Source organism: Lagenorhynchus albirostris, chromosome 15 (assembly GCF_949774975.1).
Source record: "Lagenorhynchus albirostris chromosome 15, mLagAlb1.1, whole genome shotgun sequence".
NCBI classification, from domain to species: Eukaryota; Metazoa; Chordata; class Mammalia; order Artiodactyla; family Delphinidae; genus Lagenorhynchus; species Lagenorhynchus albirostris.
In genome coordinates, this window is record NC_083109.1 from 83191357 (window position 1) to 83252530 (window position 61174).

General features: G+C 44.8%; 1 protein-coding gene across 4 annotated transcripts; it reads right to left on the minus strand.

Annotated features, from left to right (window-relative positions):
* Window positions 1-11839: 11839 nt before the first annotated feature.
* LOC132504803 (small integral membrane protein 10-like protein 2A) lies at window positions 11840-39595 on the minus strand. Of its 4 annotated transcripts, XM_060122458.1 has the most exons (3): window positions 39150-39595; window positions 13073-13224; window positions 11840-12982 (listed from the first exon to the last, which is right to left on the minus strand). In XM_060122458.1, exons 1-3 carry the CDS (start codon window positions 39333-39335, stop codon window positions 12919-12921), a joined length of 402 nt encoding a protein of 133 aa, XP_059978441.1. In that variant the 5' UTR covers window positions 39336-39595; the 3' UTR covers window positions 11840-12918. The 4 variants fall into 4 exon arrangements, with proteins under 4 accessions (XP_059978441.1, XP_059978439.1, XP_059978438.1 ...); XM_060122456.1 differs by lacking the exons at window positions 11840-12982; window positions 13073-13224 and adding an exon at window positions 20938-22769 and having other exon boundaries at window positions 39150-39414; XM_060122455.1 differs by lacking the exons at window positions 11840-12982; window positions 13073-13224 and adding an exon at window positions 22787-24884 and having other exon boundaries at window positions 39150-39422.
* Window positions 39596-61174: the final 21579 nt, after the last annotated feature.

The following is a 61174-nucleotide window of genomic DNA, read 5'->3' on the forward strand; positions in this document are numbered from 1 at the left end:
GGGCTGGTTTTAGCTTCTCACCCAGGGATGTTATGGGTTATCCTGCTGCTGAATCCACACCAGAATCAGAGGCTCCCAGGAAAAAAAACTGGGGGCGAGGAGGGTCACCGGCTCTTAAGAAAGCTTGATAAAAACTTAACAGACCATTGGTCCACACGACTAATATCTCAGTTTCAAGCATGAGCTCAGGGAAACCTGGGAGGTGTCTTGGCTTCTAAGGTACTAAACAACCCTATGCTTCAGGACGATAACTTCCCAACATAAATGAAACAAAATACAATGGGAACTTTCCTGGCTTTCAAGTGAATGCTTTCATCGTAGTTCTGAAGTCTCATGTACTACTGAATTACTATGCAGATGTTAAAAGGTATGAGGTAGGTCTCTACCAACCATGTGAAAAGATGTCCAGGATACGTTATGAAACGGAGGGGGGAAAAAAAGCAGTTTTACAGCAGTTTGCATTCATCTCATTTTGGTTTAAAAAAAAAACTATTTATGCGAATCGGTTTATAGTACATGCAAAAGCAAAAAAATCCTCTGATATCAGTTAATATGGATACATATGTGCTAGAATAACAGAGAACGTTCACATTCTATGTTATATATTTCAGAAGTGCTGGAATTTTAAAATAATGAGCACGCATTACCTCTGTAGTCAGAAAAGATGATAAAAATGTTTTCAATGGAATATCTAGAATACATAAATGTCTCTCAAAATCCAACAGTAAAAACACTCTATACAATAAAAATAAACAAGAAATCTAGGGTAATTCCCTGGCCGTCCAGCGGTTAGGACTCAGCCCTTTCACTGCTTTGGCCTGGGTTCAATCCCTGGTGGGGGAACTAAGATCCCACAAGCCACACGGCTCGGTGAAAACAACAAAAAGAAAAAGAAATCTGATTTTAAAATGGGCAAAAGACATGCATAGATATTTCACTGAAATGAATATAGAGATAGCGAACAAGCACATGAAAAGATGTTCAACTTCATTAGCCGTTAGGGAAATGCAAATTAAGACCACAATGAGATATCACTATGCATTTGTCAGAATGGTTAAAATTAAAAATAGTGACAATACCAAATGCTGGTGATGATGTGGAGAAACCAGATCACACATCCACTGCTGGTAGGAATATAAAATAATATAGCCTCTCTGGGAAACAGTCTGGTGGTTTCTTACAAAACTAAATATGTACTGACCATATGGCATTTATCCCAGCAAAATGGAAATCTATGTTCACACAAAACCTGTGCATGAATGTTCATGGCAGCTCTATTTGTAGTAACTCGAAGTGGAAACAATAAAATTGTCCTAGAACAGGTGAATGGTTACACAAACTGTGAGTTATCTATACTGTGGAGTATTATGCATCAATAAAGAAGTAAATGGCTAATACGATGCAACAACTTGGATGAGTCTCCAGGGAATTATGCTGAGTTAAAAAAGCCAATGTCAAAAAGTTACATACTGTATGATTCCATCATAGAGACAGAAAGCAGATTAGCACTAGTGGTTGCCTAACCATGGGGGGCAGGAAGAAAAGCAAGTGTGGCTAGAAAGAGATATCACAAGGGACCCTTGTGTGATGGAACCGTCCTGCCTCTTAATGGTGATGGTGTTTACATAAATCTGTGTGTGTGATAAAATTGCATACAGGCACACACACAAATGAGTAAAACTGGTGGAATCTGAATCAGTTCTGTAGATTTTATCAATGTCAATGTCCTAGTTATTCTATGTTACATTATCTACACAGATGTTACTATCTGTATAATAACATATTATATTACTATAGTCATGCAAGATGTTACCACTGGGCAAAACTGGATGAAGGGTATAGGGCACCTCCCTGGACATTTTGGTAACTTCCCATGAATTTAGAATTATTATTTTTCCAAAGTTAAAAAATTCATATGGGGACAGATATAAAGTTCCTCTGGATTAAAAATACCCACTTTCATCAAACATTTTAAAATATTTCTTCCATTTTCACTTAACATGTATCTTACGGCGATGGATTCTTTGGGACTTTAATGAATTATTTTAAACATATCTTTCAGCTTGTATGTCAAAAAAAGTTCCATCATCTAATCTGATAGATTTTTATTGGATAACTCAGGACATCTGTATCTGCCACAGTTTCACAAATTATAATCTATAAACCACCTGGTATGCATAAAAAGATGCAGATTCTGGGGCCCATCCAACCCTTCTAAATTGGGTTACCTGGAGATAGGATCTGGCCGTCTGCCCTTGTATTAAGCATCTTCAGTGGTTCTTAGGATGCATCAAGCTCAAGAACCACTGGTACAGTTTATGAAACTGAAGTTAGAGCTCCAAATAAAACAAATATTTTGCATGGTTTAGAAGAAAACACTAGAGAGCTGACTAAAGTGACCGTGACCTTATATAATTTTCTGACATTAAAAAGAAAACAAAGTCTTCCAAATGTCAAATACAAAAATGGATCCTAGGAGAATAAAAGTCTCCAAAGGGTAATAATTTACAAACTCCAGATCTAGGAATGGCACTGAAATTCAATTTCACTTATTGAATTTCATATATGTCCACTGTTCTGGCATGTAAAGAGGAAAATGATGCAAGGTGGGGGGGGCAGTTGGACTGATAATCCGCCATTCTAGCATGGTCCCAAGGGCCAGTATGGTCCAGCAGGCTGGCTGAAAACAGCCCAGATGGGCATCAACCAATGAACAGGAAAACAAATTTTGGTATGTCCATGCAATAGAATATTATTCAACCATAAAAAAGAATGAAGTACTGGGACTTCCCTGGTGGTCCAGTGGTTAAGAATTGGCCGCCCAATGCAGGGGACACGGGTTCCATCCCTGGTCCAGGAAGATTCCACATGCCGTGGAGCAACTAAGCCCATGCACCACAACTACTGAGCCTGTACGCCTAGAGCCCGTGCTCTGCAACAAGAGAAGCCACCACAGTGAGAAGCCCGCACACCACAATGAAGAGTAGCCCCCGCCCGCCGCAACTAGAGAAAGCCTGCGCACAGCAACAAAGACCCAACGCAGCTGAAAATAAATAAATAAGTTTATTAAAAAGAAAGCTGAGGAGCCCAAACTCTAGCAAGCAGAAAGCAGGGACACTAAAAACTTGGCCAAAAACACAAACGCTGTTTAAAGTAGTTTCTGGGTTGTTGGTTTTTTTTAATGTTTTTGGCCGCACCATGTGGCATGTGGTATCTTAGTTTCCCAGCCGGGGATCAAACCTGTGTCCCCTGCATTGGAAGCAGAGTCTTAACCACTGAACCGCCAGGGAAGTCCCTAAAGCAGTTTTTATGTGGGACTTCCCTGGCGGTTCAGTGGTTAAGACTCTACACTTCCACTGCAGGGGGAACGGGTTCGATCCCTGCGTGGGGAACCAAGATCCCCCATGTTGCATGGTGCGGCCAAAAGATAGAGTAGTTTTGGGGTCTCCCAGCAGGCCTCAAAGTTACTGTCTAAATAAATTCAGCAGACTTTCTTCAAGACCATTTACGAGGGATTTCCCTGGTGGCGCAGTGGTTAAGAATCCACCTGCCAATGAAGGGGACACGGGTTCAAGCCCTGGTCTGGGAAGATCCCACAGGCTGCGGAACAACTAAGCCCGTGAGCCACAACTACTTAGCCTGCGCTCTAGAGCCCGTGAGCCACAACTACTGAGCCCACATGCCGCAACTACTGAAGCCTGCGCGCCTAGAGCCCGTGCTCCGCAACAGGAGAAGCCTGTTGGGATGGGCGATGAGAAGCCCACTCACCGCAACGAAGACCCAACGCAGCCGAAAAAAAGACCATTTAAGAGTTGACTGTGATCTCCAACACTGAAGTTGGCCATGGCTGGGAAGGGGTGAGGCTGGGCCACCTGCCCAGGCAGCCCGCCATGAAAACCCACACACTTAGGCTAGTAAGCACCCAGACATTGTTGGTTGACTGAGAACATAACCTTTTTATTTTTACCTTTTAAATATTTCTAACAGACTTTACTTATTTCACATACTTCTGATTCTCATCCCTGACTATTCATCACGAACCTTCCCCTCATAGTATTTTCTCTTTAACCACCAACAATCATGCCAATAGTAACTGGATCTGAACTTTGGCAGTAGAACAATGCTTCCTGGTGACCCCAATGTACACACATAGTACTGAGGACATATCTGCATGTGGGATTAGCAACTATGAGACTGAAAATTAGTTTTTGATCTCATTTGAACCGGTTTGCTAGTAGGAAGTTTGAAAAAGAAGTCTTAACACTATTAGAGCTATCTAGTAAAACTCTGATTTCCTAGTATTTAAAGGCATTTAAGCTCTCAAGCAGACGGTGACTCTACTCCCAATTGTCTCTGCTGCTGGTTGGGCGTCTAGCATGTGCCAAGTTCAGACAAAGTACTCTGCATGCTTTAGCACCCAAGGTCCTCCACAATGGCCTAAGGACGGGAACATGACCAACACCGTAACGAAGACAGCTGAGGGACAGAGGTTATGTGCCTTGCCAGGGTCACCCAGGAGTAAGTAAGTGGTGGAGGCAGGATCCAGATCCTGGTCTGAATGCCAGCAACCCCCGCAGTCTTCTTGCAGAGGCCCCTGAACATAGAGCTTCATACTGGCTAACGCACTGTGTGTGTGTGTGTGTGTGTGTGTGTGTGTGTGTGTGTGTGTGTGTGTGTGTGTGTGTGTGTGTGTGTGTGTTTGCATGTGTGTTCGTGTGAACTTTTCTTTTATTGTGACAAAATATCCAAAACATAAAATTTACCATTTTAACCATTTTTAAGTGCGCACTTCAGTGGCATTAAGTACATTCACATTGTCGTGCAACCGTCACCACCAACCATCTCCAGAACTTTGTCATCTTCCCAAACGGAAACTCTGTCCATCCCCCATCCCCAGCCCCTGGCACCCACCCGTCTATATTCCGTCTCTGTGAATCTGACTACAGTAGGTTCCACAATCTAAATGGAATCACACAATAGGTGTCCTTTTGAGTCTGGTTTATTTCACTTAGCATAAATTTTTTCAAGGGTGTGTTTGTGTTTAACGTTAAAAAAGCAACCGCAGGCACTTCCTAAAGGAAAATACTCTGTTTACCTGCAAACTTTGAAGACAAAGCCTGACTCTGGAGGTTGCCACCAGAGTTGAAGGAGGCTGACACCTGCACCCCTGAAACAATGGGGAGAGCCCCAAGACCAAGTGAGTCCCAAAGACACAGAAATGGATCAGACCCAGTGAGCTAAGCCAGCAGATGTACAGGGTTGACCCCAAAGAGGTTAGTGGACTCTTTAATTTACATTTTGGGGGATGCCTTTCTGGGTCAGGTATATGCTGTTAATCATTGATGAAGGTAAACTTTCTAGTTAAAAAAAAAAAGAAATCTTGGTTCTAGAAAAGAATTCACCGTTCATAGATGTCCATAGAAATTCTCAGTTTTTCTTCTTTCCTTTTCACCCCAGAGAGCTTCATTGAACAGAAGCAGCACCTGTCTTTCCCAGATTTAAGCTATTTAACAAGCAGCTATTTTTGCTAATCTTTTGGATTACTCTTTCTAATTGCCTGAGAAACAGCGCCTTAAAAAGGAAAAATTTCTGCCTTAGAACTTATACCAGGTTGAAAATAGTCATGATCAGTTAAAAAAAAATAATACTGCGTAAGTACCCAAAAGATTTACCTTAAAAACTGGTCCAACTGGCTAAAAATAACCTCTAAACAAATAACAAAACCTAGACGAGGACCCGTGGAAGAACCAGAGCCAACAGATTCTTCAGAAGTGAGGCTGGAGGATTGACCAGCTCCAGGCTTAGTTTGATCTGGTGCAAAGATCAAAGGCTGGTGCAGGTCCCTAAGGACAACAGCAACAAAAGCAAAAATAAACAAATGGGCCACATCTAACTCAAACGCTTCTGCACAGCAAGGGAAAGCAGCCACAAAATGAAAAGGCAACCTCCAAAATGGGAGAAAATATTTGCAATCAGCCATCTGATAAGAGGTTAATATCCAAAAGATGTAAAGAACTCACACAACTCAATAGAGTAAAAAAAAAAAAAAATCTGATTTAAAACTGGGCACTACCAAACGTAAAATAGATAGCTAGTGGGAAGCAGCCGCATAAGCACAGGGAGATCAGCTCGGTGCTTTGTGACCACCTAGAGGGGTGGGATAGGGAGGGTGGGAGGGAGGGAGACGCAAGAGGGAAGAGATATGGGAACATATGTATATGTATAACTGATTCACTTTGTTATAAAGCAGAAACTAACACACCATTGTAAAGCAATTATACTCCAATAAAGATGTTAAAAAAATAAAACTGGGGACAAGGGGCTTCCCTGGTGGTCCAGTGGTTAAGAATCCACCTTCCAATGCAGGGAACGTGGGTTTGATCCCTAGACGGAGAACTAAGATCCCATGTGCCTCGGAGCAACTAAGCCCGCATGCCACAACTTCTGAGCACTCGAGCCACAACTAGAGAGGCTGTGTGCTGCAACGAAGATCGCGTGCAACTAAGACCCTACGTGGCCAAAAATAAATAAATAAATATTTTTAAAATTCAAAAAAAAAAGAAAAAAGAAAACTGGGCACAAAAACTGCATATACATTTTTCCAAGGAAGACACACAAATGACCCACAAGTACATAAAAGGGGCTCAGCATCACTCACCATCAGGGAAATGCAAATCAAAACCACAATGAGATATCACCTCACATCTGTTAGGAGAGCGATTATCAAAAAGGCAAGAGATAACAAGCACTGGCGAGAATGTGGAGAAAAGGGAACTTTTGGACGCTGTGGGTAGAAATGTAAATTGGTGCAGCCACTATGAAAAACAGTTTGGAGATTCCTCAAAAGAATTAAAAATAGAACTACCATACAAGCCAGCAATCCCATTTCTGGGTATATATCCAAAGGACGTTTAAACAGGATATTTTAAAAAAGATATCTTCACTCCCATGTTCATCGCAGCATTATTCACAATAGCCAAGATATGGAAACAACCTAAGTGTCCATCAACAGACGAATGGATAAAGAAGATGTGGTGTATATATAATGGAATATTATTCAGCCATGAGAAAGAAGGAAATCCTGTCATTTGTGAAAACACAGGTGGACCTTGAGGGCACTATGTTAAGTGAAATAAGCCAGAGAAAGACAAATATGGCATGATATCACTTATGTGTGAAATGTAAAAAAAGAAAAAAGTCAAACTCATAGAAATAGAAAGTAGAAGTGGTTGCCAGGGGCTTGGGGGTGGGGAAAATAGGGATCCTCCCCGTGGGCCTCTGGAGCAACAAGGTGGGAGGTGACAGTCTTGGCCCTTTTGTGGCACACCCTCTAGCAAGCACAAAACAATCCTTCAAGGCACCCTTTCCTCGACAAGCGGAGGGCTCAGAAATGGGGGCCCCGGGTCTGCAGACATCCCCACAGGTGATATGCCCATTGGGTCCAAGGGTGTCCACCTCATCTCAGGCTGCCACAACACAAGACCATAGACTGGGAGGTTTAAACAACAGACATTTATTTCTCGTGGCTCTGGAGGCTGGAAGTCTAAGATCAAGGTGTCGGGAGATTCGGTTCTTGGTGAGGGCCCTCTTCCTGACTTACAGACTGCCACCCTCTTGCTGTGTCCTCCCATGTCAGAGAAAGAGAGAGAGAGATTGAGAGAGAGAGAGAGAAATTCCAGTTTCTTCCTCTATTTATAAAGACATTAATCCTATCATGGGGGCTGTATCCTCAGGACCTCATCTAAACCTAATTGTCTCCCAAAGGACCCACCTCCAAATATCACATGGGGGTCACAGCTTCAACATATTGAATTTGGGGGGCACACAATTCAGTCCATGATAGAGGGTTAAGGTCTGTGGCTGGGGAATCAGAGGGTGGTCAGGGTTTGGAGGCAATCCAACTAAGAGAATAAGGGCTTCCTTGGTGGCGCAGTGGTTAAGAATCCGCCTGCCGATGCAGGGGACACGGGTTCGAGCCCTGGTCCGGGAAGATCCCACATGCCGTGGAGCAACTAAGCCCGTGCACCACAACTACTGAGGCTGTGCTCTAGAGCCCGTGAGCCACAACTACTGAAGCCCGCACGCCACAACTACTGAAGCCCGCGCGCCTAGAGCCCGTGCTCCACAGCAAGAGAAGCCATTGCAATGAGAAGCCCGCGCACCGCAATGGAGAGTAGCCCCTGATCACCACAACTAGAGAAAGCCCGCGCCCAGCAACGGAGACCCAACGCAGCCAAAAATAAATAAATGAATTTAAAAAAATGAATAAGAGAATAAGAGAAAGAGGCATAGGCAGAGGCAGAGGCAGAGCAGAAACAGAGACAGAGACAGAGAGGGCTCAAAGGTCTTCTCATAACCAAGTAAGAAAGGAGGCCTGGGGCCACCAGCCACTTCATTGAGCTCTAGCTCTCAAGAGCCCAGAAACTTTGTTATTTCTCCTTTCAAAAAAAATTTTTTTAAGTTTTTATTGTGGTAAAATACATAACACGAAATTTACCATGTTTAAGCACATAGTTCAGGGGCATCAAGTACATTCACACTGTTGTGCATCCGTCACCACCATCATCTCCAGGACTTGTTCATCTTCCCAAACTGAAACCCCGCCCCCATTCAATAATAACTCCCCATCCCCCCACCCCCACCCCCATCTTCTCTTCCTTGCTACCTTGTGTTCTCCTTTCTCTTCACAGTAATTACAGTGACATCTTCAAGACGACAAGCACTCCTGCTTGGGGGAATGACCAGGACGTGGGGAAACTGTGTCTGATCTGAAGATGGGAATCTCAAGAAATCAGAGTCAGTGCTGGCAGCTCAGAAGGGAAGGACAGCAGGCTGGATCCCAAGAAGCCTGGAAGGAAGTGGGAAAAAGGGGGTCAGCCAGCGAACAGCCGGAAGTCTGGGAGCCCCTAGGGGCCAGATGGGGTTCAGGGACCCGGAACCACGGGGAAAACGTCAGGCTGCAGCCACCCAGGGAGCGGGAGGGAGCGAGAGCTGCCTGGGCCTCATTCCCACCATCTGAGACACTTTCATTCTCACTCTAAGTGCTCCCAGTAATTTTCTGTCCAGCTTCATAGCAATACACCCACTTAATAGCAAATCCAACTAACGTGGGTTTCCCCCATTTGTCATCTTAAATGGGGTCTTGCTTCCATTAGAACTCATAATGAATTACTTCAAGCAGCAAAGCAAAAATCTGACTCTCATTTCTTACTCTCAGTTTGTTTTAAACAATTGGGTGGTGGTGATAAGGGTCTTTCTTGGGCAAAGAACCGAGGATAGCAAGGCCGCCTCGGGTGCTCAGGGCTCCGGTGGGAGCTGGCCGTCAGCCACAAAGGGGAGGACTTGGACTTGGATGATGTGGTGAGGGCATGGGAGGGCGAGGAGATGGGTACAGGCCAGGCACAGGCGGGACCAGACTTTCAGGCTGCCTGCTTTTATAGAGCAGAGGCTTCTTTTCTTTTCTTTTTTTTGCGGTACGCGGGCCTCTCACTGTTACGGCCTCTCCCATTGCGGAGCACAGGCTCCGGACGCGCAGGCTCAGCTGGCATGGCTCACGGGCCCAGCCGCTCCGCGGCATGTGGGATCTTCCCGGACGGGGGCACGAACCCGTGTCCCCTGCATCGGCAGGCGGACTCTCAACCACTGCACCACCAGGGAAGCCCTCCTGTCTTGTTTATCCTTAGACCCTGACACAGTTGCAATGAAATGAAGACATTCGCTTCTTATTGCAAATCCTGGAAAACCAAAATTACTGTTGCCAAACGCTTGGAGCCCTGGCCTGCTGGCTTCGGTCTGCTGGACGAAATTCTTAATCACCCGTTGGGCCAGTGAACCAAATTCTGTTGTCTGTTCTAATCGTTTGAAGGCTATGAGTGTGTTTCCCTAATGAGATGCCCTCACCCCTTTCATGAGCCTCACGGAGCCCAGGACAGAGTTCGAGCAGATGGAGGGTAGTATTACTCATACTTGACCATACTTTGTTCATGACGTATAAACATCCAGGATCACCCAGATCTAGCCAGTCTATTTTGCTGCATAGTTTTGAAGAGACGCCATGCTTTCAGACTGAAGAAAGTAGGCTTAGAATAAGTGCTCTGATGTTCTATTGTGAAATAGGAGAAGGACTGTCCTTCCCAGCCCATCTCCCCGGGACACTGCAGACCTGGCAGGAAAGCATTCACTTCCTGCCCACGACTGTGAGATGCATTATGTCACAGCGGGGATAACTTCCAAATCCTATTTTTAGAGGTGATGAGGGGGAAGCCAAGTCCAGCCTCGAGCTGGAAGGAACCCAAGGGTTCCTCTGTGAGCCCGAAGGTCTAGGGGGCAACGGCCTCTAAGACCCGCCCTAATCCCTCATGCTGTCCTCTCTCACGTTTTGAGTCCCCACGTGGCTCTACTGGGCGTGGTACAGGATGTTCTCATGAATCATCTCAAGTCCATTGAACAGTCCCAGCACCAGTGCCAAGGTCGAGCTTTAAACCTGAGTCTGTATTTCCTTCACAGTGTGCTGAACTGTAGCACACACTCCTCTCCTAGAATCGCAGGCTGGGTGACAGCCTAATACAAGATGACATGTTTCCAAAGGTGAAAGATTGAAAGAGACTTTAAAACTCATTGCTATTGGACAATAAAATGCTTAGAATTCAGCAAAGAAAGGCCAAGGGATCTTCGTTTTAAAATATAGTTTTACTCTGATTCAAAAAGATACATGCGGGCTTCCCTGGTGGCGTGGTGGTTGAGAGTCCGCCTGCTGATGCAGGGGACACGGGTTCGTGCCCCGGTCCGGGAAGATCCCACATGCCGTAGAGTGGCTGGGCCCGTGAGCCATGGCCGCTGAGCCTGCGCATCCAGAGCCTGGGCTCCGCAACGGGAGAGGCCACAGCAGTGAGAGGCCCGCGTACAGAAAAGGAAAAAAAAAAAAAAGATACATGCACCCCAATGTTCACGGCAGCACTATTCACAATAGCCAAGACACGGAAGCAACCTAAATGTCCATCAACAGAGGAATGGATAAAGAAGATGTGGTACATATATACAATGGACTATTACTCAGCCATAAAAAAGAATGAAATAATGCCACTTGTAGCAACATGGATGGACCTAGAGATTATCATATTAAGTGAAGTAAGTCAGACACAGAAAGACAAATATCATATGCTATCACTAATATGTGGAATATTAAAAAATGATACAGATGAATTTATTCACAAAAGAGAAGTAGACCCACAGACATAGAATACAAACTTATGGCTACCAAAGGGGAAGGGTGGAGAGGGATACATTAGGAGCTTGGGATTAACAGACACAAACTACTATATATAAAATTGAAAAACAAAAAGGATTTACTGTGGGGCTTCCCTGGTGGCGCAGTGGTTGAGAGTCCGCCTGCCGATGCAGGGGACACGGGTTCGTGCCCTGGTCCGGGAGGATCCCACATGCCGCAGGGCGGCTGGGCCCGTGAGCCATGGTCACTGAGCCTGCGCGTCCAGAGCCTGTGCTCCGCAACGGGAGAGGCCACAGCAGTGAGAGGCCTGCGTACCGCAAAAAAAAAAGAAAAAGGAAAAAAGGATTTACTGTACATCACAGGCAACTATAGTCAATATCCTTTAATAAACTAATAAACCATAATGGAAAGTAATATGAAAAAGAATATATATGTATGTATGTATAACTGAATTACTTAGCTGTACGCCTGAAACTAACACAACACTGTAAATCAACTATACTTCAATTAAAAATTTTTTAATTAAAAAATAAAAATTAAATGTTTTAAATTTTCAAAATCATGTGAAATAAAGACAAAGAGAGGATGCCAGTCTCTTTCACAGAACGCCTTCCATGCATGTGGCCCTTGTTCAACTTTCACGTCTTTCATTCAGAGAGAATGATGACTGGCCTCGTTGTGAAGGTGAATTTTACGTGTCAGCTTTACTGGGCCCAGGGATGCCCAGATAGCTGGTGAGACATTGTTTCTGGTTGTATCTGTGAGGGCGTTTCTGGAAGGGATTAGCATCTGAATCAGTAGACTGAATAAAGATGGGCTCAAACTGGGCTGGCATCATCCAATCCACTGAGGGTCTGGATGGGACAAAAAGGGCAGAGGAAGGATATTTTCGACCCCTTCTTGAGCTGGGACATCCATCATGTCCTGCCCTCAGACATCCGAGCTCTGGTTTCTGGTCCAGGAGTGTTAAGCCACCCACCCTCCCAGTTCTCTAGCTCACAGACGGCATATCATAGCATATCTCAGCCTCCATAATTACATGAGCTGATTCCCATAATAAATCTCCTCTTCTGTATCCATGTATATCCTGCTAGTTCTGTTTCTCTGGAGAACCCTGACTGATACACTTGTGAATAAGATTAAAAGGCAGAGATTAAGACAATCCCTTTTTGTAAACACTTACAGAAAACCATGTGCAAACTCGTGATCATTTTCCCCCCTCACTTCAAGAGAATGGGGTGTTTGCCTTATATTGCTGGGTGTTAAAAGTAAAAAAAATCACACACCATATTATATTAAAGATCCTGAAGAAGGAAAACTGTCACATGTCTGTGACGGGCTATCCAACAGAACTTTCTGTGATGGTGGAAATGTTCTTTTCCTGCACTGTCCCAAAGCAGTGGCCACTGGCCCCGTACAGCTGTCGAGCCCTTGAAAGGTAACTATTGTAAGAATTGAATTTTAGATTTTATTGATTTTAATTAAAATTTAAGTAGTCACATGTAGTAGCATCTACTCTATTTGGATAGGACAGGTATAATGTCCATAACTTTAGATCCATTCAAGATCTTTTTTTTTAGTCTTTGACCACGGGTGGAAAAGTCTGAGGCTGGTGTGGCCAGTGCAGCCTGAGGTGAGTGAACATTCAAGTATGATGTGGAAGGTCTGACGTTCATCCTTGAAGACCCCCATCAACACCGAGAAGTGAACAGCGTCGTCCTCTCCAGACAAAACTTGGATTCTCTGATGTAACACCTGTCATTTTCCCAAGCAGAAAGTCAAATATCAAATCAGTACTTTTGTAAGAGCTGAGAGTTCCCATTTCCCCATTCATGCCCCTCGTACCTCCAGCCTTTCACTTCATTACGTAACGAGGAACCAAGAGCTGGGCTCTCCAATCTGAAGGGCTTGGTTTCATTCACTCGTTGTCTCCAGCACCTACTAGGATGCCTGGTATACAGTAGGTGTCCAATCAGCATTTGCTGAATGTTGAATGACTATCTTGGAAAGAAGTGACAAGGAAAAGACAAAACAAAACAGCATGAACAACGAACTGTGTTCTTCAACTGTTTAAATCACGTCTCTGCCGGTTACCAGCTATGCCGTCTGGCCTCCGTGGCTACTCAAATGTAAGAGATCGTTCTGACTGGGAGAGCTGCTGCCTCTTCACGCTGCAGGGGTGGGAGGTCAATGAATGGATGTTATTAGCTCTCCAAATGGTCTGCTGCCTGATGGTGGTCGAAATATTCTTAGGAGTTTGAACATTATCGTTAGTTTCTCTTTTAATAAAACATCCTCATTCTAACACAACTTAAGAGAACAGTAAAAACGGGGCTAAACCATGTTCATAAAGAGAGGAGTTTTATAACATAAAGACAAGAGTTTCATGAGAAACTCAGGCCAGATTCTGGGATCTTGCAAAATCTCTCTGAGGAGCTTTGCACATTGCGTGTTTGAATCAAGCAGGAGAGAGGGAGCAATACCCGAGCAATTTTTCCCCAAGAGACCCAAACGGAAATATCCCACAAAGAGGAAGCCTGGAGTTTATTCAGACTGCTTTTATTTTAATAAGTCCTAAGTGGTACTGAGAACATTTCCAAGAAATTAAATTGCTTGTAAGCTATTTATATATACTCTATTATCACAATTTATCATTTTAAAAAATTCCAGTAGGTCTTTTACCAAAATGCCCCAGAAAGAGCAATCATTCATTGACATTACAGAATAATAGCCATTCCCAATATTTTAACAGACTCTGACGTTTTAGGAATATTTCACTACGAGCCACCAAAGAAATCTAAAGTCGTGATTTCTGTAGTGAAAAAAAAACACTCATTGGTGTAGCAGATTTCCCTTTAAGGGTCTCCAAGACGCTCTCACACATGCATCGGGCTCAGGACAAGCTCACTGTGGCCCAAGCTGGATCAGCACAGACCCAGGCCCTTCTGAAGTGGCCTGTGGGTTCAGCCACTCTGGGCAGAAGTGAATACTCTGACGAAACCACTGCTCTTGTTTTTTGTTTTGTTTTTTAAATTAATTATTATTTATTTTTGGCTGTGTTGGGTCTTCGTTGCTGTGTGTGGGCTTTCTCTAGTTGTAAGCGGGGGCTACTCTTTGTTGTGGTGCGCGGGCTTCTCATTGCAGTGGCTTCTCTTGCTGCGGAGCACAGGCTCTAGGCGCGCGGGCTTCAGTTGTTGTGGCACGTGGGCTCAGCAGTCGTGGCTCAAGGGCTCTAGAGCGCAGGCTCAGTAGTTATGGTGCACGGGCTTAGTTGCTCCCGCGGCACGTGGGATCTTCCGGACCAGGGCTCGAACCCGTGTCCCCTGCATTGGCAGGCGGATTTTTAACCACTGCGCCACCAGGGAAGCCCCACCACTGCTCTTGTTGATACAGTGTGAAAATGCCGTTTCATACTGAAAGTCGCTCTCCCGAATAAACACAAAACCACCAAATTCATGTTTCTAGCACATGGACCTTCTTGTTTCAAAGCACCAGCTAAGGGCATTGATTTAAAGAGTTACAATCTTATCACTCTTGCTGAGCTTAACAAAGCACAGTGAACTGAACCAGTGCCAGCATTTTTACGTTCATTTTTGCTTAAGAATTTGGAGAAACAAAATAACTGGAAAAAACACCCCAAGACCTTCCCTGAAACAAGACACACCCTAAGTGAACACGTGGCTCCCTCTTGTGGCAAAAGCAGACCTCACATGTCCACTGCTGGGCTTGCTTCACACCCCACCCATGCATTCCCCTCAAATTAGCCAGCTACATTCAAATGACCCTGAATTACTAAGATTACTAAAAACACACAGTCTGGGCAGTGGCGTCCCATCCACTGGGGCTGGCTTCAGTTGTCCAGAGGGAGGTGAGAATATTCTGTTGAAATAGGCCCAGAGTGATAAAGGCCACTTAGTAAAGTAGCTACTTGACCTTCCCATCCTACATTCGACCTCATCTGCCAACTTAAAATGCAACGTGCATATGTACCCTTAGCGTCAAAAATAAGCATTACCTTAAAAACACATCCTATACAGATTTTTTTAAAAGAAAAATCAGGTTTCTTCAGTCACACCAAGAGCCGTATCAAAGTGTTTCAACTATGAAAACGTCGGGTTTTCCCACTGAGAGAAGGGGGCTCTCTGGGAGTTAACCCCCAGTCTCCTCGCCTGGCAGGTCCCTTGGCCCGAACGATTCTCATCCAGAACGAACCAGGCATTTTCATCCCTTGTTCTGGATCCCACTTCCTCCTCCCAACAAACTAAATCCAGAGCCAGAAGAGTTAAGTCATTTTTGGTGTCATACTCACCATATTAAAAAATGTCATGAAGAACCTAGGGGGAAGACAGGAATAAAGACACAGACCTACTAGAGAATGGACTTGAGGATATGGGGAGAGGGAAGGGTAAGCTGTGACAAAGCGAGAGAGTGGCACGGACATATATACACTCCCAAAGTAAGGTAGATAGCTAGTGGGAAGCAGCCGCATAGCACAGGGAGATCAGCTCGGTGCTTAGTGACCACCTAGAGGGGTGGGATAGGGAGGGTGGGAGGGAGGGAGACGCAAGAGGGAGGAGATATGGGAACATATGTATATGTATAACTGATTCACTTTGTTATAAAGCAGAAACTAACACACCATTGTAAGCAATTATACTCCAATAAAGATGTAAATAAATAAATAAATGATACAAATGTTAAAAAACAAAACAGCTGATTCCAACCTTCCAAGACCCTTTGTAGAGACAGTGTGAAAATACAGGCAATAAAGAGGCAGATCAGAGAATATAACACATCCAACCCAAATCAATATATACGCAGAATCAAAGGGAGGTGTCTGGTAAGATATTCTTGTTGGGAATCCCTAATCGAGGGAAAAAAGGAGAAGCTGATTTTAACAGAAACTCTAAATGTTTAAATGTTTTAAAATTCACGTATCTGCCAAACTTACCCTGCCTACCACTCCTCTGAAGGCAGGGACCAGAACATGGTTCAATCTCTCTCCCAAAAGGCATCACAAGGCTGGAAGATGAGTTTGTTTCCCTTACCGCTGCAATCTCAGTTTCTACGTGAATTCAGACAAGTGTATGTTTGCCCCATAGAGAACAAAGTACCTGCATGGAAAATAAGCCAACTCCCCTCTTTTCTCAGATCACTGTCACATAGTCGTAGGTGTTTCTAAACAGGAATGAGTACTTATCAAGTCATGGGAGGGGGGCGGGGAGTGACAAGGAACAGCGCTGTGTCCTAGCTATGACATCCCCTTGCGTGTCCTACAAAGAACTAGACTCTTTTTTTAATATATATTTATTTATTTATTTGGCTGTGCTGGGTCTTAGCTGCGGCTTGCAGGATCTTCGTTGTGGTATGCAGGACTTTTTTTTTTAGTTGCGGCATGCGGGATCTAGTTCCCTGACAAGGGACCAAACCCAGGCCCCCGGCATTGGGATTGTGGAGTCTTAACCACTGGACCATCAGGGAAGTCCCGGAACTAGACTTTTCGATGCATCTGAGAATTTGGTTGAAAAGAGGCAGCAACGTAAGTGTGATAGTTAATTTTACCTCACCTTGACGTGCTAAGGGATGCCCTGATAGCTGGTAAAACATTAATTCTGGGTGTGTGAGAGTATTTCTGGAAGAGATCATTAGCACTTGAATCGGTGGACTGAGTAAAGATCACACTCATCATTTCAGGTGGGCATCTAAAACGTTGAGGGCCTGAATAGAACAAAAAGGAGAAAGGGCAATTTTGCTCTTTGCTTGAGCTGAAACATCCACCTTCTTCTGCCCTTGGACATTGGTGTCCCTGGTTCTCAGGCCTTAGGACTTGGACTGAATGACACCACCAGCTTTCCTGAGTCTCTTGTTTGCAGATGGCAGATGGTGAGACTTCTCAGCCTCTATTACCATGTAAGCCAATTCCTATCATAAATCTCCTCATATCCATATCTGTATATCCTGTTGTTTGTTTTTTAAATATTTATTTGGTTGCACTGGGTCTTAGTTTTGGCAGGCAGGCTCTTTAGTTGCAGCTCTCGGGCTCCTTAGTTGTGGCATGCATGTGGTAATCTCGTTCCCTAACCAGGGATCGAACCTGGGCTCCCTGCATTGGGAGCTCAGAGTCTTAGCCACTGCTCCACCACGGAAGTTCCTATCCTATTGTCTGTTTCTCTGGAGAATGACTAATACAGCAACTTAAGTCAAAGGAGCACAGAGACTTGCTGCTTTCTCCAAGTCATCTTAGATAAGCAACAGTGGCAGAGTGCTTGTAATCTTAAAAATAATAGAAGACAAGCTTTAAGAGCTAGAAAACTGAGCCGGTTTCCAATCTTGAAGCACACTTCTTGTTTCTGATAGAAACAGAACACTTAGTAGGTAGATGGGAAATTAAGCCCACTTCCTTAAAAAAACTAAAAGCAGGGCTTCCCTGGTGGTGCAGTAGTTGAGAGTCCGCCTGCCGATGCAGGGGATACGGGTTTGTGCCCGGGTCCGGGAAGATCCCACATGCCGCGGAGCGGCTGGGCCCGTGAGCCATGGCCGCTGAGCCTGTGCGTCCGGAGCCTGTGCTCCGCAACGGGAGAGGCCACAACAGTGAGAGAACCGCGTACAGAAAAAAAATAACTAAAAGCATTGGGATTTCCCTGGTGACGCAGTGGTTAAGAATCCGCCTGCCGATGCAGGGGACACGGGTTCGAGCCCTGGTCCGGGAAGATCCCACATGCTGCCGAGCAACTAAGCCCGTGCGCCACAACTATTGAGCCTGCACTCTAGAGCCCGCGAGCCACAACTACTGAGCCCGCGTGCCACAACTGCTGAGCCTGCTCCTAGAGCCCGCGAGCCACAACTACTGAGCCTGTGTGCCACAACTACTGAAGCCTGCGCGCCTAGAGCCCGTGCTCCGCAACAAGAGAAGCCACCGCAATGAGAAGCCCGTGCACCGCAACAAAGAGTAGCCCCCGCTCGCCGCAACTAGAGAAAGCCCGCGTGCAGCAACAAAGAGCCAACGCAGCCAAAACTAAATAAATTAAAAAAACAAAAAACTAAAAGCTAAAAGCATTAAAGTTAACTGGAGAATTCCACTCTAATACAGTGCTAAGGCACAGCTCCCCTATAAAAATTCCTTGTGTCATGTACCTGAACAATTTCAAAAATGAACTGTAAAGAATCTACTCAGAACACAGGCAGAACAGAACTACAGCCATGCCTGCTCCTGCTCCTTAAACAAACCGCTGTTTACCAGAAGTAACCAGCCCTCAAAGATGCCTCACACCCAACGGCACAGGCTACAAAGATGAGGTGTGTCTGATCTGGCGGGGCCGCCTCACACCCTCCCAACTCAACCCGCAACACTTCAGTTAAAACATCTTGGTACGCCTCTATAAAGGAAGATCATTTGTTTCAGGATAAAGGAAACTTTATCCTACGAAGATGACCTTTCCCAAGCAGTCAGGCCCTTTGCAAACAATATTCTCTAATCAAATTTCAGCTGTGCATATATACAGCTCAAGGGATAGTTTGCAGAGTTTGAAGTGCAAATAAGAGTGAACAGATGCTTTTTTTAAAAAAAGAAATTTATTTTCGGCTGCATTGGGTCTTTGTTGCTGCACGCGGGCTTTTTCTCTAGTTGCGGTGAATGGGGGCTACTCTTTGCTGCGGTGTGCGGGCTTCTCATTGCGGTGGCTTCCCTTTGTTGTGGAGCACGGGCTCTAGGCGCGCGGGCTTCAGTAGTTGCAGCACGTGGGCTCAGTAGTTGTGGCTCGCGGGCTCTAGAGCACAGACTCAGTAGTTGTGGCACATGGGCTTAGTTGCTCCGCGGCATGTGGGATCTTCCCGGACGAGGGCTCGAACCCGTGTCCCCTGCATTGGCAGGCGGATTCTTAACTACTGTGCCACCAGAGAAGTCCAGAGATGCTTCTTTTAAAATTGATCCAATTCATCCAAGTTTCCATAAAATTGGAAAAATGAGGTAACATTTTGGAAGCAAAGGAGAGCCAAGTAGAAGCTACCATCCTGTGGAATGTTATTTAGGCCTCTAACTTCAAATGGTTACGTTGAATGTACAGATTATCACTTGGATGAGGTGTGTTTCAAAGCTTCCAGCACTGGCTGGTGTTTAAAGGCCATTTCCAGCTCTGAGTTCATATGGTTTAGGAGATCCCTTAATTCTATTTCTTCTCTTTGGAAAGTTTAAGAAGAATTTAAAAATTATCTATGGCAAAGTGCAAAAAGAATCTTATAGCACATTTCTTTTCCCTTTTTTTTTTTTTTTTTTTTTGGCGTGCCGAGAGGCTTGTGGGATCCTATTTCCCCAACCAGAGAGCAAACCTGGGCCTTCAGCAGTGAAAGCACAGAGTCTTTTCACTGGACTGCCAGCGAAGTCCCCACATTTCTTACTCTCTGTGAAATTATAGTAAATGGTCTATATGCATTTTAGAATACACATGCCAAGCTCCAAAATATGTCTTGCTTCCTAGCTATAAAATCAAGTCACGTAAAGAATGATCGATTTAAACGCAAGTTTCTTAATTTTTTATTCTCTATAGGCTTGCAACTTCATAATCACTTCAAGATCTCAACATTCAAATGTTTAAAAAAAAAAGATTTTATGATTTCCAAATGAGAATAACCGAGTCCAAGATTTTGTGCTATACACTGTTTCTAAATTTAAAGTGATTGTGCTGTTCAATCTTTAAGAACAGAATCCATAAAGGCAAAAAAGAAGAAAATGCATATAAATGTCAGAATTTTTAAAACAGGCTTCCCTTGGCTTTCATTGCCAAAATGATACAACTTAAAATATTTCAAATGAGTGATCCCTTTTATAATTCAATCATGGAAACAATTTATTCAAAAGAATATCTTCTCTACTAATTGCTTTAAAAATTAAAATGTTTATAGAAGGCCTTCTTTCACAGTCATGAAACTTCATACGCTATAGTTATCATCACCTCTTTACCCCAGAACTTTCCACAGGAGAGGCCACCTTCAGACAGAACTGGAACCAATATAGCACCAAAGGGAAAAATTTCAGCTTAGTGTAAGTGTATTAAAAAATTAATGTAAAAAAAAATTGAGAGCTTTTCCACAAAGCTTTTAGAAAAAACACACTTTATTCTGATATAACTATATGAAAACACTTCAAGTTAATTTAGTTAATGCTAAGCAGGAAATTCTGTATTTGTTGTCTGCAATTGGTTGAAAATTTACAGACTTGGAATTTACAAAGCAAAATTAAAAAAAAAAACAGTTGATGAGTCATAGAAAGTTCCATCTCAAAGTAGCAGACTGAGTTTAAAACAAAAAGGCGGGGGGCAGGGAGAAGGTGTTGACAGGAAAACAGTTCCCATTCTGAAACACTGAAATGTGTCATCTCGTTTCACCACCCACGGGTGACCCCTAGGCGGAGTGTCCACTAACCAGGGCTTTAATCGTTCAGTCAAGTCGGTGTCCTTTTAGACCGGCTAAAGATCGTTCCTTCCACAAGGGTTCTTACTTTGGGGTTCTCTGAGCGCACCCCCCATAACCAAGGAGCACAATACTGCATTCCATTACATCCGGGGAGGAAAGTGAGAGTTGAGTTCCAACGTAACTTGACGACATGCTTTTCATTCTCTGCTTCCAACCTTCTAAATCAGCCAATGACTTTGTGCTAAAAGACTTGCATGTGAGGAGGGCAGCATTAATAATGAAGACAAGGGGAACCAAGCCTACACATGTAAAATACGACATTTATTATGCTAAAGAACAGGTTTTATTTTTCATTTCCCCAAAACACTGAAATAGCACACGGCATAGTAATTTAGCACACAATATAAACTGATAGATGCAATCAATAATTCCGAAAATGGTTAAGCCTTACTTTCGGACTCTTTAAAAACTTACGCTCTTAAGTGCCTTTTATCAAAGTGATCAACACACAACAAAAGGTGTTCTCTCAGAAAAAAAATCTTAGTGTAAGAGATACCTCGACTCCTAGAAACTGGAAACCTTCTCTAAGGGAAATGCTTGATTTTTCTCTATAACTGAGCCCCGGCAGACAGGCTCAAGCTCATTTTTTATTCTGAGTAACACTGCTAGGGTTCCTAGCTTGAGAAAGCGTTATCTAAAGGTAAGGTTAATATTGCAACTTTCACCATAGGGCCTCCATTTAAATTGCATGTCAAGTGGAAGGAAAGGGATGTGAGAAAAAAAATCAGATTTTGCTCAAATTATTCTGCGAAATGCAGAAATGGTAACAGCTTACCATTAACTCAGCCTGGCTCAGAGTCGACTTTACAAATATCTACTCCCATTAGATGGTCAGAGACAGTCTAGAAAGACAGTATCTGGGACAGCAGCCCTTTAGGATGGGTGCTGAAGGTAAATTAAAAACTTTGTTAAATCTTTTGATTCTAATCTGATATTTATATAGGATATATCAATATTCTCCTTGACATGGCTTCCCAACTCTGCGTGTCTTTCAAGCACAATTTAAAACTCAAAATTTTCCTTCTGATTCAACCAGCTCTCCATGAGTTTAAATTCCACTGACTTTAAGTATGTCTGGTCATGCAAACCAAAGCAGGAGCTTCATGGCTGTACCCTGTGCATCCAGACCTAATGCAAAAGAAATCATTCTAGGACAACTTTTAAAAATCTATTTTTATTGTTCTGTCTGTACCTTAACTATGGCATAAGAGATTTGCTAATTCAGAAGCTTGTAGAGCCAGTAACGCCAGTGGTTCCTGCAGATCATCTGAGGTACTTTTTACTCGTGAAAGCATTTTCTTGTATTCTCCTCTTTGCTCTGAAAACATGGGCTTTGAATGGCCAGGGAAAACACATTTTGTCTCATCATTCAAGAATATTTGGGGATGTGCGTGCAGCAGTGCAGACAGGACGGAACGTAGGCGAGAGGGTTCCGACTCAGAGTCCAGCTTCTCCAGCAAAGCGCTTGGTGGTCCATTCTCAGAAATCCCCATTTCTAACCATTTTTGATGGCACGGTAGTCCTGACCCCCAAGGCTTTCCTCTGTGGCTCCATCCTCCGGGGCTGTCAGTGGCCCTGGGCCCTCCTCCCAGCCAGTCCCTACCATAAGCTCCCCCGACGCCAAAGGATGCCCCAGCAAAATGTTCTTCTGTGGGAGCAAAGAACAGATCGACAGTCTTGCTCTGAGCAGCTGCTGAAGCTGAATTTCTTCGTATTGGTTCTTGCAGATATGCAAGCACTTTGTTGCCATCGTGAAGCAAGAGGCTGACCTCACTCAGATCATTTTTCATTTCCAGTGATAACTCCTCATTTTGTGAATTTCCATTTACATCAACCGCAGGCTTATTCATCCTGGAAGTTATATCTGATGGGCAAGCGCTCTCCTCCTGCATTCTCTTATACAACAGTTCTCTGTACAGTAATTTGTCCAAGTCATCGCCCGCTCCCTTCTCTTCTGCGAGGCAGGTGCTCAGAGTCCCCATTCCGTCCCTCATGCTGTGTGTTCTCTGACACCCTGAGCCCCAGGACACGCCTGTCAGTCCACGGAAGGCCTTCAATGGATCTCAATATGAACCTGGAAAAGACCAACAAATTAAAGTGTAATAATGAAGACAGGGTCTTAAGAGAGTCCACACACAGCTATTTCCCAACAAATACAAAGATATCTTTGACAGTCTCTGGTACCCCAAGGATACCTACACTGTGATAGAAAACAGGATATCAACCTACCAACCTACCAATTAGAAACCACAACAGAAAGAACAGTAGTTTATTAATGCAGTGTTTCCTAAAAATACTTAAAAATAATAAAAGTATACATTCTGAGGCTCTGCACTTTTCGTGGCAATATAGTTATTCCTGTAGGTTCGATAAAAAAATCTGTCCTCCTGGGGGCTTCCCTGGTGGCACAGTGGTTAAGAATCCACCTGCCAATAGGAGACACGGGTTCGATCCCTGGTCCGGGATGATCCCACATACTGTGGAGCAACTAAGCCCAAGAGCCACAACTACTGAGCCCACGGGTCGCAACTACTGAGCCCATGTGTCGCAACTACTGAAGCCCACATGCCTAGAGCCCATGCACCGCAACGAAGAGGAGCCCCACTTGCCACAACCAGAGAAAGCCCCCACGCAGCAATGAAGATCCAACGCAGCCAAAAATAAATAAAATTAAAAAAAAAAATCTGTCCTCCCTTTAACCAGGATAAATTGGATGACACAATTAGGCAACCAAGGTCTTACCAAAGTGTCCTATTTGAGAATGAGTCTCAGTGACTCAGGTACGACAAGCCACTTTTAAGGAATCAAGGGCAACTTTACTTATGGATCCAATGTCTACAAAGCCCTCCCAGGAAAACCAGCCTGGAGGGGTTCTGCGATCCAAGATTCCAGCCTCAGATCACCCGCCGGCTGGTCAGGAGTCTCGGCAAATTTTGGAGCCTCCATAAGAGAAGAATTCACCCAGATTTTTATGTACTGCAGGTAAAAATATGGCGGAGAAAGCTTCTTGGGCTTAGTTGCCCACTCTCAGATTCCACATGAAAACTTCTGGACAGAAGTTGATCTGCGACTTCACCAGTTGTTCAAGAGCAAACTCGAGGTGGCCCATGTGGTCACTGACCCTGCGGCACCTGCAAACCTACTGAGATTCTGTGACCAAGAATAATCTTTCTGTGACATTATGCTCCAAACGGGGAAGATGTAGGAAAAACTGTGAAAGGCTTTGAAATGGACCCAAAAAAACAACATTACTGGGTGCGCTGTCTAGTGCATTCTCTGCGTTATCTAATGTAACAGGGCTCCACAGATTTCTCTTTGATGCTTCACAGCTCTAAGTTGTAGAAAACTTAAAAGGCAAGTGATTTCCTGTCCAAAGAAATGGAAATTAATATTGTCCAGAGGAATGCAACGGATTACTGCCCTATGCACACTGACCAGTTTTACATCTATTTGTAAATTCACTTTAGCATTCCTCATTGTATGTATGTGTTTTGTCTAAATGCTGCTTTACACTGATTATAACATCTTACTAGTTCCCTCCTTAACTGATGACTTTTAAAAAGTGTCTGACACATGTTCCTTTAAAAAGGAGCATACCTCGGAGAGAACGCGGATAAATGTTTCAACTTCAAAAATACATACTTTGTATTCAGTAATTTTTCTAAGAGGCTAGCCTAAGGAACAGCAACCTAGCTAAAATGCAGTAACTCTTTTTGGAAGGAGGAGGGATGGAAATATGGGTTCAGGTAGAAGACAGCTGCGTCTGACTCTTCTCCCACAGTAAGACAAAGACTAACTCAAAAAATGAAAAGTCAAGAAGCAACACTACAAGCGTGCAATTTAGAGATAGAGAAGTAAACACTAAGAGAACCAGCTGTAGCTGCAAGCAGTCGGCTGGATGGAGAAATGGGAGACAGGAAACTGCTGTTTCTCTTAACTAATCTCCTGGCACCAGGAGACTCATTAAGCTTTATGACTGTGTAAGTTTTTTTTAAATTTAAAGAGAGTGGGCTTCCCTGGTGGCGCAGTGGTTGAGAGTCCGCCTGCCAATGCAGGGGACGCGGGTTCGTGCCCCGGTCCGGGAGGATCCCGCGTGCCGCGGAACGGCTGGGCCGGTGAGCCGTGGCCGCTGGGCCTGCGCGTCCGGAGCCTGTGCTCCGCAACGGGAGAGGCTACAGTGGTGAGAGGCCTGCCTACCGCAAAAAAACAAAAAACAAACAAACAAACAAACAAAAATTTAAAGAGAGTACACTGGGAAGAAAACACAGCAGGTAAGTATTATTGGAGGCTGAGGGAGAAAGCAAAGAGGGCTGAGAAACGGGGCTGCGGAGTCACTGAGGAGCAGGGCCGACAGTGAGGCACGCCCCCACCCCCACCCCGCCACCATGCTAAGGCAGGGTGGTGGCTAGACTGGAAAGGAATCATCTTAAACAGACCAATTAGGAGGCTAGTCTAATACTGCAGGGGAAAAAAGGAAGTAAGCCTGTGAGAGTAAAGAGGGGAGAGAAACTGAAGAATCTTTTTTAAGTTGGTGACTGACTAGGTGCAGAAGAAAGTGAGATGACCCGCAGGTTTCTTGACTTTCAGTTCTGGATAATGAACGTGTTATTAACCGCAAAGCGGGGAGAGCAGCAGGTCTGGAAGGCAGGGAAGGTGCTCAGACTGGGCAGCAGAGTTGGGCTGCGGGGCTCTGGCGAGCAGGTGGATCAGTAAATCCTTTACCTCAAGACAGAGGTCAGAGCCGGGGACCTCGACTCAGAAGCCGCCAGCTCTGCGGAGGCAGGTAAAATGACGGCCCGGTAGAACAGATCAAGAGAGAAGACAGAGGTACAGAAGACAGGGGTCTCCAGGATCTAAAGGCCGGACGGGCGAGGGGCCCACCAAAGTCACTAAGGAGGGAGACTCAAAGCGCCTCGGGAGGGCTTCCCTGGTGGCGCAGTGGTTGCGAGTCCGCCTGCCGATGCAGGGGACGCGGGTTCGTGCCCCGGTCCAGGAGGATCCCACATGCCGTGGAGCGGCTGGGCCCGTGAGCCATGGCCGCTGAGCCTACACGTCCGTAGCCTGTGCTCCGCAACGGGAGAGGCCCCAGCAGTGAGAGGCCCGCGTACCGCAAAAAAAAAAAAAAAAAAGCGCCTCGGGAAAACCCAGGGTCGCCGACACCAACTGCGTTGCGTGCTTCAAAAAGAGGGCAGTTACATACGTTTCCTGCACAAACAACTAAGTTAGCGTCAGGTAAGCTCTGAAGAACTCTTCACTCACTCCACTAGGCCAGCGGCTGTTCAAGTGCCCCCAACTCAAGGAGCATGGGAGAAAATATCAGAACATCTTCGCCTAGTTCATCTTTACCTTGTTCCCCTTGTAACTTTTTCTATGTTTTATAATATATACCATATTTTGGTAGAGCAAAATACATAGTTTATAAAAATAGTATATATATGCTTATTTATACCACAGAGATATAGATATCTCCACAGGGCATGCTCAAAACTTTTTATCTGTACAAGTGTGACCATTATTACATATAACAACTGATACAAATATATTTGAGCAGTATGAAGCCATATGCAAACATAAGGTGCAATTCTTTATGTTGAGATATAACTGACATAAAATGTATTAATTTCAGGTATACAACACAGTAAGTCGATATTTCTATATATTGCAAAATGATCACAAGTTAACATCCATCACCTCACATAGTTACACTTGTAAGAGGTGCAACTCCAGCTACGAATCAAAACAAACACTTTCAAAGTTCACCAAGTCAAATCTAATTAACTTCTCTTGACAGTTCTCTCAAATTAACTCTCCAAAGCATGTTATTTTAAACCTTACATTTATTTTACTGATCTGAAATGTACTAAGAATGAACATTTTCCTGAAATGGAAGCATTCCTAAATATATTTTTAATACATATTAGAACAGGTTTAAAATAATTCTTAAGAAAAACAGGTCACTTAATGTGGGCCAACTCTCAGGAAAATTAGTTTCTAACTACTTTTATTATGTCCTTGTATGAGGACTTAGTACCATTCAGAAAGATAAAGTGTTGCCAGAATTGTGTTAAAATATTTTGAATAAGATACTATTAATGTAGTCATACATTCAATAATGATAGAATAAACTGCTTACTGAAGATCTCCTAGTTCTTTAGTAAATGCAGTAATAAACGATGTATTCAATTACCTTAAAAATACTTCAGTAAGTCAGTAAAACATTTTGGCTCTGAGCCCTTAACCAGCCACCTCTTTTGATATTAGACAGTTACACACATTACTTATATTTTGAGAGCCAGAAATAATTTTCAAGTAATTTCCAAACACGCAGTCATCTGTGAAATGTTTTTTGTGGTTTATTCTCACTGTACTTTTGAATACATACATCTTGGCACACTATATCATACCAAATAAAATATGCACAATTATATAACTAACCATCCTCGGCCCCAGCTCTCTCATCATTTCCCACCCCTCAACCCCCATGTTAAGTCTACAAAATAATAAGCAGCATAAATTATGGCAAACCATCTTATCCACAAAAACTGACACACCCCCTCCCTGCCCCAATATGAGGGAAGTCTATTCTGAAATTCAAGACAGTATGATTCAGGAAAAGCAAAGTGCAGGACTGGGAGTAAATTCCTGAACTTAAACTCTGTACCTCCCCGACAGGTGCCTCCCCCTGCCCCTCAGCGAATGACAAAGGTTGAAAATGGAGCCACAGAGGCCAGAGGGGGTGAGGTGTGCAGGGAGACGAGGTTGTCTGGTGTGTCCACGATCCTCGGGGCGGACAGGAGCAGTCTCTCCCACCAGAGTCCCCACCTGTGGAGGCAGCTGACCTGCTGCCTGACAACAGGCCTGACCCAGTTAGGCAGCTGTGCCCTCTTGGACGGCCAACACCTTCCCTTCCCTAACCTGGGCTATTAATGGCCTCAGGGACATGATGGGCTGGATACCATTGCTCTGCAAACTAAAAATATCCCAGCCTCTGTGCTCCTGAAAGCCAGGTGGCAAGGCTATTCCCAAAGCGGGCCGGCGTGGGGCTGGGGGCGCAGACACAGCTAATGGAGCAGGGGCTGCCCAGCCAGGTTAGACAACAATGGGCTTGACGGGGGTCCTGCCTGGTGACAGCTCACAAATGCGCTCCAAGGCCACCTGGCTTCACGGCCTTTTTTTTAAATTGAAGTACAGTTGATTTACAATATTATATTAATTTCAGGTGTACAGCATAGTGGATTCAGTATTTTTACAGATGACACTCCATTAAAAGTTATTACAAGACGATGGCTATACAATATATCCTTGTTGCTTATCTATTTTATACATCATTGTTTGTATTTGTTAATCCCATGCCCCTAATTTGCCCCCCTCCGTAACCACCAGTTTGTTTTCTGTACCTGCGAGTCTGTCTCTGCTTTGCGTGTACATTCATTTGTGTTATGTTTAGGTCCCATATATGAGTGATATCACACACTCACAGCTCTCAGAGGTGAGTGTTAGCAGACCTGACCATCGCTGAGCTCACCACTGAAACATCAGCCTGAGGAGGCAGCTGACACACACAAGCTGAGTAACAAATTGCTCAAGCTGCTACACAGTTTAGAGGGTGAGAAACAGGAAGGGCTGGGTCATCTCTGCGTTACACTGAATCATAAGCACAGGAAGCAGACCACAGGGACCAACTTCCTACTGCAAACCACTCAGCGCGTCCAAATCACACCTGTGCTCTAAGCTGGCTGTGCAGCTCCTGCGGGCCACTACTCTGTCCCCTGCTTCGGTCACCCAGAGGCTCAAAGGTGCGCTCACACGTCCGAGGGCCGAGAGGCGAGAAGGATGGCTGAGCTAGGCTGTGTCCTCTTTCCTCAGGATGTGTGAGGACTCTTCATGTGAAAGCACCCAGCATGTTCTCTGACCAGCAGCCTGTGGCATCCAAGAAACAGCTGCTATTAGTACCATTATCAGCAAGAGCATTAGAGGGAACCAGTGACAAAATGCTGCTGAGGGGGTCTGTAAAGCAGAGGACAGAGAAGTGACCACTGGATGGCAACACGGAAGTGGCCTAAGCACGGACCAGCACATTGCAGTGGGGGACAGAGACCGAGGCCCAGGCTGGAGTGGCCACAGGGGACGGGGAGCAACCAGAGGGCCCCCCTCATGGCCAGAGGGAGCACACAGTGCAGCACCTCTGTGGAAGGCAAGTTGGCAATGACTTTGAAAATTATTTACAAATGAGTATAACCTTTCCTTTGGGATTCTACACCTATGATTTTTTGCTAGAGATTCTATCAGCGAGCGTTCACAGAGCCCCTAAGCCAGGCGTTGTTCTAGGCGCTGGTATCAGGACAGTGCACCGAGCAGACAAAAAGGGCTCTGTCTTCTCGAAACTTGCTTTCTAGTGAATGTACATACAAGGACAAGAATGTCATACACACGAGGTTTCTCCCGGCAGTGCTGTTCAGAGAACGGTCAGTTTGGATCAACATCATACACCATATACCAGGATAAATTCCAACACTCTACATTTAAAAGTAAAACATGGGGCTTCCCTGGTGGTGCAGTGGTTGAGAGTCCGCCTGCCGATGCAGGGGACGCGGGTTCGTGCCCCGGTCCGGGAAGATCCCACATGCCGCGGAGCGGCTGGGCCCGTGAGCCATGGCCGCTGAGCCTGCGCGTCCAGAGCCTGTGCTCCGCAACAGGAGAGGCCACAACAGTGAGAGGCCCGCGTACCACACACACACACAAAAAAAAGTAAAACATGATATAATGGTACCAGAATAAATAACAGGTGAATTCCTTATATCTTTAGCATTTGGAAGGCCTTTCTAACTATGACAAAACCCAAAAGTCAGAAAAGATTATTAAATTTGACTACATAAACTTCAGTATGGCAAAAACACACTATAAACAAAGTCAAAAATATATTAACTGGAAAAAAATTTCAACTCTTATCACAGACAACTGATAAGGTGTCTGATAAGTTGGTGGGTTTCTTGGTGGCTCCAAGAAACCCACCAACAACCCACCAAAAAAATGGGTAAAGAACATGTATAGCTCACACACACAGAGATGCTAATGAGCTTTTCTCTCACACCACCTCTTCCTTTAAGGCAGGCAAGGCTGTTGGCTCAAACACCAAGATACACCCACAGTGCAACCTCCTCCCATCACCTCCCCTGCTGCGCCCTGAGAAACCACCAGCATCCTCTCCTGTTAATCTAAGGGTCTCCCTGCTTCCACCCTCCACTCTTACCGTGAAGTAAGAGTGATCTCTTTGAAATGGCTGAATGCAGAGTTACTATATGACCCAGCAATTCCACCCCTAGGTACATAACCAAGAGAAATGAAAACACATGCCCACACAACACCTACACAAGCACACCTCGCTTTATTACGTTTCGCAGTGTTTTTTACAAACTGAAGGTTTATGGCAACCCTGCATTGAGCAAGTCTATTGGCGCCATTTTTCCAACAGCATTTGCTCACTTCGTATCTGAACATTTTGGTAATTCCTGCAATACTTCAAACTTTTTCATTACTATTGTATTTGTAATGGTGGTCTGTGATCAGTTACCTTTGATGTTACTACGGCAAAAATGATGATGACTCAATGGAGGCTCAGATGATGGTTAGCATTTTTTGGCAATCAAGTATTTTTTAATTAAGGTATGTCCATTTTTTAGACATAATGCTATTGCACATTTAATAGACTACCTTATAGTGTAAACATAACTTTTACATGCACTGGGAAACCAAAAAGTTCACGTGACTCGCTTTAGCACGATAACCGCTTTATTGCAGTGGTCTGGAACCGAACCCCCAATACCTAAGGTGTGCCTGTAGAATGTGCGTGGCAACAGCCAAAAAGTGAAAAACACCCAAAAGCTGAAAAAACAACTGACGGACATAAAAGACAAGACTAAGGAAATTACAGATTGGATGAGACTAAAAGGCATGGCAACTAAATGCACTGTGGGGTCCAGGGACAGAAAAAAATTCACTGGTGGAAAAAACTGGTGAAATCCAAAGAGTATTGCACCAACGTTAACTTCTTAGTTCTGATGCCTGTACTCTGGCCAGGTAAGATGTCAACATTAGAGGAAGCTGGGGGAAGGGTCTATGGGAACTCTCTGCACTGACGTGCAACCTCTGTAAGTCAAATTACTTCAAAGTAAAAACTAAGCAACAAACCAAAAAAGTGATCTGTTCTGTCTGGGATTTATTTAAAATACTCCGGTGTGGGGTGATTAGATGAACACAGTGCAGGACTGGGGAGAAAAGATAAAACAGGATTAGCAAAGAGTTGATCCTTACTGAAAAGAAGTGATGGATACATGGGGTTCATTATACTACAGGTGGCCCTCCGTATCTGCAAGTTCCACATCTGAGGATTCAACCAAGAGGAAATAGAAAAAAATAGAATTTTTTGGGGGGGGGAATTTCCAGAAAGTTCCAAAAAGCAAAACTTGAATTTGCTATGTGCTAGCAACTATTTACATAGCACTTACATTGTGTTTACAACTATTTACATAGCATTTACATTGTATTAGGTATTAAAAGTAATCTAGAGATGATTTAAAGTATAAGGGAGGATGTACACGGGTTACATGCAAATACTACACAGTTTTATACAAGGGACTTGAGCATCTGTGGATTTTGGTATCCCCAGGGGTCCTGAAACCAACCCCTTGCAGGTACCAAGGGACAACTGTACTCCACTTCTGTGTATATTTGAATATTCCCATAATAAAGGTTTTTTTATAATATGATCTTTAGAGAATTCCGTGGCGGTCCAGTGGTTAGGACTCGGTGCTTTCACTGATGGGGCTTGGGTTCAATCCCTGGTTGGCAAACTAAGATTCCACAAGCCATGCTGCGCAGGGAAAAAAAAAAAAAGATCCTCAAAAGAAAAAATAAACCTTTTTTTTTAAAAGAAGAAAAAAATGATCCTTTATAAAAGCAAATGAGATTAGGTCACATCTCAGTGAAATGTTTCCCATTTCACTCAGAGTAAGCCAAAATCCTTAAAAATGTACAAGCCACTGGACCCTGGCCACACCCCCAAGTTTGTTACTGTGATCATACAAGAACAAAATTAAGAATAGGCTCTTAGAAACTTCTATGGCAACTTAACACTGCCACAACAACCAACAGCATAATCACTTTTCTAGTACTTTAAAAAAAAACTGCAGTAAAATATACATAAAATCTACCATCCATCACCACCACACATTTCCAGAACATTTTCATCATTCCAAACTAGAACTGTTTCCATTAAACAATTCCCATTCCCCCTCTCCAGCCCCTGGCAACCACCTTCTACATTCTGTCTCTATGAATAGTGTTCCTAAGGTTCATCAAGCTGTAGCAGGTATCAGAACTTTATTCCTGGGACTTTCCTGGTGGTCCAGTGGTTAAGACTCCTTGCTTCCACTGCAGGGGGCACGGGTTCGACCACTGGTCAGGGAACTAAGATCCTGCAAGCTGCACGGCACAGCCAAAAAAGAACTTTATTCCTTTTCAAAGATGTATAATTTTGCATTGAAAGTATAAAACCTTCTGTTTATCCACTCATCTGTTGATGGACACTTGGATTGTATCTACTTTTTGGCTGTTGTCCATAGTGCTATGAACATTGGAGCACAAGTGCCTGAGCCCCTGTTTTCAAATCTTTGGGGTATACACCTACCAGTGAACTTGCTGAATCATACAGTGATTCTATGTTTAACTTTCTGAGGACTTGCCAAACTGTTTTCCATAGCAACTGCACCATTTTACATTCCCACCAACAGTGCACAAGGGTTTTAATCTCTCCACATCCTCGCGTTCTTTCCCTCCCCCTCACCCCATAATAGCCAACCTAACGGGTGTGAGGTAGCATCTCGTTGTGGCTTTGATTTGCAGTTCCCTAATTCTTCTCTCCTAGCACTGGATTTTATTACCGCCCTGGCAGAGGAGAGGCATCCTAGGGGCAGTGCCAGGCCAGGCGAGGGCTGGGCAGGGGGAGTGTTTCTCAGCCTGTGTGGCTGGGCTCAGATTTGGAACTGGAGCAGTTAGTGAGGGCTCTTGGAGACTAAGCCTGGCGTGGGGGTCCCTGGGTCTGGGTTGGGAGACTGTCAGTGAGAAACGAGTGGTCACTCACCCTTCAGGTCCATGAGTGTCCCTGGAGCGGGATGGGGAGAGATGGGAGGAGCCGAGTCTCAGGGAGAGAAGTTGACCCGGTGGGTCTGTGAGAGCCCAGAGGCAGGGGGACACTGCGTCCACATCCTGCAGGGCTGGTATGGGGAGAGGCGCCTGGCCACCAGGGCCCCTCCTCTGGGCATCCCATGGGGCCACAAGGCTGAAGTGGGCAAGCTGGGGCTCAGAGGTCATCATAATGATGTGTCAGGGCCTCACCATAGTTGGTGGACTGGCTGCCCACAAACATGTTCCAATTGCCCATCTTTTCCTGGGTTTACTTGCCATTGATCTATCTTCTTTGGAGAAATGTCTATTCAAGTCCTTTGCCAATTTTTGGATTGGGTTTTTTGTTGCTGTTGAGTTGTAAGAGTTCTTTACATATTTTGGACATTAATCCTTAACAGATATATGGTTTGCAAATACAGGTGACCCTTGAACAACTTGGGGGCTAGGGACATTGACCCTCCTCACAGTCGAAAATCTGAGTACAACTTTACAGCAACCCTTCCTATACATGGTTCCTCCGTCTTTGCAGTTCCACATCTGAAGATTCAACCAACCTCAGATCACGCAGTGTTAACATATACTACTGAAAAAATTCTGCGTATTAGTGGACCTGCACGGTTCAAACCTGTGTTCTTCAAGGGTCAACTATACTTTCTCCCATTCTGTGAGTGGCCTCTTTCAGTCTCTTGATAGTATCCTTTGATGAATCAATGTCTAATATTCACAGTCCAATTTATCTTTTTCTTTTGTTGCCTGTGCTTTTGGCAAGAAATCATTGCCAAATTCAGTATCATGAAGATTTTCCCCTACATTCTAAGAACTACATTTAGTTCTTATGTTTAAAAGCAATTCATTTCTATTGGATCTTACAAACCTATCAGGAGATGCTATGGTCTGAATGTTTGTAACCCCCCAAAATTCATATGCTGAACCCCTAACCTCAAAAGATGATGGTATTAGGAGGTGAGTGAAATTAATTTTTTTAAATTTATTTTTGGCTGCGTTGGGTCTTTGTCACTGCGCGCGAGCTTTCTCTAGTTGCGGCAAGCGGGGGCTACTCTTCGTTGCAGGGTGCGGGCTTCTCATTGCGGTGGCTTCTCTTGTTGCAGAGCACGGGCTATAGGCACGCAGGCTTCAGTAGTTGTGGCACACGGGCTCAGTAGTCGTGGCACATGGGCTTAGTTGCTCCACGGCCATGTGGGCTCTTCCCGGACCAGGGCTCAAACCCGTGTCCCCTGCATTGGCAGGCGGATTCTTAACCACTGTGCCACCAGGCAAGCCCCAATTAATGTTCCTATAAAAAGATGCCAGAGATCCCTAGCCCCTTCTACCATGTGAGGACACAGCAAGAAGGCACTGGCTACGAACCAGGAGGGCCCTCAAGAGACCTTAACCATACTGGTGCCTTGATCTTGGACTTCTCGGCCTCCAGAACTGCGAGAAATTAATGTTTGTTGTTTACAAACCATCCAGTCTGTGGAGGTGAAGAAACATTGGCCCTTCTGCACAGATCATGTGAGGAGGAATGCCCAGGCTCTCTCCTGAGTTAGGGCTGCCTCCTGGTCCTGGCATGCTTCTCCCTGCTCTAGGTATTGACAAGTGTATTTATGAAAAATTTTTTAAATGTGCTACTACTTAGATGGTTTTTAAACTTGCTTTTCTTCACTGTATATTTGGTGGATACCTTTTAACATTAGTACATATAGACCTAATTCATATACTTTAACATCTGCTCGAACCATTATGTGAGAATTTACTTCTAAGACTTTTTAAAAACTTGAGTCAAGGATACAGGTGTTCACTGTACTATTCTTTCAAATTTTATGCAGGTTAAAAATTTTTTAAAATCTACTTCAACCTATCTTTAGAGGTGGAACTTTTTTCAAAAGTTTATGAAAAACCATGATTATGAATTCCCTTGAAAGATAGGAAAGATTCCATGGTATTTTTATGTGTCCTACATGTTTGGAATTTTCCATCTCAAAGTATATAGCTGTTCAATACCCCAGAAGCCAGAACAAACTCCTACGTTTTACTGAGCTCATGCTTCTGACTTTGCCTCTTAAGCTTTTATGATGTTCCTTAATAGTCTATAATTTCCTCCAACTTTCTTCCAGGAGCTTGATGTAGATCAAGCAACAAAATAAAACTCACTTCAAGCTGCAGTCGACCCTTGGAATCTTTACTACTTTTTGAAATTGTCCGGCCATAAGATGATTTCAATCAGTCAAGGCCAACGTCCTGGCAGTCCAAGGCACACGAGCCTCTCAGTCCCAGCCTCCGGCCACCTCCCACTGCCCTGGGACACGCAGAGCTCTCGCACGGGCTGCAAGGCTTCTCTGCTAAGCCGGGCATCTCCATGGCTAAAGCCCTCATCCCCTTCAAGTTTTGCTCATCGCTAAGGCCCACTCTGAGTGCTCTATTTGGAACAGCACCCAGCTTCCCCAGCCCTGCGTGCATTCCTCAACTCTTTTTACCTGGTTGGAAGGAATGAATATAGATTTAAGTGATAGGTGAACACTGAAACCTATGGAGCTATGGATCTAGAAAGTCCTTCGGAGAGAGGAGACTGAAGAAGAGCAGTTAGAAACAAAACAAGGAGACAGGCCGCAGAGGACGGGCCAAGAGAGGTTCTCGGCCTGGCCAGCTCAGCACAGGGCTGTGTGGCTGCCTGCTCAGAAAGCCAAGGCCACAGCTTGGTCTGACAACTATCCCTCACCTTCATGAAGTCACCTTCTCCAGCTGTTCTCTTTCAGGCCTCCTCTTTTCATGGTTACGCGAATCTAGGGGACCTGGGGCTAAGATACTTGATTCTTTCCACAGGCAACGTAACTGAAACATTGTAGGCATAACTTGTTCAATTATAGCAGGTTCTCAGAGCACTTTTTTTCATCTTCCTTTTACTACATTTAGTATTTGGTATGGATTCTCATTTTTTTCAATGCCTTGTATTTCAGATTATATATAAATAAGAAGGATGCTAATGACTCTAGGAGATTAAGCCTTGCTTGCAAACGGTATTTTTAAATCATAGCCCTTCTCAGTTTACAAAGCCCTTTGCATCTATTTTCTCATTTAATCACTCTCAAATTGAAGAAGAGGCTTCCCTGGTGGCGCAGTGGTTGAGAGTCCGCCTGCCGATGCAGGGGACACAGGTTCGTGCCCTGGTCTGGGAAGATCCCACATGCCGCAGAGCAGCTGGGCCCGTGAGCCATGGCCACTGAGCCTGCGCGTCCGGAGCCTGTGCTCCACAACGGGAGAGGCCACAACAGTGAGAGGCCCGCGTACCAGGAAAAAAAAAAAAAAAAATTGAAGAAGAGGTATCAATCTCCTTAAAATGCCTGGCTACCCTACTGACAGATGGTTTGGGGGTCCTGCGTAAACATGTGGGACAGAGTCCTTTATTCATTATGACTCACAAAACAGCCTCCAGCGCCCCTGCAAGGAAGAGGATGGACAGAGTGTCCTGAGTAAGCAGGTGGCGGTGAGTTGGCCCGTCCCCTTACTCTTGTCCCCTATTTCCTGTTGCACTTCTCTTTACCAGAGGCCAGAATCATTAAACCCTCAAGTCAGGTAAGTCAATGATCTTCCACCAATGAACAGAAACTCTAAACCTGCAGGGGAGTTTAAAGCAGCAGATGGAAATGTTACAGTAAAGAGACACCCCAACTCCCACCCTGCCTCCCTCAGCATGCGACAGGCTGCTGCTGCACTTGATCCAAGCCCAAGATCACACCTAAAATCCTCACGTAGTTCTCAGACAGCCCTCCCGCGAGGTACCCGGCGACCACCTTGTCTGGGCCTCCCCACCTCCCACTCATTCCTGAACTGACCAACAAAGCCCACACTCTACAGCCAGAGCGTCCTAATTCCCCAGTACTCTAAAGCTGTGCTGTACCTGGATGATGACTTGACATCAAGTCCACCAAGTCATCCATTAGTCTGGTGTACCCAGCTCTCCCTACTGCCCACGCCATCCTCACAGAGCCAACTTCCCACCTCCAAAATGCATTTACCCTCAATCATGACAGTGCAAACTCCTTGTTATGAAATCTGTATTTGAACAACCTTTCCAGAGATAATCCTACTGCCTTACAAGCAACTGAGAGATTTGGAAACCCTCATCATCGTAATAGGAACGGACTCCTCTGCTCCTTGTTGATATGAAACAAACAAGCCTTCAGCACTCTTGCAGTGAAGACAGCTGCTGCAAGATCATACCGATTGGTGACCCCAAAAGACCCTCCTTGGTGACCCCAAAAGACCCCTCTGAAAGGAGAACCCGGGTGTGAGAATGTATCAGCATTCAAAGAGCCAGGGAAGAGCACTCGAGGTGGAAAGAACAGCAAGTGCAAGTGTCCAGGGGCCGCAAGGGCTTGGTCCATGCTAAGAGTAGATAGGAAAATAAGAAAAATGATAGCAAGCAAGGAACAGGCCAGGGGAGAGGTTAGAAAGGTGGACAGAAATCAGATCTGCAGGATAGAAACATGTGAACTGCATTCCATATGCAATGGGAAGCAGTTTTTGTTTTCTGTTTTTTTGTGAGGAATGACACAATCTGATTTATGTTTTTAAAAGACTTCTCTAAGGGCCCTGTGGAGAATAGATAGAGGCACCTGCAATAGGCCTGGTGAGTGATTATAGTAGCTTGGACTAGGAGAGTGGTCATAAATAGCTAAGTAAGCATATGAGAAAGCTGATTTTTTTTTTTAATGGTACAAAATTGAGTATTTTCAACATTACGTAGGTTTTCTCTTACAGTCATTCTTGTGATTTTTACAGACGACTGCAAATTATAAATGTAACACTAGAACAAGAGTTTCCAAAGTGGAGCTTGGGGTCAAATATTTTGTTTTGCCCACAGTTTATTTTTTGTTAAGTTGATATTTAAAAATCAGGATTTCCAATTTCTCTTGTAAATTGCTATATCTGACAAACAACAGTTGGCTAGTGACAAGTGGATAGAGCACAGGCTTTCTGATTTACCCCAGTCCCCACTCCCAGCACCCTTCTTTACACATTGATACCACGTGCTGGAAAGGTATCCGAGTTTTCTACTCCTTTTGTCAGGAACAACTTAAGGATGCCACAAGTCCCTGCTCACATAAAAGTATCTCAGTTTGGACCCTGAAATAGAGAGGCAGGTTCATCCCAACTCACCTGAACACAATTTTGATGAACAGTGGGTTTTAAGTTTTATGTGGCCTGCCAGCACCAGTGACAGGCACCCAAAACTTCACAGTTCAAGCTTAGAGACAATTATATTCTGATACAACTAAACCAAAGGGAAAAAGAAAAACACCTGCCCCGCCCATGTCAATACTGCATACTCCTACTCAGGCTTCCTCATTTTGCACACCAGGGAGCAACACAAGTACCGCTGGACTGTAAGCTCTTGATGGACAGGGACCCATCCCTCCATCACAGAGCCCGTGCCTCACACACAACAGACACTCCACCATGTGAAAACGAAATCCAAGACACGCTCAGCACTTGGCCATCTATGACACACTTGGAAAGGAATAATTCTCAATTTGATGACTTTCCATTCCACCAGAAAAAGGCATCTGGAATTTGAGGGATGTAGAAATGTCAATCATTTATAGCAAAGATGATCTCCAAGGCGCTGGGTGTGTGCGTGTGGTGTGTGTGTTCGTGTGTGAACTATTTCACACCTGAACTGTTTCGAGCCTCTGAACCTTTGCCTCTCTACCTCCTTCCACCTCGTTTTCTCTCATCACCCCCAGTCCTTTCACCACCACCCACGCCCGCCAGGATACATGAGATAACTCCAGCAGAATACTGGTTAACATTAACTAATCCCTCTTAAGTTTTAATTTTTTTCAAAGCTTCATAAAGTTTGGGAACTAGAAAAGTCAACCATAAACGCACCCCCCACCCCCGCGCCCCAGAATTTTCAATTTTCTGGGCAAAATTTCCTCTTCAGGGCCAGGGCCTTTGGCGCCCGTGGCAGCATCCACCTGCCTGGCCGCGGAGCCCACGCCCCAGCCGCAGGCCCGTACCCGAGGCAGGCCGCTTCACGTCCCCACCCCGCCTCCTTTGCGGAACAGGGATAACAATAACCTCAGCGGGTTTCTCCCCCGTGGGGTTGCGGGAGAAATGCACGGCGTTTGGCATACATTCAGCATCCAGCTTGGCAGCTCCCGGCGGCATCTGCATCGTCCTGGGCGAGGTGGGCCGGGCCGCGCTGGGCGGACCGGCGCTCGGGGAGGGTCGGGGGACAGGGGCCGGGCGGGCGCGGCTCACCCACCTGCAGGCGGACGTTGAGCATCATGGAAGCCACGATGTAGAGGTAGGGGAAGTTGATGCGCAACCGCCAGGCCAGGTCGAAAAAGATGAGCAGCGTGCGGGTCAGCCCCTTGCAGAAGACCCCATAGGAGCGGGCGGCGGCCGAGCGCGACAGCCGGACAGCCAGGCCCGACAGAGCCGCCGCCATATAGACCGGCGCCCGCCGCCCGCCCGCCGCGCACCGACCGGCCGCGGACCCGGCCCTCCCGGCTCCGAAGCCTGCCCGCCCGCCCTCTCGGCGCCGCGACGCCTCCGGGCCTCCACCCCGGCCGCTGGCCCGCTCTGAGGGAGCGAAGGAGGCGGCGGTGAGGCGGGCGGGCGGGCCGCGGGGAAGGGAGTCCACGGGGAGGGGAGTCAACACGTCACGCTCGGGGAAGAGCCGCAGCGAGCCGAGGCCAGGTCCTAGCCCGGCCGCGCAGCCTGACGTCACACTGCCCGCGCCGCGCCTGCGTGCCCCGGCCCCGCCCCGAGGCTCCGCCCAGGCCCCGCCCCCGTTTACCTTCCCCAGGTGAGAAGCGCATGCGTAGACTAGGTGGCGCGAAGAGGCCGGCTGATTGCGCTGTGTTCGTCCGTCCCCTAGTGGAGGAGCTGAGGAGCTGAACAGTGGGTTTAGGGTGGCACAACGACGTGAATGTACTTGATGCTGCTGAACTTTAAAATTATTAGAATAGTAAATTTTGTGTTATGTGTCTTACCACAATTAAAAAAAGAAAAAAAGGAAAGCTTGGGGCCAACAGGCAGAACTTACTCCTCGTGTAGATTACAGTGTCAACTTACATATAGTTTAATCTTTTAATAGTTATGATATTAATTATAAAGCCTCTGATGTAAAAATTTAAAATATTGAAACTTTCAAAACTTCTAGTGTTCTGTGGTTTTAAGCGGATTTTTTTTACAGTGAGTTTTTACATTCCTGCTTAAGCATATAGGTTTCTATTAAAGATTTGTGGGCAGTGTTTGTGTTTCTCGTTTCAGACACAGTATTTCATGTCATTACTTAAGCCCACCCAAGAGAAAGTCTGGGAATGTAGTTCAGGTGGGGAAAAAGTTTCATTGGTTAAATGAAAAACAAGTCAAGTCCTTTAAGAAAGAGACAATAGAAAGCAACAGTGTAAGATGGATTTAAATGTATTTAAATTTAAAAATCCTTTGTCCCCAAATGGATTTGTGATAATAATTGTTTTAAAAAATCACTTAAGGGACTTCCCTGGTGGTGCAGTGGTTAGGAATCCGCCTGCCAGTGCAGGGGACACGGGTTCGAGCCCTGGTCCGGGAAGATCCCACGTGCTGCAGAGTAACTAAGCCAGTGCGCCACAACTACTGAGCCTGTGTTCTAGAGCCCACGAGCCACAACTACTGAGCCCACATGCCACAACTACTGAAGCCCGCGCACCTAGAGCCCGTGCTCTGCAACAAGAGAAGCCACCGCAATGAGAAGCACGCCCACGGCAACGAAGAGTAGCCCGCGCTCGCCACAACTAGAGAAAGCCCGCGTGCAGCAACGAAGACCAAACGCAGACAAAAAATAAATAAATAAAAAGTAAAATAAAAAATTTAAAAATCATTTAAGAGAATTCCCTTGCGGTCCAGTGGTTAGGACTCCAGGCTTACACTGCAAGGGGAGCGAGTTCGATCCCTGGTAGGGGAACTAAGATCCCGCAAGCCTCCCGGCGCTGCCAAAAAAAAAAAAAAAAAATCAATTAAAATTTCTCTACCACAAAATGAATTCATATTCAGAATCTTTTTTAAACATGCTTTTTTTTCCCTCTGTAGTGCAAAGGGGAAGATTATAAACTACATAGGGCATTTCTAGTATTGTCATTGTAACTGTTATTTAGATTATCATTTTTCTTTATATGTCTACTGTTTAAAAAGAATTGTACTTTTTTTAAAAAATAAATTTATTTATTTAGGCTGCATTGGGTCTCTGTTGCTGCGCAGGGGCCTTCTCTGATTGTAGCGAGCGGGGACCACTTCGCTGCAGTGCGTGGGCCTCTCGTTGCCGTGGCCTCTCTTGTTGCGGAGCACGGGCTCCAGGCACACTGGCTTCAGTAGTTGCAGCACATGGGCTCAGTAGTTGTGGCTTGCGGGCTCTAGAGCACAGGCTCAGTAGTTGTGGTGCACAGGCTCAGTTGCTCCGCGGCATGTGGGATCCTCCCGGACCAGGGCTCGAACGGTGTCCCCTTCATTGGCAGGCGGACGCTCAACCACTGAGCCACCAGGGAAGCCCAAGAATTGTACTTTTTGATGTTCAGTGTTTTGGGCCAAGAAATAGATATTTGAGGGTTTTTAGCTTTTGGCTAGTATTTTTTAATATATAAATTTATTTATTTTATTTATTTATTTTTGGCTGCGTTGGGTCTTCGTTACTGTGTGTGGGCTTTCTCTAGTTGTGGCGAGTGGGAGCTACTCTTCGTTGCAGTGCACGTTCTTCTCATTGCGGTGGCTTTTCTTGTTGTGGAGCACAGGCTCTAGGTGGACGGGCTTCAGTAGTTGTGGCACATGGGCTCAGTAGTTGTGGCTCGCGGGCTTCAGTAGCTGTAGTGCACAGGCTCAGTAGTGTGGCTCACGAGCTCTAGAGCGCAGGCTCAGTAATCGTGGGCTTAGTTGCTCTGTGGCATGTGGGATCTTCCCAGACCAGGGCTTGAACCTGTGTCCCCTGCATTGGCAGGCGAATTCTTAACCACTGCACCACCAGGGAAGCCCGCTTGTGGCTAGTTTTGTTATTATGAAAATAATATTTTTTCAAAGGATTTGCACAAACTTTTAATTTCCCTTATTTTTGCAGCATTGCATTTTGCCACATTTATCACTGACCTTAAAAAGCTCACTTCGCTTTTTTTGTGAGCCATGTTTTCCTTTCGGTGCATAGTGGATGCTATCTTTGAGGACAACAGAACACATGCTGCTGAATTATCATTGTTTTTCAATCCATCCCCTCCCAAAAGCAAAATGAACTATTCTTTATACAGTTTTTAGGAGACTAAATGTTAAAGGCTAGGGTCTTCCATGGAAAATTTACCAAAAGACACAAAACCAGTCTGACAATGTGCAAACAGGTTTGGAGATCAGCTAAATTTATTCTTGGGCCTATAAAGATTTTCATGGGTGGAGAATTGGCAGTCCTGTTTATTAGAACTATGTTGAAGAACCAGATGGGCTTCGGAGATGTGAGATATATATATATATCTCCTCCCTGGTTACTCATTCTTTGTCTCCAAATGCCATTGAGGCAATGAGGCATTTTTAACAAGCTCTGCGGTTGCCATAAACAATGGCAAACAAAATTACCATAAAGCTTAACTGAGCACGGTGAGAAGCCTATTGTAATTAGATGTAATGAGAGGTCAAAGAGAAGACATGGGAACCCGAACAAGATTTGAAGTTTACTATATATCAAGGTTAACTAGTTCCTGGCTACAAAGCAGGCGGGTAAATCAGTGTAGCCTCATGACTTAACATTTAACTCAGCCCCAATCTTCTGACATCTCTGGGAAAGGCAGTCTGCTAGTTATAATTTGAGAAACAAACAGAACTAATTATGTCAGTGTGAAAAGTATCTTCATAGACGTACAATGGATTATGAGAGGAAAGAGGAGAAAAGAGGCAGAGGCAAAGAGGAAAATATAAAAATTTTAAAAAAAAAGGAAAATAATTTTATTAACAATCCTGATTATTGATCAACAAGATCCAGGTGATTTGCCTGTAATCTTCTCTCTTGCCATCAGAGCAGCATCTCAGGTGAGGAAAATAGTAAAGCCTTTTTTTCTTTTCAGCATGACCTGGTGAGAAAAGCACAGAGAGGCCAGGTTCCAGGTTCAGCAACTGCTCGATGCCCTGTGAGCTGGTTCTGTAAAATGAGGATAAGGACACCCATCCTACAGCATATTTTTGAGAAATAAGTGAGATCAGGGATGCACAGTACCTGGCACATCCTAGGCAGACAGAGGGCACCCAAAAAGTAGTAGCTATTTTCATACTCAGAGCCCTTGAGTCCTTAGAAAGCAAGTTCAGTTGATTCTAATCATTATAATTAATAATGTTTAACTCTGGATCACAAGCACCTCGAAGAGAAGATGGACACAAACGATCCAAAATGTGGGTCAGAAGTAATTAAAATTCTTGTGCTCATTCCCATGGAGACTTGGAAAGGGGGGGTAGATTTCAACACACTACCTTAATTGTCATTTTGGGAAAATGCAAGTTTCCAGTCTCCTGCTAAGGGGTTATTTTCAGGCACCTGACTTATTACTTCAACAGATCAAAGTCAACATGAGTTGCTGAGTCAGTACTAGTCTGGAGCATTCTTAAGTGAAACGTATTCATAGAATGCCACTGTTTAGCTAAGAAAAGGAGAGGAATGCATACTCATACACACACACACATATATATACATCTAAATATACACATATTTTAAAATACATATTTATAGGGTTTGAGAAGGGTCTTTTGTTTGTTTATTCTTTAAGTAAAACGATAAACCATAAATTTCTTTTAAAGTGGTTAAGTATCAGAAATAGTCTCACAGACAGAAAAAAAACTTATGGTTACCAAAGGGGAAAGGGCAGAAGAGCGATAAAGTAATAACTTGGGTTTAACAGATACACATTGCTATATATAAAATAGATAAACAACAAGGACCTACTGTATAGCACAGGGAACTATATTCAATATCTTGTATATAATTGAAAAGAATATATACACACATATATATATACGTATATATAACTGAATCATTTGGCTGTATACCTGAAACGTTGTAAATCAACCAGACTTCAATTTTTAAAATTAATTTTAAATAAATAAATAAAATGTTTATCTATAGTGAGAGGGAGGGAATAGAGCCAAGGCTACAGAGATAAAAGCTATTCTCTGAATATACCTTCTTTTCTAGAATTTGAGTTTGGAACCATGTAAATATTTTACACAATTATAAAAACATTTTTTTTTACTTTAAAACCCTTAAAACAGAAAGCAAAATGAAACAAATGAACCTGTGTATCCAATTGGTGGCATAATACAGAGCGAGCAGCTGTTCCCAGAAACATCACAACTGTAATTTCACTGTATAAAAAAAATTAAAAACCAAGGTAAACTCCTAAACTGTTTTCACTAACTGTATTGTGGGTAGAGGCTTCGGTATTGTTGCTCTGAAACTCGTATGTATGTATGTTAATCAGTAATTATTTTGGTGTTTCTGAGAACAAGGAATTTTGGCATGGGAGAAGGGAGTTGCCCATATAAACTTGATGGGTTTAAATAAAATACTGTAATTCTGAATTTGAATTGGAGGTATGCTGTGAATTCATATGTATTTATGTTAAAAAGATGAGTGTGTGTTTATCTGAGTAGGACCCTATGGGGCCTTCCCAGGACAGACCTCCAACCATGTCCTCTGCCTGCCTCTTGTTTGTAGAAAAACTTTAGCCTCCTAGGCTTTCCCTGAGTTCCAGAGAAGTAAGAAAATGCAGAAGCAAAGGAAAACAGTCAAGCAAGACAAAATAATAGTTTAGCCATAGAACAAAGTCAAGGACCTTTGGCTCCTCTTCAAGGGCTGTATGTAATATCTTGAGCCTTATCTTTGAGCTGTTTTGCACAGACTGAAACCCACCTGATGATGCAAACTCCTGATTACCTCACCACCAACCAATCAGAAGAATGTCCACGAGCTGATCACACACCCCTTTACCCTCTCCCTCGCCCTGTCTCTAAACAACCCTTCCCTGAAATCCACTGGGGAGTTCAGGTCCTTTGAGCATCAGCTGCCTGTATCCTGGCTTGGCCTTGCAACACATGCTGCACTTTCCTTCACCACAGCCTCGTGTCAGGAGATTGGGTTTACCGCGCAAGGGCAAACTGACCCAAGTTTGGTTCGGTAATGTACGTATGTTTCCTAGCTGTATTCACCGAAAAAGCCTAGGAGTAGTGACCAATCTAGTAGCAATGAGCACCCCTAGTGTCCAGGTTAGAGTCTCTAAATACTGCTTCCTGTTCAGAGGCAGATACCTGATCTGGGGCAGACGATGTACAAGATGAGCCTAGAACTTCCTGTCACACCAGACAGCAGGGAAGTTCTCGTAGATGCTAGGGTTGTGTCAAAAAGACTCAGGAACCAACTTAAAGAGGATCTCACTGGCCAAAATGGGACAGTTTGAGCACCAATAAGGATAACTATGATGAAATGAAACACACCAAGCATGGGCAAATCCCTGAATTCATTATGGTATTTGTATAAGTCTCCTAAGGCTGCTGTAATACATTAACAAGCCAGCTTAAAACAACAGAAGTTTATTCTCAGTTCTGGAGGCTGTGAGTCTAAAATCAAGGTGTTGTCAGAGCCACACTCCCTCGAAGGCTCTAGGGAAGAATCATTCCTTGCTTTTTGCGCTTCTAGAAGTTGTCAGGAATCCTTGTCTCCCTTGGTTTGTAGCTATGTTGCTCCAATCTCTTCCTCTGTCTTTACACGGGCAACTTCCCTGTGTGTGTCTCTCCTCTTCTTAGAAGGACACCCACCAGTCATTGGATTTAAGGCCCTCCCTAATCCAGTAAGACCTCATCTTAACTATGTCTACAAAGACCCCATTTCCAAACAAGGTCACATTCTTAGGTTCTGGGTGGATATGAAGTTTGGGGGACATTATTTAACCCAATACAGTACTCAATAACAAAACAAAAGGAAACAAAAACAGCCTCACTGGTCCCCTTAGGAATATGCTTGGAGACAAACTTTTTTTATAAACTAGTCAGTAAAGGGAAGAAATGAAGCATTTATCTTACTTTACCTGTATATACTGTACTTCAGGATAAGTAAGTAGTTGATAAGGTCACTTTCTATATATGGGTCCAGCTAATAAGTAAAACAGGAATGCCAGAATGAGAACATCACCATTTTGCAGAATTTAATGAATGAATGAATCTAAGCAGTGATCGCTGATGACTGCTAACATCACGAAAAGGAAAAACTGGGACTTTCCTGGCAGTCCCGTGGTTAGGACTCCACGCTTCCACTGCAGTGAACGGGTTCAATCCCTAGTCAGGGAACTAAGATCCTGCGTGCCGCTCGGTACAGCCAAGAAGCAAAAACAAAACAAAAACAAAAAAGCACACAAAAAGGTAAAACTACATATGACTCCTGACGAAATATTATTGGGAAAATATGTGACCCTAAATCTAGATCTAATTACCAGAGGAACATATTAAATGTCTACAATGATGTGGTCAGCAAAATCAAGACTGTGACATTTTTAAAAAGGTACTTTAAAAAGGAAAGAGAAAGAGTGGTGGGGAGGTGATGGATTAAAAGATGCTTGTGAGATTTAGCTACCAAATCTGATGTTGGACTTTATTTCAAAAAAAGTCAACTGTAAGAAAGACAGGGGGCAACAGGGAAAATTTGATGATCTTAGGAATTATTATTATTTTTAAGGAGTTTATCCTTTAGAAATACCTGTTGAAATATTTACAGATGTAATGTATGATACAAGGAATTTGCTTCCAAATAATGAGTGTGGAGGAGAGTGTATAGAGATGACCCAAAAAGACCCATAAATTGATAACTGTTAAATCGGGTGATGCGGGGACTTCCCTGGTGGTACAGTGGTTGAGATTTCACCTTCCAAGGCAGGGGGTATGGATTCGATCCCTAGTCAGGGAGCTAGGATTCCACATGCCTCTTGGCCAAAACACCAAGGCATAAAGCAGAAGCAATATTGTAACAAATTCAGTAAAAGACTTTAAAAAAAGTCGGGTGATGCCTATAGATGTAGATTCCCTCTACTATTCTGCTGCTTTTGCATACATTTGAAATTTTCCATAATTAAAAAAAAGGTTTTTTAGAAGTTATTTTTGGGCTTCCCTGGTGGCGCAGTGGTTGAGAATCTGCCTGCTAATGCAGGGGACACGGGTTTGAGCCCTGGTCTGGGAGGATCCCACATGCCGTGGAGCAACTAGGCCCATGAGCCACAACTACTGAGCCTGCGCGTCCGCAGCCTGTGCTCCCCAACAAGAGAGGCCGCGATAGTGAGAGGCCCGCGCACCGCGATGAAAAGTGGCCCCCGCTTGCCACAACTAGAGAAAGCCCTCGCACAGAAACGAAGACCCAACACAGCCAAAAATAAATTAATTAATTAATAAACTCCTACCCCCAACATCTTAAAAAAAAAAGTTATTTTTGAGATAGAGAAATTTGGCCATGAATTAGGTATAATATTTCTGATATTAAAGAATTATTGCGTTAGGTGTGCTAATGTAATTATAGCTATTTTATTGAGTTTTTATCTTAGAGATTCATACTCAAGTAATTATGAACAAAATTGTATGATGAAGGGAGTTTGCTTTAAAGTACTCCGGTGTTGACAGTAGGGAGATAGATGAAACAAGACTGGCCTTATATTGATAATGATTGAAGTTGGGTAATAGGTACCTAAGAGTTTGTTACTCTCTTCTATTTCTCTGTATATTTGAAAATATCTTTAGTTAAGGGTTTAAATAAAAATAAAACCCAGGGACTTCCCTGGTGGTCCAGTGGTTAAGACGCTGCGCTTCCAATGCAGGGGGCACGGGTTCGAAACTAAGATCCCACATGCCGCATGCAGTGGCTAATAAATAAAATGTTTCTGTTAAGCCACAAAGTATCAAAAGTTTTCCTTAGCTGTAAATTGTTTTTTGTTGTTACCAATATCAATTAACAATAATGTTCATGATGTAGCAGATGGAAAACAAATATTTTTTGACTGAATAATCACTCCAAGAATGTGTCAGAATAAAATGCAAGACATTCCGAAAGTCAGGGTCATCTAGGTAAACTCAGATTATTCTCTTTGATGTTAACTGTCATGAAATAAATTGCAAAATCCAATTATCCGGGACTTCCCTGGTGGCGGGGTGGTTAAGAATCCGCCTGCCAATGCAGGGGACACGGGTTCTAAGCCCTGGTCCAGGAAGATCCCACATACCACAGAGCAACTAAGCCCGTGCGCCACAGCTACTGAGCCTGCGCTCTGGAGCCCGTGTGCCACAACTACTGAAGCCCGCGTGCCTAAGAGCCCGTGCTCCACAACAAGAGAGGCCACTGCAATGAGGAACCTGCGCACCGCAGCGAGGAGCGGCCCCCGCTTGCCGAGGCTGGAGAGAGCTCGCGCGCAGCAACGAAGACCCAATGCAGCCAAAAATAAATAAATTAATTTATTAAAAATAATCCAGTTATCCATGAGTAATCCATGAAATACTTAAAAGTTTTATACAGCTTGACAAAAAGTTAAGAGTAATGAAAATTATAGATGAATTTTTAGGAATTGATATGGTGATCCTCTATTTTCTCATTTCAAAAAAAATTTTTGACCAAAATAAGTGTCCCTGTGATGCCTTTTTAAAAATTTTGTTTTATTGAAGTATAGTTGATTTACAGTGTTGTGTTAATTTCTGCTGCACAGTAAAGTGAGTCAGCTATACATATGTATACATTCTTTTTCATATTCTTTTCCATTTTGGTTTATCACAGGATATTGAATATAGTTCCCTGTGCTATACAGTAGGATCTTGTTTTTTATCCATTCTATATATAATAGTTTGCACCTGTGATGCCTTTTTTTGGGGGGCGGGGGGTGCATTGGGTCTTCGTTGCTGTGCGCGGGCTTTCTCTAGTTGCGGTGAGCGGGGGCTACGCTTTGTTGCGGTGCGCGGACTTGTCATTGCGGTGGCTTCTCTTGTTGTGGAGCACGGGGTCTAGGCGCCCCAGCTTCAGTAGTTGTGGCGCATGGGCTCAGTAGTTGTGGCTTGCGGGCTTAGTTGCTCGGCAGCATGTGGGATCTTCCCGGACCAGGGCTCGAACCCGTGTCCCTTGCATTGACAGGAGGATTCTTAACCACTGCGCGACCAGGGAAGCCCCTGTGATGCCTTTTATAAGGAGTGCTACTTGAAGACAAAAAAAAAAAAAAAAAAGGAGACACTGAATAGCCCGTTAGTGTTTCTCTCTGCTTGATAATTTAGTACTCTCCCACTCTAGTATTGTGAGTGTGTACTCCTGGGGCGTCCCCAGCTCCACAGGATGACGTAGAAGTGTTCACAGTCATTCTACAAAACCCTGCTTGGTGTTTATTTTTCTTTTAAGCCTTCAAGTTTGGGAGTCGTTAATTACCCAGCAATAGATGACTGATCCATCAAGGGTAAAGGTTTTAAAAGATGCCAGAATCCCTACCTGGGCTGGACCATCAGGGGCTTAGACCTCTTAGGAATGAAGTTTTGAGCGAATTAACTAACTTTGACTCTGGCCAAAGGCAAGGGGATCTCAGAAAGGGTAGTGAAAAGGGAAGTGATAAACGTCAGCTCCAGGATTATGACTGCAGAATGGGGACTGTGGATAGTGCCTACCTGCATTTTCTTGCATTCTGTGTCATACTATTGTTATTTTAAAAAGTTTACATCTCTTTCCTCCTCCTTTTCCTCATTATTATAGATAAGGTGAGTTGGCACCTGCTAAACTTCTGTTTGGTCCACAAGTTTCAAAACACTGAGAAGGGATGGAAGAAAGAGGACACTCCCCAGAGGTGCTGGACTTGGTGCTCTTGCAGCACCTGGACCTGAGGACGGGGAGTGTGTTCTTGGTTGAGTGTGAGATGTTGGTGGTTCCATTGTGATAGGTGGGAACATTTAAAAATATTAAATGTGGGGCTTCCCTGGTGGCGCAGTGGTTGAGAGTCCGCCTGCCGATGCAGTGGACACGGGTTCGTGCCCCGGTCCGGGAAGATCCCACGTGCCGCGGAGCGGCTGGGCCCGTGAGCCATGGCCGCTGAGCCTGCGCGTCCGGAGCCTGTGCTCCGCAACGGGAGAGGCCACAACGGTGAGAGGCCCGCGTACCGCAAAAAAAACAACAACAAAAAAAATTAAATGTGGGGAACGATGTATACGTGTGAGTACTGGGCAGCCAGATGGTGGCTATGGTAGGACCTGGTCACAGTCCTGGATCCAGGCTTTTCTTCCTTAGGAGCAAAAGAATTTTTAGCAGGGACGATATTTCCCAGCCTGCACTGCAGCTTAGTGTGGTCGTGTGACAAAATTCTGGCCAGTGGGATGCAAGGAGAACCATGACGTTTTCCCAGGATTGTGTGGACACACACTCTGCTCCCTTTCTGCTCTGTTTCTCCATCCTGTACTCGGAACTTAGACATGCTGGCTAGAGCTCCGCCTTGGTATGTGAGGAAGGAGCTGGGCCCTGAGGCTTCACAGATAAGAGGGATATACCAGCCTGAACCATTTACCTCTGGGTTTTGACACACACAGGAGGAGTCAACTTTGATCTTGTCTAAGCCGTTGTCACTTTAGGTCTCTGTCACTGGCACGGAACCTACTCCTACAAATGTTTTTGGGCTTTGCCTGCATAGCCACAACTGCCCGTTGTTTTGGTGGGCGGCGGGGGGGGACTTCCTCTACCTCATTCCTTGTGGTTCTGGTGGGCTGTGAGTCACTGGGTCCCTCCCTTTTCCCCAATAGGCAGGCAGGTAACCAGACCAGCCACCAGAATCCCCCCTCCCCTTCACCAGGAAGGGCAACCTGGGTGGAGTAGCACAGGGTCCTCAGGCAGGTGGGTCTAAGGTATTGTGATGTCTGCCCCCAAAAGAAGATCCTTAAGGGCCCCAGAGTGGTCCTGAATCATGTCCTTTTTGAGTCCTGGTTACTTATCATTTCCTTTGATTCTCTGAGCTCCCCGAGTATTTTTCCTACTAATCTTTTCTCTCTTTCTTAATTTAGAGTAGGTTTCGCAGGACTTCCCTGGTGGCACAGTGGTTAAGACTCTGCGCTCCCAATGCAGGGGGCCCAGGTTCGATTCCTGGTCAGGGAACTAGATCCCACATGCATGCTGCAACTAAGAGTTCCCATGCCGTAACTAAGGAGCCAGCAAGCCACAACTAAGACCCAGTGAAACCAAATAAATATTTTAAAAAAAAACCAAAAACAGAGTAGCTTTTGGTTACTTGCAACCCAAGAGCCACAGCTGCTGATGTTCTCCCACATGCCCTTTGCTTCTCTTTCTTCCACCTCTGATGGTGCCAAGGTCTCTCCCTGGAATCCCTGATACTCCACAGTCACTGTTGTTCCATAACAAATAGCCCCTAAGCGACTTAAAACAACCACAACCATTCTGCTATCATCTCTCACGGTTCTAGGGTTGAGTGGGCTCTGCTGAGTGGTTCTCACTTGGGGTCTCTTATGTTTTTGCAGTCAGATGGTAGCAAGAACTGCAGTTGTCTTGAAAGCTTCCTGTATTTTCCAACCGAGCAATTCCTTGAGGCCAACTGGGTGTCCAATAATTCAACTCCATTCTGACACTAGACTCCACAGGTGTAAAGGCTCAGTCCCACAAGACAGCCTTCACTTTGGACTCCAGCCACAAGTCCTGGGGGCTGCTCGTAATTCTGACAGGTCGGCTGTAAATTTAGGGGTTTCCACCACCCCTGTTCAGGTTTGATAACTCACTGAAATGATTCATAGAACTCAAGATACCACTATTACTTATGATTATTGGTTTCTTATAAAGGATACAAATGAATAGCTAGATGATGAGTCCAATAGGATACAATGGAATATTATTCAGCCTTAAAAAGGAAGGAAATCCTGCCATTTGTGACAACATGGGTGAACCTGGAGGACATTATGCTGAGTGAGATATGTCAGACGCAGAAGGACAATTACTACATGATACCACTTATATGGAGGAACCTAAAATAATCAAGCTCCAGATGAGTAGATAAAGAAGATGTGAGACACACACACACACACACACACACACACACACACACACACAACTGCTGAGCCTGCACTCTAGAGCCTGTGAGCCACAACTACTGAGCCCATGTGTCACAACTACTGAAGCCCGTGCTCCTAGAGCCCATGCTCTGCAACAAGAGAAGCCACCGCAATGAGAAGCACGCACACAGCAACGAAGAGTAGCCCCCGCTCACTGCAACTAGAGAAGCCCGTGCACACCAAGGAAGACCCAATGCAGCCATAAATAAATAAATAAATTTTAAAAATAATAAAACAGTCAAACTCATAAAAGCAGAGAATAGAATGGTGGTTGCCAGGGGATGGGGGAAGAGGGAAACGGGGAGGTGTTAGTCAAAGGGTACAAAGTTTCAGTTATACAAGATGAACAAGTCCTGGAGAGCTAAGTACATAGCATAGTGCCTGGAATTAACAACACTGTATTATACATGTAAAAACTTGCTAAGAGTGCAGGTCTTAAGTGTTCTTATAACAAATAGTAATAGTAAGTAAAGGAAGCAGGAGAAACTTTGGGGCTGATGCATATGGTTAGGGCATAGATGGTGGTGATAATTTCACAGGTGTGTATTTATCTCCAAGTTCATCAAGTTACATACACTAAATATGTCTAGCTTTTTGTACGTCAATCATACTTCAATGAAATGGTTAAGAAAAAGAAAGAGGGACTTCCCTCGTGGTCCAGTGGTAAGACTCCCTGTTTCCACCACAGGGGGCACGGGTTCCATCCCTGGTCAGGGAACTAAGATCCTGCATGCTGCACTGTGCAGCCAATAATAATAATAATAATAATAAATAAAATTTAAAAAGAGTTGAATAGGACGAGCTCCAAGGTGGCGGGAGGCACAGAGCTTCCATGCCCTCTCCTCATAGCATCTAGACACTCCGCCCTCCCAGCATGAAGGTGTGTTCATCAACCCAAATCTCCTCCAGCCTCATGGTCTCAGGTTTGTATCACACAGGCACAACTGATTAAATCACACTCTTGAACCCAATCTCTTGTCCCTGTCCTACCTCTGGAGGTTGGGGATGGTGCTGAAGGTTCCAACCCTCTACTCACGTGGGAGGTTTTTCTGGTGCTTACCTCCACCCTGAACACACCTAGGGACCCAGGTCTGAGTCACCTCATTAGCATAAACTCCGATATGGTGGAAAAGGTCTCCTTATGAGTAACAAAAGACACTCCTATGGCTCAGGAAATTCCAAAGGTGTTAGGATCTCCGGGCCAGGAACTGGACACAAAACCAGGTATGTTTTTTGTTATACCACACTTCCTGCTCACGAATCCGGCAGCTGATGCCAGCTATTGGCTGCACCAGTTGAAGCTGTCATTCTGAGCACCTGTCTGTGGCCTTTCCAGGTGGCCTAGGCTTCCTCACACTGTGGCGACTGGGTGCCAAGAGCAAGAGATCCCAGGCAGACCAGCGGAGCCACTTCTGTCAGAGACATAATCCTGCCCAGGCTCAGGGGTGGGGACGGTAGATCTCATCTCTCAGCGGGAGATGTGTCAATATCACTTTGTAGGCGCGGCCTGTAGGATAGGAGATCTTCCAGTGGCCAACTTGGAAAATATAACCTGCCACGAGTATGGAAACCCTATGGACACCTGTCCTTTTAGATCCAGGCCACGTCTTCCTGTGGACACGTCTGATGCATCTCCCTGGCATCATGTTTATCTTCCAAACCACAGATGGTTTCTTTTTGTGAGTGTATTCATGGCCTTGCTATCCTGGAAGCTTCTTGAGGGCAGGGACCAGACCTTTAAGAATTTGTAATGAAAGAATGAATAAATGAAGTAGCTTAGTGTAGTGACTAAGGCAGAAGGCACTGGCATCCAACGACTTTGGTTCAAAGTGTCATTTGCAAGAGACATAATCTTGTACAAGTTACTAAATGTCAATATGCCTCAATATCCTCATCTGTGAAATGGGTATAATAGTACTGTCTCATCCACAAGCTGTTTTGAGATTTAGAAAGAACACAATAAAAGTATTTGCAAAAAAAAAAAAAGTATAGTGTATGCAGTGCTTGGTAAATAGTATGTGTTCAATGATTAGTTGGGTTTTATTCTTGTTATTAATGAGCAATTATTATTATTAATGATGATAATAACACATCCCCCTCAATACCCATAATAGTAAAGGTGAAGGTTAACTTTATGTGTCAACTTGACTAGGCCATAGGGTGCCCAGATATTTGGTTAAACATTATTCTGGGTGTGTCTGTGAGAGTGTTTCTGGATGAGATTAACATTTGAATGAGTAGATTGAATAAAGCAGAATCCACTGTAGGCTTGAGTAGAAAATGTGGGGTAAGGGAGAATTTGCTGACTGTTTTCAAGCTGAGACATCGGTTTTCTGCACTCAGACTGCAACTTCCTGGTCCTTTGGCCTTTGGACTTGGACTAGAGCTACCAGCTCTCCTGAGCTTCCAGCTTACAGCAGGTGGCAGACCCGGGCACTTCTCAGCCTCCATAATTGTATGAGCCAATTCCTCATAATCTCAGCCTCTTTCTTTCCCTCTCTGTCTCTCCATATTTCTCCTATTGGTTTTCTTTGAAGAATCCTAAGACAATAAACAGTACTGCATTTTTAAAAATAAATTTATTTATTTATTTATTTTTGGCTGCATTGGGTCTTCATTGCTGTGCACTGGCTTTCTCTAGTTGCGGCGACCGGGGCTACTCTTCGTTGCGGTGCACGGGCTTCTCATTGTGGTGGCTTCTCTTGTTGGGGAGCATGGGCTCTAGGTGCATGGGCTTCAGTAGTTGTGGCGCACAGGCTCAGTAGTTGTGGTTCGCAGGCTCTAGAGAGCAGGCTCAGTAGTTGTGGTGCACGGACTTAGTTGCTCCGCAGCATGTGGGATCTTCCTAGACCAGGGATCTAACCCACGTCCCCTGCATTGGCAGGCGGATTCTTAACCACTGTGCCACCAGGAAGTCCCTTAATGCATTTTAAAAACATTTCCAGGGAGATAAGCCAGCATGACACACCACACCTAGAAACCTTAGGAAACAAAGGAGCAAGCGGCAGCTGGCTTGGGGTCTGGAGGGGTGGGAGACGATCCTAACATCTCTCCCACCTGAATTCTGGGCAGGACTTTCACCTTCAGGCTTCTACCCGTCCAGATGTCAGGGACAAAATCGGTGAACGCTCCAAGGAGGCTGGGGCCCAAGCAAACAGCCTGCCCTTGGGTCAGAGGCCCAAGCAGGTTGGCTGATGCTGCCTTGGTCACTCTCTGTCCAGGCACAGCATCTGCTGGCCTGGGTGAGCCTGATGAGTTATCCTCATCTTACCCAGGAGGATCCAGAGATGATAGTGAGTAAAGCAAAAAAGAGAGGGACAGTATGTTACTTAAAGTTTTACTGGTAACCAAGAGAAGAACTGAAATCGTGATATATACAACAAAGGGGGGAATGGTGATAGCAGTGAGCTTAATCTTTATTTATCACAGCACAAAGCCAAGATATAAGGTTGACAGTTGATCAGCAAGAAATCGTGGTATTGGCTCGTTATTTAGAGATTGGGGAAATCACTGCAGGAAAACTGATAAAACTAGAAATGTACATTTAGGTTTAATGCCTTTTTCTTTCATTTGTTATATTTCACAATTAAAAAAAAAAGTGGTTGGCCCTTGGGGGCAGACTTGGGGGTAGGAGATCCAAAGAGAAGTTGGGCTGAGCACCGTGGTCTTTAGTATAAGCTTTGCTGTACTAGTTGCTGGGGTTTTTTTTGTTTGTTTTGTTTTTGCGGTAAGAGGGCCTCTCCCGTTGCGGAGCACATGCTCCGGACGCACAGGCTCAGCGGCCATGGCTCACGGGCCCAGCCGCTCCGCAGCATGTGGGATCTTCCGGGACCAGGGCACGAACCCGTGTCCATCAGCAGGCGGACTCTCAACCACTGCACCACCAGGGAAGCCCGCAGTTGCTGTTTTAACGACGTGCATGTGGCTTTACTTACCAAAAAATTCCAATAACGTAATGAGTGATCGGTACAGCTTGTATCCTCCTCATGGTTACAGCCCTTGCTGGAACTGTGGACCCATAGAACTGAGAGCACAAAGTTCATTGTCATTGTGCGGACCAGCAAAAAAAGGTTTGGTGACTCAGCAAAGCCACAGAGCCCATTGGTGGCGAAGCTGGGCATTCTCGGGCTCCTATTCCAGCGTTCCTTCCACTGTGCCAGGCTTTCAGCATCAAATGTCAGCAAGTCTGACATGATGAAGACAAGGCAGCCATTTCTTTGGGCCATGGGTGCCCCTTATTGAAGGAATCTGAACCATATCCTGGAGTTTTGCTTCTTTCCATCAAGATAGCAAAGTACAGCCACACCCTTGAGATCTTTTTGATTTCCTTCTTGCAATCTCTTACAGCAAGTTTAATTTTTATTCTGATTTTGAGCTCGTATTCCATGCACATAGGATAAAATATGAAAGGAACAAGGGTAAACAGTGAAAAGTCTCCTTCACAATCCTTTCCCCAGGTACTGAGACCCCTCCGCAAAGCCAGCACTGTCACCAGCTTCCTGCGTCTCCTTCCAGAGAGAGGCTACACGTAAATAACCATGTCTATATGACAGAATTTTTCTTATTGAGGCAGATTTGTGAAATTTTTTTCTGCATTACTGTCCAGAAAAATCAGAAGACTCTTGCTGAGTTATTAGTTAAAAGAGAGGCATGGTGATAATCAAACACACCAAAGTGTTCAACATTATTTGCATTTCCACTAGGAAAAGGCAAATTAATGAGATGCTGCTAGAAACCACCAGAATGACTAAAATCAAAAAGACTGATTAAAAAAAAAAAGTCAATAACACCAAGTGTTGGTGGGGATACCTTGATGATGGGAATGTGAAATGGAACAATTGCTTTGGAAAAAAAGGTCACAGTTTCTTTTTTTTTTTTTTTTTTTTGCGGTACGCGGGGCCTCTCACTGCTGTGGCCTCTCCCGTTGCGGTGCACAGGCTCCAGACGTGCAGGCTCAGCGGCCATGCCTCACGGACCCAGCCGCTCCGCGGCATGTGGGATCTTCCCTGGACCGGGGCAAGAACCCGTGTCCCCTGCATCAGCAGGAGGACTCTCAACCATTGCGCCACCAGGGAAGCCCCACAGTTTCTTTTTATTTTGAGCACAGAACTAATTTATTTCCCTTCAGCCACCCTTGTTAGTGCAAGCTGGGTTTGGTTCAGCAATTGCCCACGGCGGTGAGGAACGGTGGGGGCAGCGCCTTACTTCCAGCTTGAGATGATGCAAATTGTCCTCTTCTCTCTCTCACCTTCCCAAGCTGAACAGAGTGTAAAGCGTGTTTCTGTAAAGCTTGTTTCAAGTCCAGAAGCTGGCCCCGACGTGAGTGGCTAGAGGCCACCGTCCTGGAGATGGCCTAGGGAAAGCACGTGAAGCCCTCTTTCTAGGGTTTGGGCCACACATAATGCAGAACTGAGCATCCTTGTATGGACTTTCCCACTTGGGGTTTATAATTTTCATTACTATTATTCTCATGACACATCTAATGTTCATGTCTAGTCAACCTCGTTAGGGTGAAGTCCAGTCTGCTGTGATAATTTGTAGGGACCAACTATATCTTTTTTTTTAAAAAAAAATATTTATTTATTTATTTGTTTATTTATTTCTGGCTGTGTCAGGTCTTAATTGCAGCACACAGAATCTTTCGTTGTGGCTCGAGGGCATCGCACAGGTTCTGTAGTTGTGGCACACGTGCTCAGTAGTTACAGCACATGGGCTTAGTTGCCCCACGGCATGTGGGATTTAATTCCCTGACCAGGGATTGAACCTGAGTCCCCTGCATTGGAAGGTGGATTCTTAGCCACTTGGACCACCAGGGAAGTCCCAGACCAAGTATTCCCATCAGAACTGACTCGCAGATGCCAAGTGAAGCTTCTGACACCTCCATCAGGGGGATGGACAGTGAGACCCAGTTCTTCTGACATCCATTGCCTTCTCCACTTGGGCCAGATTCGGTCTCAGCTGCATCTCAAAGATCCTTTCCAGTTTGATTTTACTTTGGTTCTGGAGCTTCTGAACCAGGCCATCCTCAACCAACTCACTTCTCCTTTGCTGCTGAAACAAGAGGACAGAGTTTTCTCTCTCCCAATCCTGCAATAGGGTCAGACTGTGCCCAGTATCTGAAATCCCCCGCCGTTGTTGGAGAAGCTTTGAACGCACTGATTAGGGTTCTTTCGGAATGAAATGGGAGGGAAGACGTGTTCTTTTTGTTTACCAGTTTATTGTGAAAAGATATGATAGGGACTTCCCTGGTGGTCCAGTGGCTAAGGCTCTGTGCTCCCTATGCAGGGGGTCCGGGTTCGATCCCTGGTCAGGGAACTAGATCCCACATGCATGCCACAACTGAAGATCCTGCGTGCTGCAATGAAGATCCCGTGTGCCACAGCTAAGACCCGGCGCAGCCAAATAAATATTAAAAAAAAAACTGCCCTAAAAATAAAATCTATTTTTTTTAAGAAAAGGGTATGATAAAGGATAGAGGTGAACATCCAGATGGAAGAGATGTGTAGGGCAAGGTACGTGGGAAGGGGCATGGAGCTCCCATGCCCTTTCTGGGTGTTTCAACCTTGCAGGACCTCCACGTGTTTACCAACCTCTCACAGTTTCTTATAAAACAAAACACACCTATCCTATGACCCAGCAATTCCACTCCTAGGTACTTATCCATGATACGTGAAAATACATGTCTAAAAAGATTTGTACAAGAATATTCTTAGCAACTTTATTCACAACGGCCCACATTGGAAACACCCTAGGTGTCCACAAAGAGGAAATCCATAAACCATGATATACAACACAAATGAATCTCAAAAGCATGATACTGAGGGGAAGAATTCAGATGCAAAAGAGTATATACTGTATGATTCCTTTTAGATGACTTTCTAGAACAGGCCAAAAGATCTCATTTCACCTGTGAAAAAGATCTCAACAGAAGTTGCCTTTGTGAGTTGCGGCAGAGATCAACTGGGCAAGGGCATGAAGAAATTGCCTGGGGTAATGGAAATGTTTTACATACAGAGGGTTTTTGCGTTACACAGGTGTATATACCTGTCCACACTTGGTAAATGGCAAACTTAAGATTTGTGTATTTCATTGTATGTAATTTTTACTTTAAAAGAAGCAAACTATAAGCAACTGTAATTAATGATACGCACGCTGAATTGTTTAAGGGTGGAATGTCCTGATTTCTGTAACTTGTTTTGAAATGCATAACATTAGATGAATTGTTGAATGGATAAATGGTCAGATAGCAAGAAAGCAAGTATAGAAAAATGTTAACTATAGAATTTCGACGGATATATGGGCGTTCACTGTATATGCCTTTCAACTTTTCTGTGCGTTTGAAAATGTTTACGATAAAATACGGGTGGGGGAAAAAGAAAAAAAGAGAAGTATGGGTGGGAGTATACTTCATATCCAGAAGTAAGTACTTTTCTTTTGTTTCATTGTTACCGACTCACTGGTATCACATCCTTGCCCTGTCATCAGAGCTGAGCTGGTCAACACAACTGCAGTACTGTTTGTCTTTCACTATCTCCAGCCATTCGCCCCGAGGGAAGTGGCCAAGAATAGGACTGTGTGCGGTTTCTGGCCATGAAGTTTCCCTGCTCGGAAGTGGGCTGATCATACAATAGACACTATGCCCGGGGTTGGGGAGGTTGGGGGGATTGCCCTCCGCTCTGCTCCCATTTCTGCCTCTTGTGGTTTATTTCCTTCTACTGGAGGAACACATGTGCTAGTAGCTTCCTGAGACATGATGTGCGGGAATGTTCCTGTTTTACCCGCCCACTGGATCCATAGATCAGCAGTGAGTAGAATCCTTGGTGGAAGATCATTTTCCTTCAGAACCTTGAAGGTGTGGCCCCACCAGTGTAACTGTTGGGAAACCTGAAGCCGTTTTATTTCCTGTTTCCTTATGACTTGTGTTTTCTCTCTGGAAGCTTGTGGGATCTTATCTGTTCCCATTGTTCTGAAGTTTCTCAGCGACGTGCTCTGGGGTGGGGTATTTCTGTTTGCTGGGCTGGTGCTTTCCCTCTGTAAACGCCTGTCCTTCAGATCTGGGAAACTTCCTTCAATTTTTTCATAGATGTTTTCCTTCTTTGCTTTTTCTTTGTTCTTTCTTTTCTATTACAGGATATTATTAGGATGGTTGGACCTTCTGGGCTGGTTCCCTGATGTTCTCACCATTTCCTACTTTCTCTCACTCCATGTTTTTGGGTCCTCTGAGACACTTCCTCAACTTGCTGTTGCAGCCTTTCTGCCGAGTTTTTTCAGCTGGCTTGTTTTTAATTTCTGAGGGTTTTTTGTTGTTGTTTGTTTTAATCATCTGAACGTTCCTTTTTCTAAAAATAAAAGCACTCCCTTCTTATTCATGGATGAATTATATTATCTTGAGTTATTGATAGTTTTTTGGTTTTTTTTTTTTAAGTTTCCTTCTCGCTGCTCTGTTTTTGTTTTCTCCAAATTTACTTATTTTGATTATTTTGATTTCTACCTGCCATTCTGGAGGTTTACCTCATGTCTTTTTAATTTATTTATTTATTTTTTGCGGTACACGGGCCTCTCACTGCTGTGGCCTCTCCCGTTGCAGAGCACAGGCTCCGGACGCGCAGGCTCAGCGGCCATGGCTCACGGGCCCAGCCGCTCCGCGGCACGTGGGATCCTCCCGGACCGGGGCACAAACCCATGTCCCCTGCATCGGCAGGCGGACTCTCAACCACTGCGCCACCAGGGAAGCCCCTTCCCTCATGTCTTTTAACCCATGGTTCCGTTGCTGATCAGAGGTGGGAAACTAGGGGGTAATGGGAAGGTCTAAAGGAGTGGGAGGCTTCCTGAAGACCCTCCCCTGTTTGGTCTTTCCTCCTAGACTGGACAGTTTCCCCAGAGAAGAGCTCCCACCCTCCACCCTCCTACGCTGAAGTAACCTTCCAGCCGGAGCCGAGAAGGAGGGGGTTAGGGAGGTCCAAGATTCAGCCTAGGCTACTCAATCCTCTGGCCTTTGTTCTGTTTTCCAGATCCTATGCCTGGAGTTACCCACCCCTGCCCCCCATACCCTCTGGTTTACCCTCTCTAGAGAGGGACCTCCAGTCCTTTGTAGGGGAAGGCGGTCACCCTGCCTGATGCATGATAGGAAGCCACACAGGCTGCCTGCTCTTGCTTCTCAGCTCTCATCCCATCTTCCTTACTGTA

Coding starts and splice junctions, on each gene's coding strand:
- LOC132504803 (XM_060122458.1), bottom strand. CDS start 39,335: ATGGCGGCGGCTCTGTCGGGCCTGGCTGTCCGGCTGTCGCGCTCGGCC. Junction 13,225..39,149: donor TGCTCAACGTCCGCCTGCAG/GTGGGTGAGCCG, acceptor TTTCCAAGATAG/TCATTCAACATTCAGCAAAT. Junction 12,983..13,072: donor AATGAAGTGAAAGGCTGGAG/GTACGAGGGGCA, acceptor GGAAAATGACAG/GTGTTACATCAGAGAATCCA.